General features: G+C 44.1%; 2 protein-coding genes across 2 annotated transcripts in view; both read left to right on the forward strand.

Moving 5' to 3' along the window:
* The first annotated feature begins 46,182 nt into the window (after window positions 1-46,182).
* Window positions 46,183-50,640, forward strand: S100A11 (S100 calcium binding protein A11). Its single transcript, XM_046680153.1, has 3 exons — window positions 46,183-46,331; window positions 49,245-49,397; window positions 50,316-50,640. The coding sequence occupies exons 2-3, from the start codon at window positions 49,251-49,253 to the stop codon at window positions 50,469-50,471; spliced, it is 303 nt and encodes a 100-aa protein (XP_046536109.1). The 5' UTR covers window positions 46,183-46,331; window positions 49,245-49,250; the 3' UTR covers window positions 50,472-50,640.
* Window positions 50,641-71,853: 21,213 nt separating this feature from the next.
* S100A10 (S100 calcium binding protein A10) overlaps window positions 71,854-72,089 on the forward strand; it is a 10,036-nt gene continuing 9,800 nt past the window's right edge. The window contains exon 1 of the mRNA XM_046683650.1: window positions 71,854-72,006. The gene's annotated coding sequence lies outside the window, so the exon portion shown is untranslated. The remainder of the gene's footprint in view (window positions 72,007-72,089) is intronic.

Genomic DNA, 72,089 nt, shown 5'->3' on the forward strand with positions numbered 1-72,089 from the left:
TAAAACAAGGAGTGTGATAGAGAGAGGCAAGGGAGCAGGAAGGCAGAGGCAGGCAGGAGTGCTGCTGCAGAACACTCCTTAACACTACTTCACCTGTTCTGATGTCTACGGTAAAATGGACAAACTCCAAAGTCTTTACAAAGTCTTTTTTAAACTTTCTCTCTTGAATTATATTTATTTCTGTGCTTATCTTAGCCCTCCTCTCAGACCATAGGTTCCTTGATGGCAAGATTCACAACTTATACATCTCGCTATCCTTCATTAGCATAGAGCTTAACATCAGATGTATACTATGATTTCAAGAAATGCTTATTGAATAAATAAATGAATATCGATATCATTGCAACAGCCTCTCAGCTGGTCCCCCTGTTTCCAGTCCATTCCTCATTTAATCACTCATGAATTTTGCAAAATATTGCTCTCATCTTCTCATCTCTCTGTTCAAGACCTCTCAGTGACACCTTACACTCTCCTACGTAACCACATCAAGTCTAAACTGATCAAACTCTCTATAATCTATACCTCTAATTACAACTTACCACTAGTTTCTGCAGAAATCTTGCTGAGGCCATCAGGTTGGTCATCTAATGGTCTTTTAACCCTTACCTTGATCATTTAAATCCTACTCTACTAAGATGACAGAAACATTGTTGGGACTGAATTCCTTCAATCATTTTATTTAAACATATTTATTAAGCACTCATACGTGCCAGGCACTATGGTGGGCACTGGACATGCCCTGGGCAATGGAACAGGCATGGTTCCTGCCCTCCTGAAGGATACAGTCCTGAATAAGATGACTACAAAATACCACAAGGAAGTATTCAAAGGCAGGGTGTTGTCATATTATTGCTTCCATCTCCATGCCTCTGCACTTGCGGATCACCTTCCTGAAATGCATTTCCATTTCCTTTCAACTCCCTCCATTATACCTGTCCTTAAAGTCCTAGACTGAATCCTACCTCTGCCAGGAAGCTCACACTGATCCTTTAACTACTGCATCATTCACAGCCTGCACCACCCAGATTAATATGTTAATACTCACTACCTAGTATTACTCACTAATTGTTCTCTAAGTGTTATTTCCCCAACTAAATAGATTATAAGCCCCTGGAGAGAAAGGATTTTTCTTATATTCTAACACTCCACATGTCCTTGAGCAAGTTACTTCACCTCGCTGACCTCAGCATCTGCCTGCATAAAATGTCATTGTAATAACTCACAGGGCTATTGTGAAGAATAGAAAAACTAGAGCTGCTATCTAGCATGTACAAAGACAGCCTAATTGCTAAAAAAATAAAAATTAAAAAAAAAGACATGAACAGACACTTTAGAAAAGAGGATATCAAAAAAGCCAATAAAAAGGTACTCAATCTCATTAGATATTAGGTAAATGCAAATTAAACCACTGTGAGAATCACTCATACCTACCAAATGTCTGAAATTAGAAAGGGATAATATCAAGTGTGTGCAACGAGGTAAAGCAAGTAGACCTCTCGCACTGGGAGCACGAGCATAAATCGATAGAATAATCGTTTTGGAGAACGTAGGGCAACATCTACCAAAGCTGAACAGATGCTAACGCTATAACCAAATACTTCCACTCCAGGTATATGAGCCAAGAGAAATGCACCAAAAGACAGGTTCAAAAATAGATAGAGGCATCCAGAGAGAAGATAATTCAGAGGTCCATCAATTGAGAATGAACCAATAATTTGTACTATCTGCATATAATGGGCTATTATATAGCAATGAGACAAAAAGAACTACAGCCACACAAGAGAATGGAGAAGAACTTCATAAGCATGATGTTGGGCAAAATAAAGCCACACAAGACAGAATTCATACTAAATGATTGCATTCACATAAAGTTCAAACAGAAAAATACTAGTGGTACCACTAGAGAGGAAGAAAGGGTAGGATACGGGCCAGAAGGGACTCTGGGGCACTCGTTAACGTTCTCTTGATTTGGGTGGTGGTTATACAGGAGTGTCTACTTTGTGATCATTCACCAGATTGTACACTTATGATTTGGAAGTTATACCAATAAGAAAGTTTGTTTAAAAGAAATAAATGGAATAATATATATGAAAGTGCCCAGAAAACTCCCTGGCGTTAGCAAGTGCTCAGCACCTATGTGTTTACAATTTACCATTGGACCTAGAGTAGCCCCAGCTCCATGGCAGGCACTTACTCATCTATTAACTGAACAACTGATCACCCACTAAACCATGTATACACGGAATATAGTGATGACTCAAACAGAGAATTCTTGACCTCAGAGAGCATACAGTCTGATGGAGGAAGAGAGTCATTTAAAACATTAACACAAAAACAATACATCATTACAAACTGCTGTGAGGAAAAAAATGAGACAATTTAAATTGAGGGGTCATAGAAGACCTCTCTGAGAAAGTGACATGTCTTCATGATTGATTACTGAATCCAAGGACAGCAAGGTTGGGAGGATCGGCCCTTGGAGATCAATGCCCCATGAAGCACTTGAAGGCATGTCTATACCATCTATACCATCTCTACTGCTACTAGGTATTATGGTAATAGTGAATAAAAATTCACATTTCTTCCTCAAAATTCCAGGAGAGAAGTATCTAAGAAGGGAGGAAATGAGGAATAAAGGCAGAATGCAGTAGTGGTTAAGATCATGAGCTGGGAAATTTGCCCTGGTTACAATCTATCCTAGATCTACAGCTCACTTACAGTGTGTCCTTGGGCAAGTCCCTTAACCTCTCTGTGCTCCTGCTAGTGCATCCATTAAACATGTTGCATAAAATCTCAGGAAGTTCACAAACTAGTCTTGGACATGGGTTAGGAACCCCTTTCTAGGGATTCCTGAACTTCAGAAGAGGAGGTCGGCTCACAATCTGCAGAAGGCTGAATGAGACACAAAGAAGGGAAGAGACTTGCCCCAAATCATTTAGCCTCTGCTGGGAAAGATAGTCTTGCACATGCAGTCTTTCAACCTCCACTCAGCCACAGAGGAAAGAACCTTAGGCCTGAAACACTTTCCCTACCAAGAGATAAAGGCCACCCAGCCTGTACTGGATTATCATCCTGTGTGGGAATATCTTTCCCTGTTTCAGACTCAGTGAGTGCTCCTTTGTTCTGCTTAAGCATGTGTAGCATATGGCACCTGGCCAATCCCACTGCTATTCAGTCATGCATCGCTCAACAACAGGACAAGTTCTGAGAAATGCATAGTTAGGTAATTTTGTCATAAAAACATCACAGAGTGTATGCAAACCTAGAGGGTATAGCCTACTACACACCTAGGCTACATGGTACTAATCTTATGGGACCACTGTTGTATATGTGGTCTGTTGTTGACGGAAATGTCATTATGTGGCACATGACTGTATCTGTCCCCTGTGGGGAAAGGACACGGTCCTTCATTCTGTGGCATAAGACGTGTGTATTCAGGTCAATGACCCTATGTGGGCTGCCAGGAGGGACCCACTGGCCATGGGGGACCAATGCCCACTACTGAAGCTGATCTTATCCTCCTTTTTCTATGTGAGCAAAGTGTCATTCCATCCAGTGTTTGACTGCACTGTGCTTTCCTTGGTGACTCTGATACCAAAATGCAGTGGGCAGAAGTGTTTGAACTTCTACTCCTGATAACAGGCAACAGATGCCACTTGCTCAACAGCTCCTGAGGGCCAGAGCCAGGACTAGTCCACAGGCTTCCCAAGTCCCAACCTCAGCTCCTTCTAGATCTCTAATTCTGGCTCTTTGGGCACTTCATTATCAGATTCCCTGGGAGAGCATTCAGGTGCTGGGTCCATAAATCGAAACAGGACACAAACCAAAAGACAGAGTAATCTAAAGAAAACAGCTGCACAAATCCCACCGTGTCCTTCCAGCCCAGCTCCCCCAGGAGACACCCTGCTGAGTCAGCGCCTGCACCTAGTGCTGCTGGGATTTTGACGAGTCCATTGAAGGTGCGGGTGCGCTGAACAGTGGCCCTGATCAAAGCCTTCAAATAGGACAGGTGGACGCCAGTTTCCCAAAGCCAATCAGAATCACCTCATAGTTAAGTCCAAAACCTGTTCTACTTGCCCCACTGATCCACGCAAAAGTGCATGCTGCTTTCAGTCATTCCTGACACTGATCACACACAGAATGCGGTAAGTCAAGGATTCTACCAATTAAGAGAAAGGTGGCCCTTGTGGCCCACCTCCGTGCAGAGATGTGCAGTCTTTTAGCCACGTGAGAAGACTGCTCTGGCATCTCAGTTTGCATTATGTCACCCGCCTGCCACCTGCTCATCTGGTTTGTATAGTATGAAAATCCACCATCCTCCACAGTGCTGAGGGAGCCCCAACTTCTTAGAAGGACAACCTGACACTCCTGCCGGAAGAGTGGCGCTTATGAATGACTGTGTATGACCCATAAATCCCCACTCCTCAAATAGCCTAAATTCTCTCCCTGGCCTGCACTAAATCACAAGAAGGCCATCTAAAGGGATAACATTCATCTATGCTTCAGAATTACCTTCACTGAGTTTTAAAGTCACATACCCAATTTTGTTATACCCATTAAATAACAGCTCCCCATTCACATCCTCAATTTTTGTCCAAACTACAAGAAACGGACATGAAAATCATCACTGCTTTGCCGTCAAAACACTGTTGAGAATTTTGTCCACTTCATCATGAGGTGTCACCTTTATAAAGCCCCACAGGAGATAGTCCTTTAAGAATTCAATTCTACGAAATGCTTTCTTTTCTCACAAAAAAAATGACAGCTCTTTTCCTTTCCAATCATGAAGGCCATATAGCTGCTGGTTTTCTTTTGGGAACTGCTGTCAGAAAGTGTGAAGTGTAATAACAGCGATTATGTTGACCCTTATGGTTGTTATATTTGAATTCTCCTTTTTCCTAGTTCCAATTTTCTTTTTGTAACTTTTTTAGTTTATTGTTTATGTATTTTATTGTAAGCAGCTTCAAATCTATCTGAAGACACTATAAGTAAATTACATTAAAAAGGGAAAAATCAAGTCTTCTCTCTCTCAAAGATTACTGTATAAATACTGAATAAAGACATACTTTGGTTTATATACAGGGATTATGTCTCCAATTTTACAACCTCTCAATGATAGGAATATGTTTATCAGAATCTAGATTAGGATGGAGGAAGGAAGATCCAAGGACATTGAGACATCAATCAGAGATGTCACACCCCTGTATGCAGAACTCTGAATTTCACAGAAAGGACCCAAATGCAGCTCCCAACAGCCAAATTCATTCTGTCCTTAGGGTCAGTCTGACCCCACCAGAAGTTTCATCACTGATCAGCCTGTCAATAAGCAGTTATTGACCACACACTGTGGCTCCATCATTAACAATCTTTAATCTTTTTATGGAACATGATAGGGTATGGATAAACAAATAAATACTTACTAATGGAATCCAACGCCATTTCAAGTGTCAAGTCATTAAGAAGAAGAATAAAATTTGATCTCTACACCCCAGTAGCTTACAATATAATTGAAGAGATGAGAGGTACTCATGAAACAACTGGAGAATATGCAGTTAAGTGGCGAAGGCTCAAATAAGGCACCATCGTTCAACTCTTGCCAAGCACCTTGGTACAGGCCTGGCTGGACATGGCACAGACAACCCACTGTAGAAACTATTAAAAAGGACAAGGTTATGGTAGTTAGAGTCACTGATTCGTTCATTCAACAAATATTTGCTGCAAGCCTACTACCTGGAAGGCATTTTCTAGCTGTTGGAAATAGAGCCGTGAACAAAACAGACCAAGTGCCTGCCCTCCTGGAGCAAACATTCTAGTGGGGAAAATGGAAAATAAACAAATAAGCAACTATACAATATGTCAGACGGGAGCAATGTTAGGGAGAGTGAGAGGCAGAGGGAGGGGAATAGAGAGCGAGGCAGGGAAAGTGAGCACGTTGCCCTTTAAGAGAGTGAGGTCAGATGACAGGAGCAGAAACCTGCAGGAGGTGAAGAAAGGAGCCCTGTGCTGGTTTCTAGGGGAAGAGCATTCTACTGCAGAGGAAACAGCATGCGCTAAGGCCCTGAGATGGGCATGCCCAGCACGTTCAAGGAAAAACAAGAGGGCCTTGTGGTGAGAACAGAGTGAGCAGTAACTGGGAAGATGAGGCCAGAGGCAGTACAAACTCAATCAAATCACCAGGGAAGACTCCTAGGAGAAGATGGGGTTCAGCTAGGAGCAAATTCGGTTGGTTTCTCTAAAGCCGAAGGGAACACCACGAAGAGGCTCGGAGGCAGGGAAGAGCACAGGAAGAGTACGGTGCCCAGCGAGCCTAGAGTACGAAGTCCCTCAGATTCCAGATGTGGGCAAACAGGAGAGAAGCCTGAACGATGAGGAAGGGCCTGTTGTGGAGTCTCAAAAACCAGCCATAAACCTATTTCTCAGGGGCTTTTCAGAAAACACTCGGGCAGAAATAGCAACCCCAGCACTGTCCTTTCCGCCAGGACCAAATATAGGCCCAAGCCCAGGCATCATTTTCAAGAAAGAGGAAAAGAAAGAGAAAGAAAATCTGATGAAAAGATGCAATTCTTCCATATGTGTCTGGGGACACATGTTGCCTGAAGGAGAAGTAAGAGCTCACGAGAACTTCAAGGTGGTTTCAGAAACCTCCAGGAAACGTCACAAACATTTTTTCCTGCCCTCTATAAACCACTGAAGGAGAAACTGAGGAAGGGTTCAGAGCCAACACCGAGGTTGGCTGACTAGATACGTCTACCCCTGAAGGGGTCTCAACAAAAATGAAGAATGAGAGTCTTCTTCCACATTTGCCTCAGGGAAAGCAGAATGTGAGGAGAACGCCCCAGAGGCAGGAGGCAGATGAAGAGACAACAGGGAGACTCTTTCATCAGCAGTGTATCAGTTCTTTGAAAAGAGTCTAAATATACGTTAATCCCTTCGGATCAAGCTTAAAGCTCCAGGTATTATCAAAAATCCGTAAGAGAATGTTCTGGTTTGCACTGGGTGAGGTGGGGTGGTTTTGAAACACAGAATCTGGAACTCTCCCTAGCCTTGTTAATAACTCTACTTGAATAAAATGTTATACAAGCATTTCTCTCAAACAAGTTTTTTGTTAACTCTTCCTCAGCATTCCCCCTCCCCCCCAACAATTCTATGCCAGGCTTGGCAGTGGGGTGGGGTCAGATCAAGTGAAATATGTGGTTTCTGATCCAGGAAGCATACAATCTGGCTACGGAGACTAGGCTAAACCATAGGGGGAAATATGTGGAGACCCGTATACACATCCTTCTTGGTTTTCTCTACCCTAAAAATGAAAAGGCAAAGAAAAGATCTGAAAGAAAAACACCCAATTGATAATGGTTGTTACTCTTGAGAAGAGAGAGAGGTGAGCAGGAGTGATGGTGCTAGTCAAAGAAGTCTTAGATTTTACCTGTAATGTTTTAATTTTTGCAAAAATCAAGAATTTATACATTATTTGTGTATACATAGAAATTACTTTGAGATCTACATTTACATTGATATTTTTGAGTCATGAGAAAGAAAATCATACCCCATTCTGATTTGGGTCTTATTTAAAATCCTTAACAATCAGAGTTTCAGAAATAGATCCTGATATATAAGTCAGTTAAATATCACTATTCTTTGGCCACTGAGTTTATTATCTTCTTCCAAGAAAGACACAAAGGACAAGAGTTGTCTTTTTTTTCCATTTTCTCATCAAGAAAAGCTTAACCAAGCTGAGCAAGAACACAGCAAGGATCTCAGAGTCCACCTCGTGCCCCAATTCATTCAGTTACACCCCTTCCTAATTGTGGGCATGTTTGGGGGAGTCTTAAATTTCTGTAATTACTGGCCCAAGTGTATTTAAAGGAGCCTCATTCAGATGGAACAAATGCTTCCCGTTTAATCGCACTGAACCTCATAATACACGCAATAACTGAGATTTGTACAGAGCTTTGCCTCAGATGAGCTTAGAACACACCACAGTACAGTGTTTCCTTGAGCTGCACAGTATCCTAGTGACACACCCAGGATGTGATGACCACCTGATCTTGCTACTGAGGCTCAGAGAGATTTCGTGAGTTGTCTGAGGTCACACAGCAGGCAGAGTCGGAATGAGCACTGGGGTAGCCATACCTAGCAGTGACTGCTCCGATCACCAAGCTCCTCCTACAGGGCACTTGACACCTTGAAATGGCCTGGTAGTCTCCTCTCACCTGTACCATGACTGTGGACACTCCAGAGAGCTTCTCCCAGGTAGCGCCACAGACAGACCTCCTTGCCAAGGGGCCACGGCCACATCATCAGAAGGTGGTCACAGCAGCAGTCATTCTTACACCATTTGGCCATGGACTCTGGGTCAGAAAGTATCCTCTTCAGAGAGGCAGTGTGGGTGGCATAGTGGAAAAAGCACAGGCCCTGGCCTGAAACAGACAGCCATGGGGTGAAGCCCAGCCTCCCTGCTGCCTGACCGTAGCAGGCTCTCTAGCTCCCGGGGCCAGCAGAGCGGGCACTCAGTAAATGTCACTTTCCCTCCTGAGAGCAAGAACTGGACATATCAGTTTTCAATGTGCTTTGATTTTGTTTTTCCCTGACAGAAAATAATAAATTTTTTATCAAGAAGATGAAAGAAAAGACCAAAATGAATGGAGATTTCAGAACCCCAGAATTAATGCAATGGGAATGGGGAGGTGGACGGGACAGAAGGTAGGAAAAGGCACAGAAAGAAAGGGCAATGAGAAACGGATAGAGAGTGAAACGTTGAAAGGAAGGGCAGACCAAAGGACAGTAGAAAAAAGGCAACTAGAAAAAGAGAAAGAGGGCCGGCCCAGTGGCGCAGCGGTTAAGTGCGCACATACCGCTTTGGCAGCCCGGGGTTCACCAGCTCGGATCCTGGGTGCGGACATGGCACTGCTTGGCACCCCATGCTGTGGCAGGCGTCCCATGTATAAAGTAGTGGAAGATGGGCACAGGTGTTAGCTCAGGGCCAGTCTTCCTCAGCAAAAAGAGGAGGATTGGCAGCAGTTAGCTCAGGGCTAAACTTCCTCAAAAAAAAAAAAAAAGAAAGAAAAGGAGAAAGAGAAGAGGAGAAAAGCCAGAAGACCCCAGGAATTAAATGGGCCAAACGCAAAAGAGAAAGTCAGAGAACACAAGCATCAGCAACAGCAGCCCCGTGACCACACGCAAAACCCAAACCAGCAGGTCTGGCTGCCCAAGATTGATTTACCAAGAGGGCGGGAAGACATTTACACAAGGACAATTCCACTCAAAAGAAAGGTTTTTCAAAACAAGAATTATAATTATTTGTATTAGTGTTATTAATCTCCGCAACAATAGCAACTAATGGCCACACGAGCCCATTCATCAGGCCCTGGCCCTTCAGGCAACACAGGGCATCCAGCTCCTCTGGGGTGACAGGGGTTGGGTGGCATGAGAGCTGGGAAGCCAGGCCTCCCTCTTCCTCCTTCAGGAGCCAGAAAACATTTCAGACCATGCATGGGAGCCCTGTGAATATGGGAGGAAAGAGTTTCCTACACAAATTCAAAGATAATGAAATATTATTGAGGCAAAGATCCGGAATACTTCCTTACAAAAGTTGTCTGTGTTTTGCTTTGCTTTCTTTAATAAATAATATATTTGGGCATTCCCTGAAATAAATTGCCCAGGTCCAAGGGCATATCGAGGAGAGAAACTGAGTAGAATTGACATTTCATATTTTTGTTGCAGACTTTGGGAAAAAACTCAAGATGTCTTTATTACACACAATCTTGAAAGTCATGTAAGAGACTTAAAAACAAACAAACAAAATTAGAGGTAAAAAGATTTGGGGGGCCGGCCCCGTGGCTGAGTGGTTAAGTTCATGTGCTCCGCTGTGGCAGCCCAGGGTTTCACTGGTTCGGATCCTGGGCACGGACATGGCACCACTCATCAAGCCGCGTTGAGGTGGCATCCCACATGCCACAGCTAGAAGGACCTGCAACTAAGATATACAACTATGTACCGGGGGAGATTTGGGGAGACAAAGCATAAAAAAAAAAAACAGATTGGCAACAGTTGTTAGCTCAGGTGCCCATCTTTAAAAAAAAAAAAAAAAAAGATTTGGGATCCAGGCCTGCGATTCAGTAGGTTACTTTAGGAAAACAACAACCGCTTGTGGCCTCAGCATTACCTTCCATGAAACAGAGATGAAAATGTCTCCTCATGGAGCTATTCTCAAAATCCACGTAAATAGGAAAAGAGGAACTATCACGCTCCCCAGAAAACAAATCCACTGGTATTCACTTTAACTGATTTTGTACATCTTATGTTTGTCACATCCACAAGGCTATTAGAGGCTTCTCTGACAGTTTACCACGTAGCCATTAACAAGATTACAGGACTAGCTATCTATAAGAGAAGTCTACAAAATTATTTTTATTGTCATAAAAGATTCTGTGAGAGTGCATGCACCTACGCACAATTTCTTTAGAAACTAAGGAACAATTTGTAAGCAGGTGACATTGAAAATGGTTTTTAATAATAACAAGAAAACCTTCCTTCTAAGCTCATGATAGTTGATGTGAATAGAACCAAATAGAAAGGGTCCCAGGCTGGCAAAATTCTATAAAAGCAATGAAATTTCAACCGACCACCAACTCTGCAGCCTCCAGATTCTCTTCTGGGTAGAACGTTTTGCTGCCATGATCACTGAAAAAGAAAACCATTATCTCTAACGTAGTGCGAGCACCTCGTGCTCGGACAGCAGATAGACACAGGAAGAGGGGTCAGGAGGAGCAGAGCCACCCGCACGGGGAACAGGTCGGAAGGGAGTTAGGACAGACCCATAGTTGTGTTCATCATCCTATGAGAGCAAGCATTGAATGTAACTGGACACTTCAGCCTCAACACAGCCCAGCCAAATGCACAATTACAAGATGTGAAAGAGACCTGTTTGGGACTGAAATGGCTCAGAATAAGAAGCAACATATTTTACTTTCAGGATATGAGGCCACTCTTAGTTCATGAGATTTTTCTTGAGAGCACTTCAGCATACTGTCAACACACTCTGGGATGCTACAGCCTTACAGTTGGTGTGAGACGTAGCTGTCCCTCAAGCGCCAAGTGTAGACAGAGAGAGAATACAAAATCAGCATGGTATTCAAGGAAATGCTGAGATTAAAAGCCTGCTGGAGAAGAAACTGGTGGAATGGGGTTTGGTTGGCAATGAATCAGTCCATTATACACCAAGGACGTTGTCTGCAAAAGATGCTTGCTCAAGGATAGAATTAAAAACCCCTATATAAGCACCAGGATCCCCAAACTCAGTATTCCGTGAGCTCTTGGTCTGAGTCCTTCATTTCTCTTGGCAACCTAGGTGGGTCCTTCAAGAAAAAATTCTATTTCTGTCTTTATACATGTTTCCCTTTCTTGGTACTCCTACATAGACTTACACAGACTGTGCTGTTGTAATTTTGCCTTTCTGGAGAATTTTATGACATTCCCAACAATGATTTGTTCTTATTAGAATGAGCTAATCAACCAAAAGCTAATATTTTCAGAATACTCCTCCATCATCTTCAATAAGTGCCATATCTGAAGAACAGTTCCTGTTTTAGTCTCAACTGCTGCTGCTCATCCATTATTGGATGGACAGAGATAACTCTATATCTCCTCTTCCAGGCTTTGAGTTCCTTGAGGAAAGGAACTGTTTGTTATTTATCTCCCATTCCTAGAACACCCCACAGCACTGGCACAAAAGAAATAGTTAATAATGCTTGCTGAATTGGTTAATTCATTGCTATTGCCATCACAGAATCTTCCAGCTGAAAAGGACCTCAGAGGTCAGGTGGCCAGTGGTTCTTGAAGCTGCCTCAGAATCAGCCAGGAGCTTTTGAAATGCAGAGTCCAAGGTTCTACCACAGACCTACTGAATCACTACTTCTGGAGGTGGGGACTGTAGTCTTTATTTCTCTGTAGGTCTCTCGAACGATTCTAAAGTACAGCAAGGTTTGGGAACCACAGAGCTAATCCAGCAAATCATTCAAACTAGGAATCATTCATCTGTTCATGTCTCCAATTATCAAACATTTATTGAACTCTACTGTATTCTAGAATATAGAATATAGGATAAATGTATAACAGATATGATATGGTCCTGGCCCTCACAGAACAATCGCTAAAGAAGCCAGATAAGAAGCAAGCAATTAATATACAATGTGACATGTATAATTAAGAGGGGTAAGCACAAATAAAAAGATAATTTAATGCAGATAATTCTCTAGACCCGCTTTTTAGTTCCTGGGCCAGGCAGTGCAGTGTAGACAGCCCTCTGGACCCTTCCCATCAGCACTATCCACAGGGGACAATTTAGACATGGAAGGAGATGCCATACTATCTTCATTCCAGATGACTTCATTGTGGTGCATTGATGGCTACAGAGCCAAGGGGCTCTATAGTTCAGTTTCTGCTCTCTTCCTTTTTGAGATTCTACTAAGAGCGTTATCATTGGAAACGAAAGATGAACTACAAATGCCAAATTTCACAAATTTCCAAAGCCAACCAGACATATAGCATTACAAATAGGCCACATCTTTACACTGTAATCTGCCTCCAAGACACAGAGAAAGAAGAGGTCATAGCAATTCAGGAATACGAAACAACTTGGGTATTCTTTGTCACATTTCAGGCACACGCCAGTTGGCAAAACAAGATGCCTCACTGTCTTCTGAGGAGCATCGTTAGTATCATTGATCTTTTCCACTCTTATTCAAAGAATGACGGAGACTGTCAGAGGCTGAACAAGAGAGAACTTAAGAAACTTCTCCAACAAGAGTTTGGAAATGCTCTGGAGGTAAGAAAGACAATCACTCTCCTTGCCCAATTACTCTGTTACTTGGGACTGTTTTCTTGGCTCCAGTGGCACTACCCTCTCCTGGTTTTCCTCCTACCTCTCTAGCCATTTCTCCTTAGGGTTATTTAAAGTTCCTCTTTCTCTGTCCATCACTCGAGGGTTGACATTCTCTGGGATTTTCTTCTCACTGTATTCATTCTCCCTTATAATTCCACTAACTCACTTTACTTCAATCATTCTCTGTATGCTGAATCTTTGAATCATTTCATCAGTCTCTATCTCTCTCCTGAGCTTCAGACACTTTGAACATCCCCCTTGGATATTGCACAAGCGTCTCAAACTCAACCTTTGCAAAACTCCCCCCTCAAATCTTGTTCTTCTACTTTCTATATCTCAGCAAATATAGCAATATCACCTACTCATTTGTCTAATCCAAGAACCTGGACACCAGCCTTGACATCTCCCTCTCTCTTACCCATCACATCTAATTCAAATCACCAAGTCCTGCTTATTCTGACTTCTAAATAAATATCTCCCAGACCTCCTTTCCTTAACCACTGCCCCTGCAGTGGTCCAGGCCACTAGAGTCTCTACCTGGATTATTGCAATAGCCTCGTAATTGGTCTCCCTGCCTCAATTCTTGCCCCTCATATCACCACCACCTACAATGTATTACCTAACTTCAGCCTAAGTGATCTGGTTTAGGTGTTTGTCTTACGGGCTCTCATTTCACCCCAGTGGCACTTATGACAATATGTAATAATTGCCCGTCTACTTGTCTGTAAAGGCAGTGACCATTATGTTTTCCTTTGTATATCTAGCATTTGGGACCATTCCTGGCACATATTCATTTATTCATTCATTCAACCAATATTTACTTAGCATCAATTATATGCCAGGTATCTTTTTAGGCTCTGGGGAAGATGAGCAAGCAAAATAGACATGGCTCCTGCCTTCAAAAAGCTTACAGACCATAAACAAATAATAATAAAAATATATAATTAAAAACAATGATAAATGTTATGTTCTATTGGGGAGTCAGAGAAGGTTCTTTGAGGAAGTGACATTTAGGTCAAGACTTGAAGGACTGTAGAAGTTGGCTGGGCAAAGAACATCCCAGGAAAAAAAAAGAGTATGAATTAATTCCCTGAGTCAGGAAACAGCTTCATACGTTCAAGGAACAAGAGGAAGGCCCGTGTGGCTGGACAGGAAGAACAGCAGAAGATGAAGGTGGTGAGCTAGGCAGCGACTGAATCAGGAAGAGCTTTGTAGCCCATGTTAAGGAATTTTGATTTTTTTCCCTAAACATAACAGGAAGCCATTAAAGAATTCTGAGCAAGGAATGACGAGATCTAACTTACAGGGTTTTTTTAAGTCACTTGACTTCTGTGGAAAATAGGTTGTAAGGGTGCAAAAGAAGAAGGAAAAATACCTACCAGGAGGCTACTACACTGGTAAGGGTGAAGGATGATAGTAGCTTAGATTGGGACCCAAGCAATGGGGAAGGAAAGAAATAGATGCATTGATAATATGCTTTGCAGGTAGAAAGTGAAGGCTTTATGGTAGACTGGATTAGAAGGTAAATGAGAGGAAAGAATCAAAGATGGCTACCAAGCTTCTGACTTGAGAAATTGGAAGGATGGTGGTGCCATTTACTGAGAGCAGAGGATTTTATGAGGAGTAGGCATGGGGGAAAGTCAAGAATTCAAAGTTGCACATGTTGAATTTCTTATACCTGTGTTATATCACAGGGAAGATGTCACCAAAGCAGTTGGATATATAGGTATGGAGCTCAGAAGAGATATCTGTCCTAAAGACAAAAATTTGATTATCATCTTCTGATTGACGGTATGAAGCCACAAGAATAGATGATAAGGTAAAAACATAGAGTGGGAAGAGTGCCCAAGACTAAATCCTAAGCAATTCCAATATTTAAAGGTCAGGTATAAAAAGAGAAATGAGAACAGAAAATGGAAAATGGGGGCCAGAGATATAGGAAGAAAACAAAAGAGTGGGATGGTCATGGACTCCAAGAGAAGAGAATGTTTCCAAAGGAAGGATTACTTAGTTGTGTCAGTTGAAGCTGAGAGTTCAAATAAAATGAGGCTTGAGAAGTGTCCATTTTATTTGGCATTATGGAAGCCGCTTGATATGTTGGTAAATATGGATGCCAGAATGACATGGATTAAATGTGAATGAAGGGTAAAGAAGTGGAGACATTTGAGATAACTCTTTCAAGAAACTTGGAGATAAATGGTGAGAAGAGATAATGGGTGGTAGGTAGAAAGAAAGAGATGTAGGAATGTGGTGCAGAGGAAGATTTTTAAAATATGGTAGGTAATAAAGCAAATTGTTACAGTACAAGATCTAGAGAAGACTAAAACATTGAAAAGTCAAGAGAAAGCAAGGTTATCAGAAGCAGTTCAGTCTTTTAGAAAGTAAAGGGAATGGATTCCAGAGCACAAATAGATGGATTTGCCTTTGATTAAAACAGGTGAGCTCCCTCTACTGTCTTAGGAAAAAAAATACACAACAATGAAGAGTTTTTTTCCTTTGCTTAGATGGATGAAAGAGTTCTACTTTGGTGGCGTTTATTTTATTTTTGAAATATGAAACAGGGTCATCAATGAGAGTTAGAGAAAAGAGGGGGTGTTGGTGATTAACAAATATTTAATGAAATAACGTTATATTTTGGTAGTACTTGTTAGAATTAGCATTTCACTCACCGTGACCTCAAAATATAAAACTGTACACAATACTGCCATGGAAAATATTATCCAGTGAGGTAACTAACAAAAATAACAAAATGAAGGGGCCAGCCCGGTGGCATAGTGGTTAAGTTCAGCATACTCTGCTTTGGTGGCCCTGGGTTTGAGGGTTCGGATCCTAGGCACAGACCTTCACCACTCACCAAAAAAAGCCATGTTGTGGCAGTGAACCACATGCAAAATAAAGTAAGATTGGCATAGATGTTAGCTCACGGCCAATCTTCCTCAAGCAAAAAGAGGAGGATTGGCAACAGGTGTTAGCTCAGGGCCAATCTTCCTCACCAAAAAAAAAAAGAAGAAGAAGAACAAAATGAAATAGAAAATAGAACTTTTTTCTAGAAAATAGAACTCCTAAGAAATTTTATAGGTAACAAGGAAGACATAAGGAAAAAAAAATAACAAATGACAGATATGCTACTTCTTTTCTTGATTTTCTTTCTCACAGAAAACAAATAATTCTGAGACAACAGAAAAAATCCTCCAACAGCTGATCAAGATGGTGACAAAACAGTTGATTTCAGTGAATTCATTTTGCTCATATTTGGAGTGATGAAAGCCTAATATGCTTGCATAAAACCTCTTCTCTGTCCTGAATTAATGGAAAGAGACAGAAGACCCGAAATTCAGGGACAACAAGCAACAGGGCTAGAAGGCAGGCAATTGCAGGAAGAAAAATTCCAAGGGAGAGACCAGAGCCAAGAGCTCCAGGATGTTCAGAGACGTGAAGTGAGAGACCACATCCCAACACCCAGTGATGATGAGAGTCAGGGAGTGAGAGACCAGATCCTAGAATGACAGTATGTTAGAAGACACTACATGAGAGACCTGAGCCCTGAACCACAAGAAATTGGAAGACATCAAGTGAGAGACCAAATCCAAATACCAAGGGATGATACGAGGTATCAAGGAAGAAACTAGAGCCTAAAATACCAGGATGTTGGGAGATACCAAGTGAAAGAACAGATCCCAATACTGAGAGATAATGAGTAATCAAGTGAGAGAGCAGAGCCTAGAATCTCAGGATGTTGGGAGGTAACGAGTGAGAAATGATATCATAACACTGAGACATTATGGGAGTCATCAAAGCAGAGATCATAGGCTAGAGTCACAGAATGTTCCATGGCATGAGGCAAGACACCTGAGCCCTGAATCCCAGGATGATGAAAGACTCCAAATGAGAGATTTGATCCCAATACCAAGGCATGATGGGAGGCGTCAAGTAAGAAACCACAGTGTAGAATCCCAGGATGTTGAGAGACTCCAAGTAAGAGATATGAGACCCAAATCTCAGGGTGTTGAGCAATACCAAGTGAAAGACCTAAGCCCTGAGACCAGGGATGTTATAAGAAACCAAGTGAGAAACCAGATACAAACACCAAGGAATGAAGGCAATCTTCAAGTGAGAGATCAGAGGCAAGATTCCCAGGATGTTCAGAAACACCAAGTGAGAAACCAAATCCCAATAGCAAATGATGATGGGCAACAAGAAGTGAGGGATCCAAACCTAGAGTCCCAGGACTCTGGGAGATGCCATGGGAGAGACGAAGTCCCAACACAAAGTGATTACAGGAGTCTTCAAGAGAGGTTCGAACATCAAGATTATTCAAGACAACCTGGTAGGGAACAGGTTCTAGAATCAGACCTAATGATCATTATAAACTAAGAATCCATAGCCCAGCACCAGGGGATATTAGGAGACATCAAGTGAAAGAAGACAAGACCCTGGTATCTCGGGATGTTGCGATCCAACAAGTGAGAAACCAAGTTCCAACTCCAAGCAATGGCGAGAGACATCAAGTGCAAGACCACAGACCAGAAGCACAATATCAGTCAAGGCAACAAGGTGGTGTGCAGACACTGGAACCAAGAGTTGATGAGAACAGCCAAGTGGGAAAACAGAGCACAACACCAATAAATGAAGGGAGCCATCAAGCGAGAGACCAGATTCCAAAACCAAAGGATGCTGGAAGGTACAAAGTGAGAGACCAGAGGCCAGAATTCCAGTATGATGCAAGGCAACAAAGCAGGGAGCAAACTCCAACACCAAAAGCTGGTGAGTGTTACCGAGTAAGAAACCAGAGCCCAGAACTAATTAACAGTGGGATGCAGATTAGAGAACAGAGACCTTCACCAAGAAGACATGAGATACAAGAGGTTAATGATCAGACCACAGCACCAAGAAATGATGGGAGAGCATACCCAGTGAGAGAACTAAGTCCACAACCCAGAGGTGGTGGAACACAACAAATTAGAGGACAGAGGTGAAAGATGATGAGACGCAACAGATGAATGCTCACACCTCAACACTAATGGGTAAAGGGAGACAGCCAGTGAGAGGGCTGAGCTCAGATATCCAAAATAATGGAAAACAGCAAACTAAAGGGCAGAGACCATCTCCAAGAGAAGATGAGAGACTGGGAGTCACTGATCAGATTCCAATATCACAAGAAAATGAAAAATACAAGGTGAGGATTCAGACCCTAGTGACAAAGAATGATGAGAAACACCAAGTGAGAGACCTGAGCCCAGACGCTAGGAATGATGGAAGACACCAAGTTAGGAAGCAGAGCTCAGAACCTAGAAATAATGGGAAAAAACAAGAGAGAGACTTAGGTCCAGAAAACACAAATGATGGGAGAAACCAAGTTAGGGATCAGCAATCAGCTCCAATAGAAGATGAGAGACCCCAAGTGAGAGACAAAACTCTAGCACCAAGGGATGATGGGAGAAGCCAAGTTAGAGAGCAAAGTCCAGCTCCAAGACATTATGAAGGATTCCAACATAGAGACCAGGTCCCCACACCAAGAGACGATGAAACAAGTCAAGTGAGAGACCAGAGCCAGGAACCCAAGAATGATGAGAGATATAAAGTGAGAAACCTGGTCCCAGAACCCAGTAATGATGGGGAATACCACATTAGAAACCAGAGATCATCTCTCACAAAAGATCAGAGACACCTAGTGACAGACCAAACCCCAGCACCAAGGCATAATGGGAGATGTCAAATGAGAGACTTGAACCCTGAACCTGCAAATGATGGGAGAAGTCAAGTTAGGGAGCAGAGATCAGCTCCAAGACAATATGAAACACTCCAACAAAGAGACCACATCCCCACATCAAGGGATGATGGAAGATGTCAAGAGAGAGACCTGAGTTCAGAACCCAGGAGTGATGGGAAAAGCCAAGTTAGGGAGTAAAGATCAGCTCAAAGACAGTATGAGAGATTCCAACATAGAGACCAGATCCCTGCACCAAGAGTTGATGAGAGAAGCTGAGTGAGAGACCTGAGCCCTGAACTCAAGAATGATGAGGGACACCACATTACGGAGCAGAGGCCAGAATCCAGGAGTGATGAAAGAAGTCAAGTCAGGGAGCTGAGATCAGCTGCAACAAAAGACGAGAAACATCAAGTGAGAGAACAAACCCCAGCACCAAGGGATGATAGGAGAGACCGAGAGAGAGATGTGAGACCAGAACTCAGGAACAATGGGAGAAGTCACGTTACAGAGCAGACACCAGCTCCAAGACAATATGAAGGATTCCAACGAAGAGATCTTATCCCTACAGCAAGGGATGATGGAAGATTCCAAGAGAGAGGCCTGAATACTCAACCCAGGAATGATGAAAGACACCAAGAGACATACCTGAGCCCAGAACCCAGTAACGATGGGAGACACCAAGTAAGAGACAGGAGACCAGAACCCGGGAATGATGGGAGACAAGAGGTTAGAGAGCAAAGGCCACCTTCAAGAAAGGGTGAGAGTCTTCTTAGGGGCAACAATGAGAGAAACTCTGGAAGAGGCATATCTCTGAGGGAACCCAACTATGAAACAAAAGAGCAGCTGGGCAAAGAACAAGATCAAAAGCATTTTCTCAGGCAGGAAAAGGCTGAGCTTAGAGATCTAGCTCCTCAGGGATCAACATCCACCAGAAAAACTGGGCCAATTACCTGTGAAGTATACTTTTTCCCCAAACAGAAAGGTAACTGGTTATGCTGTTGCCTACATGACCCACCCGAAATAGGAAACACAAGAAACAGGCTCCCTTATACAGGTTTGGGGATGTTTAAGGATCAGAGGAGTGGAGGAAGCTATGGCCTCTCCCCAGTGTGGGATCCAGAAGAAGAATGTTTGTACCAAGACAAGGAAGAAAGATGGGAAGACTCTGTTGACGGCCAGCAGGACAAACCCCACCATGTTTGGAAATCTGGCAAGCACAAGTATGAGAAGAGCCCTGGGGTCCCAGATGAGTCCAGCTCCTCTGAAGATGAGTTTTGAAGTCCCTTCCAGATGCTCCAAGAAATTCCACTTCCCCAGTTTGCTGAGTTGATTGATTTAAGCAGCCTTGGCTTTTTCTTTCTCCATAATCTTAGACAACTAGCTCCAATCTACAATAGGTAGAATTCTTCAACTTTTGGTTTCTGGGACTCTAATTTTTTGAGGAATGGCTTATAGTGGAAAGAATTAAATGTTGTATAATATCCTCCAACAACCCTATGATTTTAACATTAATGAATCATAATTCTCGAGGCTTATCTGAAAGGCCTGTGTATTCAAATCATAAACTTTGTAAAAATTAACAATAAATAATTAGCAAGCAATTTCTCCTTGGTTTTCTTCTACTTTTTGAAATTCATCACTCTCAGACTGAAAACTAAGCTGAAGCATCATAGTCACAGCCTCTAGAACAGAGTTTATTTTTCACTCAGAAAACATATAGTCTTACATCAATTCACTGAATAACGCCCATATTAATATTCATATTTACCTAGTGGAGTCCAAAAAAAGCAAAAACAAGTCCTGCTATATGCTGCTATGAAAGAGACCTCTAACACAAAACCACTCAGTTTAAAAGTTAACAGAGAGACAAAATAGATTGTGTAAATGCAAACAAACAAACAAAGCAAAGGTCATAATAATAAGATCAATATTAACCTGTTTTATTGTTGAAGGGTACATTCCACCATGAAGATACAACTATCATTCAATCATTCAGCAGCTATTTATTGAATAACTACTATGTGCCAGGCACCGTCCAGGTGTTGAAGATAAACCACAAACCAGACAAAGCCTCCTTTCATGGAGCTTACTTTCTAGTGGAGGAAGCCAAATGTGCCAAACAATATAGCATCCAAATAAAAAGAAAAATGAGCTGGGAATATAAGGTGGAACCTACAGAAACACAGTAGGCGTATGGATATACCTCTCTCCATCTTTAGCAGGAAAATAGAAATTGAGTACATAGAAAGTTTATTTAAAGTAGTGCTGAAGAGCAGGAACTTTGTAGGCAAGCTAACCTGGGCTGAACTTCTGGCTTCATCATACTAGTTTTATGATGTTGGGCAATAAAACCTCTTTTTTTCTTTTTTTTTGAGGAAGATTACCCCTGAGCTAACTAATGCCAGTCCTCCTCTTTTTGCTGAGGAAGTAGGCCCTGAGCTAACATCCATGCCCATCTTCCTCTACTTTATACGTGGGATGCCTACCACAGCATGGCTTTTGCCGAGCTATGCCATGTTGGCACCTGGGATCTGAATCAGCAAACCCCGGGCCGCCGAGAAGCAGGACATGTGAACTTAATCACTGTGCCACCAGGCCGGCCCCAATAAAACCTCTTTAACTCTGAGTTTCCTCATCTGTAAAATGGAAATGATAAAAATGAGATTAACTACCGAGATAATGTCTTAAATGTATTAAAATTCTCCATAGTGCCTGACATATAGAAAGTGTTCAATAGATGCTAATACTTTTTTTAGTATTTTTGATCAAATAGGTATATATGAACTCTACACTTTTCAGAAAATACAAATATTTTTTAAGCACTCATGAAAGATTTATAAAAGCTAACCAAATACAATTAAAACTGCAATAAATTCCAAAAAGCACAAATAATGCAGGTCACATCTTTGACGATAATGCTATAAAACTAGAAATTGATAACAGATGAATATATCAAAATATATGGAATTTTAAAACCACTCCTCTAAATAAATCAAGTCAACAATGAAAGCAAAACTGCAATTAAGATAACTTTAATAAAAATAAAATAAAAAGTCACCAAATATTAAAATCTGGAGCTCCAGCCTTAAGCACTTTATTTGCTTAATAATAAACAATAAAAAAGGGATAAACAAGTATTCAATTCAATAACAGAAAATTAAGACACAAAACAGACTTAAGAAAAGGGAAAATATAAAGATATAAGTAGAAATTTCATGCCTAGAAAACAGAATAACTATGTAACTGATTAATAAATGAAAGAACCCAAGATATTTGGAAAATCATTAAAATAAGAAAGAAAAAAGACAACATACATATGCTGAAACCAAAAATATTTAGCTACAGATACAGAAGAACAGAGTTGTAACAACTTTATTCTTAGAAAGACCAAAAAAAAAAAAAAAGAAGAAGAAAGAAAGAAAATGGAAAAGAAAGACAGTCTGGGAAAGATGGATAATTTTTCTAGGAAAAAATTCCAAAAAGGGTATAACCAGAACCATAGAAAAAATTGAGAAGATTGTCAAATAACTACCCTCTCAAAAGCTTTAAGCAAGATGGTTTCACAGGTGAATATTTTCAAACAATCATGGAACAAATAATTCCTACACTATTTAAACCATATCAGAGAATAAAAATATAAAGAAAGCTTTATTGTTTTTTTTCAAAGATAGCATAAGATTGATATCAAAATCCCAAAGTCCCCCCAAACTACCAACCAATCCTATTTGTAAATACAGATGAAAACCCCTAAACAGAATACTAGCCAAGAGCAGTTTCCCTTTCACGTGGATGCCCTGAAAGAATGCTACACGCTATTGTGTACAGTTCCCTTCTGGAAGGCCACAGTGCCCTGAGGGAAACCCATTCACATAGCTCATCCTAGAACTTGGCAGAGGACAAAACCTGTGTGATCATCTCTACAGAGATATAGATGTTTCTTTAATCCATGTTATTTAATTTAAAACAGTGAAAGGAAAAACTTATCTAAAATCAACAGCTGGCATCATTCTTAACAGTGAAACAGCAAGTCAGTAAAGCTAGGAGAGTCTCTTTATCCCACAGGTATTTACAGGCACCGACTAGGTGATAGGCAATGGCAAGACCCAGGCTACACGATAACGGAAGAGACAGCTTTGCACTTAAAGCTGGGTGAGGATTACCATTAAAATTATAAAGTATAAGAAGAGCTAGGCAAGAAAAGAGCAGATGCCATAAAATAGAAAAACAAGGAGAACAAAATTCAGGTGGGAAAGAGCCTAAAAGAAAGCCTGTCTGAGGAAGTGACATAAGAAGAAGGGGTTTGCACCAGTGCAGGGAGATCGGAAAAGAAAGAAATTAAGCACACGAATTAGAAAGGAAGAGGCAGGGAAGAGCTGAAGGAGCCCACACCTACCAGCTCTGTTTTCTCTGTGGTATAAGAAATAAGCCATCTGCCAAGAGACAGAGGAGCGAGCACCGAACCCTGAGGGGAAAGAACTCGGAGTCACTTTGAGACCTGCAACCACTGGGTGGAGCTTCATTCCCTACCCACCCAGGCCTCTCCTGCCACCACCTGAGGTGGGAACGCAGCCCCAGACTTTCTGAAGTCCCTCTAAGTTGCATGTGCCATAAAAGAGATCAAACTGCATTGAACCAAACCCAAGAGTAAGAATCTATTCTACACCTGCCATTGCAATAATGCTCTATAGAAGCTGAGAGCATGACATTAAATCTCAACTCAGGAAGGTCATCCTATAATCCCCTCCCAGGGGTCTGGCCCTATTCCAGGACAGACCTGAGAAACCAGCGGGTAGAGCAATAGCTTGTCTTTAAGATAATCATCCCTAAACACCACTTTTCTCAGCTAGACTGTGTAAGTGGTGAATAGCAGGCAAGTCAAGATAACGCTCTCTGATAAAGGGCTGGAGATATCCTACAGACAATCTATTCGAAGAGCAATGGAAACATCAGACACAATTCTTACTGCTATGAATTACTGAGTGCTTAGAGTGCGCCAGGCCCCACCTTCCCGTAAGTTGTCTCCTTTAATCAGCTCAACAACTCTGAGGCAGGTGTCACCTCCTTTTACAGATGAGAAACCATGAGAAAAGAAGAAACTCATCCAGAGACATGCTTATAATAAGTAATTGATCCAGGATTTGAAGCCAGGTCTGTTGATTGCTGTATTCTCTTGCTAGGGCTGTCATAACAAAATACCACAGACTGAGGGGCTTAAACAGAAATTTATTTTCTCATAATTCAGGAAGCTAGAAGTCCACGATCAAGGTGTAGGCAGATTTGGTTTCATTCTGAGGCCTCTCTGCTTGGCTTGCAGATGACCATCTTCTCACAGTGACCTCACGTGATCATCCCTCTGGGTTTTCTGGGACCTGATGTCCTCTTCTTATAACAACACCAGTCATAGTGGATTAGAGCCCATTCTAATGACCCCATTTTAACTTAATTATCTCTTGTTTTGAAAAAACCACCCAGTTTTTCCTCCTCATGTGTTTCTCTCCTGTACTGTTACACAGAACACTTCACTTCTGACACTTCTGGTCACCAACTGTGTGGGCCTTTTTCCCCACAACATGCAATTCTCTGTGACACCAGCAGGGTGTCCTCGATTCAACTCAATTCTGACATTATCTACCTGGACATAGCATCAGATCCCGTAGGTTAAGGGCTCAGTCCTACAAGACTGCCTCCCTACCCCGACTTCAGATGCCATTCGCAAGTCCAGGTTGTTCCCTGTGCTTCTGATCGACCAGCTACAAATTTGAGGTTCCCATAAACCCCTCCTTAGGTTCAATTAATTTTCTAGAGTGGCTCACAGAACTCAGGAAACCTGTTTACTCTCTAGATTATCCATTTAACTCAGGAACAGGCAGATGGAAGAGTTGCATAGGGCAAGGTATGGGGAAAGGACACGGAGCTTCCATGCCCTCTCCTGGTGCACCACTCTCCCAGAATTTCCATGTGTTCACCAACCCAGAAGCTCTTCGAACCCCACTCTTCTGGGTTTTTATGGAGGCTTCATTACATAGACATGATTGATGAAATCATTGGCCATTGGCAACTGATTCAACCTCCAGCCCCCCTCCTCTCCCCAGAGGTCAGGCAGGGGTGAGGAGGGTGTGCAAGGTGGGGGGGGGGGGGGTGGATTCCAACCCTCTAATCGCATGGTTAGTTCTCCTGGCAACCAGCCCCCAACCTTAGGTGCGTTCCAAAAGTCACCTCATTAGCCTAACAAAAGATACCTTTATGACTCTCATCACTTAGGAAATTCCAACTATTTCAGGAGCTCTGTGCCAGAAATGGGGACGAAGACCAAAAATATATTTCTTATTATAAATCACAATATCACAACTCTTTAAAGGCCTCATCTCCAAATATAGTCACGTTCTGAGGTACTGGGGCCCAGGGCTTCAACATATGAATTAAGCCCATAACAACTCCAAATGACCCTTCTTCTTCCTCTGAACCACACTAGTTACACCAGCTCCACTAGACCACAATCTCTATGGGGGTGAGGACAGTGTCTATCTTATTCTGTACCCATATCCCCCACATCGAGTCAATTACAAGCACTCTTTCAATAGATATTGTCACTCTAATGAATGAACCCCAACTTCTGTCCCTACTCATGCTGCCCAAACCCTCCTCCATCTGCTCCATAGTGTCTTCACCTGACTCAGCCACAGTACAGCCAGTCAGCGCCTCCTTAATAGCTCTCCAGAAAGGAGTGGGTCTGGACAGTGTGCGGGCCTCAGAACTTCATGCCTGGGGCTTGTGCTCCACCTTGTGGTGATGGACTGCAATGTCCTGAGTAGGTCCATCGCTAGGCAACAGGGAATGGGGAAAGGTCCTCACTTCACTGCCCTGAGCCTGGGCTGACAGTGAGAGGTGACATCTCGTGTTCCTTGTTGGAATTTCAAATGGGCAAGAAATCCTTCCCTTCTCACGTTCCTCTCCAACTGAGGTTGTAGGGCAGTGAGTGCTGCACAGTTCTTAAACCTAGATCCTTCATGGATAGACGTTCTTACTGCATTTCCTTTATTCTAAGATACTGTAGGTTGTAAGAGGCACCATTGATTAAAAAGCATCCGATTTGTTTGGGGGCAGGGAAGCACTATGTTAAATGTGTATTTCAATTTTAAGACACATCTGAATTTTAGAAATCTTGTAACGTGAATAAATCTGTCTCCGAATGTGGCTTTCATCTACAAAATCTCCTGGACAGGAAGGGTGGTGTACACTCCAGTCTATGCGTTCATTTCATCATCTATGATTCCATTCATGATCATAGCCAGCTCCAGAGGGCAAGTGTTTCAAAAATCACTGCCAGAGGAGTTGCCCTGTCAGCCACCTGCTGAAAAATGAAAAACTCCTGTATTGAAGGAAAGACCAAGATAAAAACTATAAAAATAACTTGATCTCCCATCAGTGGAGTTGTACAGTGCTAACAGATGGTTATTCATTTCTAATGGCCACGGCTGTAGACTGAGGACTGGCTGACAGCTCCTGTCCTGCAGCTTGCTGAGAGGTAACCTCACAGCTGGAAATGAGTACTCCTCCCACCCCACTCTCTGCTACCTGCACCGGCTCAGGCATGTGCATCAAAAGGAGGAAATTTTATTATAATAACAAAATACCTCTTTGGAGTGGACCTGCAGGAAAAAATGTCTTGACATGAGTTCAGGATGGAAGGCAAGATATGGAGGGCAGATACAAGTGATAAAAGATGACTGATAAACTGCTAGACATGAAAAGAAGAATCTGGGTTGTTCCAAGACGGCAGAGAGAGAAGAATGGGGAGAAGTCCACAGATGGTGGAAGGCTGTGTAAGGTGTGATGAAACCAAAGCTAAAATAACTCACGGGGTCCAGCCTGGTGGCGCAGCGGTTAAGTCCGCACGTTCCACTTTGGCGGTCCGGGGTTCACGGGTTCGGATCCCGGGTGCAGACATGGCACCACTTGGCAAGCTGTGCTCTGGTAGGCGTCCCACACGTAAAGTAGAGGAAGATGGGCACGGATGTTAGCTCAGGGCTGGTCTTCCTCAACAGAAAGAGGAGGATTGGCAGCAGATGTTAGCTGAGGGCAGATCTTCCTCAAAAAAAAAGAAAAAAGTAACAAATAAAAAAAATTTAAAAACTCACAGATGCTTGTGTGAGTGGTTTTTTGGTGCAACTCTAAGAAGAAGAGAGGCTGAATTATCGGCAACAAGGAAGCAGAAAGCAAATACAGGTAGGAGGCAGCCACAAGAATCTGAGCCTCAGGGATGTGCCAAGATCACCCAGAAGGCTTGGGATTTCTACTGGCCCAGATTTACTGTGGGGATGGTTCAAGTTAATTTCATTCAGTCTTCAGAGTCAGACACTCTCTGGCTGACTTATGGGCAATATATGTCATGGGCTTTTGTAACCTCTCATCGTCCTTGACTCTACAGCTTTAAGTCAAGCTGACCAGCCCATTGACCAAGCCTCCAACAGCACCAAGACAGCACAGAATAGCACCACTGACATTAACTGATAGACATCGCTAGGATCATCTTCACTGCTTCCATTCTGTTCCAGGGCCTCCTGTCTGCCGACCTTCAGTTTGATGTCCTAGTTTCAAACCTGCCCCTGTCCTTTAGACTTGGTGTGGTATTTTCCTCACCAACTCTAATTCAACACTCTGATTCATTCTCTTAAATATCTTGTGTAGCTTAAATCACTTTACCAAGAGGTAAATCTAACTGCCGAGACCCCCATGAAATGGAGATGGGAGTCATGACTGTATACGTTATTTCTATAAGTCAAATCAAAGATTCTCATGGTGGGCTCTGGGACCACCTACCTCATAATTCCCTGGTTGGTGAGTGAGACTGATTAAAATGCAGATTCGAGACCTCCTGAATTAGAATCTCCCAGGATGGGGCCCAAGCATCTGAATCTTTTGTGTGTGTGTGTGTGAGGAACATTAGCCCTGAGCTAACATCTGCCACCAATCCTCCTCTTTTTGCTGAGGAAGACTGGCCCTGAGCTAACATCCGTGCCCATCTTCCTCTACTTTATATGTGGGACGCCTACCACAGCATGGCTTGCCAAGAGGTGCCATGTCCACACTCGGGATCTGAACCAGCGAAGCCGGGGCCGCCAAAGAGGAACGTGCGAACTTAACTGCTGCACCACTGGGCCGGCCCCAACCAAGCATCTGAATCTTTAACAAGCTCCCAAGGTAAGTCTTTTGGACACTAAAGTTTGAGAACCACCACCCTAAACAGATGAATACACTTTAGTGTTGGCACTTTCACAGTTAGATACTACATCCTCTTTGCCAACTATAAACTCTTATCAAATGGATTCCAATTATATTATGCAGCCATTAAAAACAATGATGTAGAAGATTATCTAATGACATGAAAAGTTATTTGCAATGTACACTTACATTAAAATAATCAAATACTAGCCCACTTTTGGGTAAAATAGGAATGTTTATACATGCATAGAACACAAGTCAGGAAGAACATACACTGAAAAATTAATGATAGAATTGTGTGTGTTTTCTTTTTCCTTATTTTGTTGCTGTGGGGACCTGAGGTTGGCCACCCCAAGATATGTCTCTTTGGCATCAGGATTATTTGAGGCTGATTGCTTTTGATAAACTGGAACAGGCAAGGAGGCTCTGAGGAATGGAACTTGCCCTTTGTTAGGACACATTTACATTTGTAAGGTAAATCTGTATCTGTAAAAGCTGCCTCCCTCTCTGTACCAGGAAGAAGAAAGGAGATGACCTTCTCTCTAAAAACTCTTAATCAATACTAAAGGCAAGGACTTAAAATCTGCATTTTATTGTGCTAGTCTGGTAACCTCCTGTAACTGACTTCCCTCCCCCTCCCAACTTTGGCATTCCTTAAGGATTAAGCATCTTTCCTTAGGCTAGGAACCGATTGCTGCTGTGCTCACCTGTGACCGCTCAGCTCCAGACATAGACTTGCCTCCTGCTACGCCCACCGAGATAGCAGACCATTACCTGCTATGTCCATCAAGCACTGTGCCAACAGGGCAATCTTGTGACTATTGTGGGAGGGACATTTCAATCACATGTGAAACACCCCGTTTGGGAGCTATATAACCACTCTGTGCACCCCACTTCTTGGGTGCCCTTTCTTCCTTCGGGAAGAAAGGCCCCGGGCCATGGTTCCTCATAAAGCTTTGTTTAATTTTCTCTTGCTATTCTGTCTCATGTGAATTTAATTCGTTCTCCAGCCAGACGAACCCACATTTGGGGAGAGGAAACGTCCTCCTCCCCTACATTGCCAATCTGCAGTTTCTGCATTCTTGCACCACGTGCACCAGTACCTGTGTATGATGTGCTCTCCATGAGAGAGGGACTTTTTGTTCCCTGCCGAATCCTCACTCCCTAGAAGAGGATCTCGCTCAGGTAGGCTCTCCACAAGTACGTGCTGACAAAATAAGTAATAAAGGGAAATTAACTTTTAGAAATGTACTCCAAGTATGACCTAACTTAACCTACCTTGAAGACAGATATGACTCCTAACACCAGTTTACTGTAGCATAAATAAATGGCTTTGGCTGAAGGTACTTGCTGTGTGCTAGTGAATTCACAAAGCTAGCCTTAAACAGTGATGTTGCTCACATATTTATAGTTGAGTCTGTGAATTAAAACATATTCAATTTATGCAGGAACATGAATAGCATTTAACATTTGTCATTTCATCCAAAATCTTTAAAACTCCCTATTACGCAAAACTGTGAGAGCAGTTATTCTAAAGCACGTCAACCGTGACACCACAGGTGAGAGGTACCCAGTAAGTTGCAAAAGAAAATAATCCCAAAGGGCCAGGTGCGATACTTAGGACCCCATCTGCGGATACAGCAAAGAACAGAGTGGACCTGATATCGTGACTCGGAGGAGGAAGTATGATGCCTTATCCCTAGCACCCAGCACAATGGACAGCAGCGCTCAATAAATATATGCTGAATTCCCAAGACTCGGTGAGATAAGACTTACAGTTGGAATGCATGAGGGACAAGCATACACTCATCAGAAATAAACCAAACAGAGCTGTAAGGAGGGAAAGAAGCACAGGGCTGGGTGACAAGGTAGAGCTGCATGAACATCCCTAAGACAGAGGATGGGAGACTGCTGGGAGCATTGGGGTGAAGACAGAGAGAGGGGGCCAGACATGACACGTTAGAATATGCTAGCAGCATCCTTGGCCTGATGGAGAGTACACGTGAGCATTCCTGAAGCAGATCACACATATCACACCAGAGCACCCACGGGCTGTGGCAGGAGGCAGCACGGCAGCATGGGAAGGCTTTGGAGCCAACTCCACCTCGGCCCCTTTTTGGCTTTGTGAGATTTTTTTTAAAACTCTTTGAGCCTTAGTTTCTTCATCTTGATCAAGGGGCTTATAATACCTTGTAGATTTATTGTGAGGGTATAAAATATTGATCCAGGGTGAGGATTTTCCTGGCATACAACAAGTGCTGAATAAATAGCAGCTCATATCATTAGAGTGGGAATTGGGGGTGGGGGAGAGGGCAGGGCTGAAGTGGTTTAGAAACCACATGCTCAGAGGACCACCCATCCTATAGCTGTGGGAATTCTGTGGGGGCACAGTCTGCTAAAGTCCGGGATGTGAGAAGGTCTTAACCTTCCTTTCTCTTCCAATCATAACAGATTCATCTCTCACAATAAAGAAAGTGCTACACAATATGGAATAAGGAAGAATTTTCTGATGCTGTGGAAGCGATGGAAACCTCGAGGGAAAACAATATCATCTTAGGTTTCACGAAAGCCAAGAAGTGAAAGACTGGATGTGGAATGACATGAAAACTAAAATTCAGGAAGGCAGATGTTTAAAAGTTCAAAAGAAAAATAGACATAGCTCCATCTTGCGCTTTAAAAAATCACTGATGTACTCTTAATTTATGAATGCATTATTTGGTGACAGTCATGCTCTCCTGGCAATGTTTATAAAATATGTATTCCCATGAAATCATAAAATTTTGTTGAAGCTTTTCATTTATTTCTCTATGTTCAAATCTTTAAAATACCAAACTATTAATTCACCCTAGAGCAGAGAATGAACTTAATAAGGACATTTTTCTCATTGACCTAATAAAATCTTCAAAGAGACAGAGAAAACAGGAGGAGAAGCATATTTGAAGGAGAGGATGGTGAGTTCACCTTTGGACATATTAAATTGGCTGTTGGACCTTCTGGTAGAGATGGCCAGCAGGCTGCTGGAGAATGGAGTATAGAGATGAAGATTTGGAGGTCGACTTGTATATAGGGATTAGTTTAAACCATGAAACTGAGTGAGATCCCTAGGGGGAAAATGCACCATAAGAAGAAAGGGGGCCTGAGGACAGAAGCCTGGAGAACACTGGCATTTGAGGGGAAAGCAAAGGAAGGGACCCCAGAAGGAGAAGCAGAAGAAACGGGCACAGAGCTTTGTAGAGAGCAAGGCATGTGAGTGATCCCAGAAGCTAGGGAGTGAAGGACAGATCCACAGCATCACAGGCCTTACTCAGGGAGGCCAAGTGAAACAAGCACCAAAACAGGCCCATGGGATACGATCATTAGGAGGCCTTTTCCAAGCAGTTTCAGTAGCATAATGACAGCAAAGCCAAATTTCAGAAGCTTGAAGAATTAGTGGGAGCTGAGGAAGAGCAGATGTTGCATGAAAACTACTCAAGTATGGATGTGTGGGAGGGGAAAAGGAAAGGAGAGGAGGGTGTGCCAGTTATTAAGGTAGTGGCTGTCAGCTGCAAACTCCTCTCCTGTGCACACTTTGCGGTGCTGGGGTGGGACTCTGCAAACCATGTTTCTACTTTGCAGTTGAATCCCTATTAGCTCTGCCAACAGGACCTAGGGAGAGACTGGAGGTGGTGGGGGACTTGCTCTTCCCTGTGGCTTCCTGTTCCTGCCAGCATCACACCAGCCTCACTTCTTCACCCAGCAGGGCAGCTTCCCCGCAAAGGAAGACTGTCTCTCTGAAACTGAGAAGCCAAGCGGGAGGAATCTAGCTTGGATTGTATTCCCCAAAGGCAGTTGAATTCAGTTTGCAGTTTTTCCAACCTCAAAGAACCAGCCCTCAGACACCCCTGCACCAGCAAGAAGCATCCCTTCTCAGAGGCTTGTCTGAGAGCTCCATCCTCCAAGCTTCTGGTAATTCCAAACTCTCTCTGGTTCCCCAGCCCTGGGAGTAACTGCTGCTTCCTGAAATTGCTACCCCCATATACCCTAGTGTCTTACGTTACCCTTTCAGTTACCTAGTTAACAAGCCTCTGCTAAATTCTTTCTGTTTAAATAACTGGTGTGTTTTGTCTCCTCCCTGATACATAGGAGATAAAGGCCTTATTTTTCATAATGACAAGACTTGAGCGTATTTATAGACTGTGATAAAGGAGCCCCTAGAAAGAGGGATCAAGAAACAGGAGAGAGAGGAGAAGACTATGGTCAAAGTCAGATAGAATACAAAAGAGGTAGGATCAAAGGCAGAAGGGGTGCTGGCTGAGAAGAGAGCGGGAGCTCCACCCCCCAGGTCCCTGAGAGGGAGGAAAAGAGGTAAGGATGAGTGTAGAGGAAAATAGGCTTCTGGGTGGCAGAAATTGAGGGAAATTGTCCCTGAAGGCCTTGTGTTTCTGCAGGAATTGGGAGGAGAGGACTTCTGCAGAGGTGGGAGGATAAGAGATGAGAGGCATCACCAAATCTGGAGTAGTCTCTGAAGGGAATGAGGAAATTTACTAATCAAAGACAAGTAAAGGGATTGGTGAGCAATATACAAGGCTGAAGTTGGAAGGAACAGAAATTCACGGCTACGTGATCTTCTCTAGTAGGCCAGCCACAGCTGAGAGGGTGCAGCAAGGGTAGGGTAGGGGTCTTGTTGGACAGACAACCACTTCAAGACAACGCGTGAAGGGAAACGAGACTGTCATTGACTGAATTGGTCAGGTGGTGCATGAAGTCCAGCCTGGGACGTCAGGAAAAGAGGCCTAAAGGCATTTGACAGACAGAGAAATGCAGAAATCAGGGACGCCACAGGTGGAAAAGTAGAAATAAGGAGGTGAGGTCCATGTCAGCTCTTACAGAACCAGGATAGTAAGGAGAGGACCTGATGTCAGACTCTGAACTAATGATACCTGCCACCCTGGAAACAGGATAATTTTACCTCTACATACATGGTTGATCCCTTCCCTAACAAAGGTTCCAGATACTAGGGAAAAACAAGGAAATTATGATGTCAGACAAATAGTAGTTTTCATTTAAGCTTTAAAAGAAGTATACATTTTGAGTTTCCTTTTTGAGCAGTTGTATCTATTTTCAAGGACCTGTATTTCATAACTTTTATTCTTTCTTAGAGTTCTTGTAAAGAACAAAGGGAAGATTTACCTACTTTACAAAAAAAATAGAATAAAACCCACTCTGTCTTGTAATTACCATATGGGTCCATTGGACCCTTTTAGACATCTAAGCTGTATTTTGAGGTCTTAGTGATCACATTTTTTCTATATCTTGAAACATTTCAAGAGATATGAAAACAGAAGAATGATGGGAATGCTTAGAGGATGCTGCGAGAGTGAAATAAATCATCATCATGACGTCATCCAGTCATCCTTCCTGCCCAAAGTATTGCATCATCTTTCAAAATGTTATTTTAAAAAGTCTGAAGACAGCAGCTTTATGTATGATGTTGGTTTTTATTTGTTTGTTTTCACTTTCCTTGAACGTGGTTGAGAATTCAGAATTTTTCATTTTCTTCACATTATGGCAAAGAGAAGAAAATTGACAAAAGGACACATTTCACAATTATCAGATGAATCAAAAGATATATGCAGAGACCCACAGCAAGCCCTCTAATGACCTTGGAGAAACTGATCATATAAGTGAAATCTCATACCATGAGTCTTTAGATGACAACATCCAGATGAATTTACTCAAATTCAGGGATCAATGCATGGGAGACGAGATATGGTCTCATTGAGATACGGTCACCTCACTGATTACCAGAGTTGATTCTGCTGATCTGGCTGTCCAGTGGGGTGCTGCCTGCCTTCCTCACACCTCCATATGTGTCCATCCCAAAGCTGAATGCTCAGCAGAGGAAGATGGCATTCCCTGATAGATAAGACTGTTATTTCAAAAAGGGTACACAAGTAGCTGTGCGGCCCTCCAAACAAGCTTGCAAGAATCAATAAGCGAATGATACATTTCTAAGGACAAAAAAGAAATATGATATTCCCATCCAGTTAGTTATTCAACAGGAAGAAATGCATCATGCAATATTTTGCATGAACCTGAATCACCCCATTTTGCTAAAATGACAGGTAACATTCTTCTTTCATCTCTTATCATCTTTACGCACTAAAATTTACTTGATACATTTTATAAATGCTGAAGACAGATGTATGTAACAAGGCACTTGGGAAGAAATAGATGATTTAGAAATAAAGACATTCATTGGATTGATCATTTGATGTTTATAAATCTAAAAATGAAAATCTTTTGAAATTATGGAACAAAGAAGATGACCCACATATATATATGTGTGTCATATATATATGTATATATATTTATGTATGAATACACACAAAAAAATAAGCAAATATATGTAGGTGGGTATCTTAAAATCTAGGAAAATATGGAATAAAAATTTGAGTTTGCTATAATTTCTAATAAAGTTATTTTTACTATTTCTTTATTCTGACTTCTATAAATTATAAAATGATTCAAAAGTTAGGTAGGTAGATGATTGATTGATAGATAAATAGATAGATAAAAAGGGTACATTTTGGAACCAGATGGTAAATGGTGATGATTTTTTTTTCCTGGTATACTAAAGGTTTAAGGCCTCACATGATTCCTCACGTAATTCCACAACTTATTTGTTAGTTGAGAAACTCAATTAGGTGTGTCTGTGAAATGAACTAGGTGTGCCTGCCCCGCCCTGCCCCGCCAGCTCTGTGACCCACAGCGACTCCAGCCCAGGTGCTGTGCCCCACGGTTGAAGCCACGGGGCTGCTACTTTCTGGGATTGTAGGCAATGAAGGCGAGCAGAGGAAATGAGGTACCACAATGGCATTTCTCTCTGGCAGCTTCAGGGGCAGGGCTTCCTGGCATGTTTATAGCCCTCAAATATCCATGACAACAGGTGGTGCTCATATCTCTAAATTAGAGCTCTGAGGAAATTGAGTGGTACCTAACAGAGCCGGACACTTCCCCATACCTCCCACCCCCACCCACCCACCCCCCCAGGGCTGGGACCATGAGCCCATAGTGGCTCTACTCAGGGACCCACCCAGAGACCCACCCACAAACTCTCCTGCAGATAGAGCAAGCAGCAACTCAGACATCACATGTCCCTGAGTCACTTCCTGGGTAGCGGCTCTGAGCCTCTACCCTGCTCCAGGCTCCTAATCCTGCAGAAGCAAACGTAATTTTTTCCACTCAGACAATCAAAACTGCTACAGTTTCCTGTCCACAGCTAGATCCATTGCTGACCAGCCTGGCTTGGAGGAGAGGGTCAGAGCAGCAGGCCTTTCTCCTTCTCCATCCGGAATACAGTCGGGAGACAAACTACAGACAGGGTTTCCTCTCTACACCTGATATGTGGGACCAGAACAGGAGGCCCAGGCAGACACCTGGCCCTATTCATGCCCAACTCCCTCTCATCCCACATGCAGCCACCTTGAGCCTTGGTACATTGAATTAGCACAGGCTGGTGCTCAATAAATATTTACTGACAATAATCTTCCCGTCCCCACATGGTGAGCCTCTTTAACATGCTTTCTTTTGTGTTTGAAGTTTGTCACTTAAAAATTCAAACTGCCTCACTCTAGAAGAGCATTTGCTTTTCTCTCTTCCTCTAAACAACACCCACCAAACCACAGGAGAGGCCACGTTCTGGGTAATAACTGGGAAATTGCGGCACTTCTGGCAGCCAGGGGTTGACTGAGAAACAGGTAATTCCTGTTTAAGGGGCTGGCTGGGTTCTTTGCTTTGGCTCCTGATCAAGCGGTGACTAAGCAACAGAGGGGGATTTCACCAGGTGCCCAGAGACTCAAAGTGGAGCAAACGGAGCTCCACCAGCTGGGCTGGGAAATGAGGAGAGGGTGGCCAGAACCAAAGCGACATTCCCAAAGGGCTCCAGATATGCCCCGCACAGGAATGTACCACAGCAGTGAACTCCTTTGTGCCCATTTGATGTTTTGTGTCTCAGCAGACTTGCTGATTCACAGACCTAAGTGACTTGTTTTCTCCACCAAAAATTATTAACCCTTGAGGGGCAATTTTGCAACATCTGTCAAAATTTTAAATGGTCGTTTCCTGGAAACCATTGATTTTACTTCCAAGAGTTTCTCCTCAGATGTGCCCATGTGTGTACAGGATTTCTGGGACATTTCTTAGGGAAAAAAATGAAACCATCTAACTGTCTTTTAATAAAAGCCCACTACTAACCCTTTCATATTGTACCTGTATTATAGAATCCTCTGTAGTCATCAAGAAGAATAAGGTGGAAATATATACACTGACATGAAAAGAGGTCCAAAATAGATCAGTAAGTGAAAACAAAGCAAGCGGTGAATGAGTATATACAGTGTAACTCCATATATGCGAATCAAACAAAATAGTTACTGAAAACGCCTCAAGAAACGGATTATAGAGAGTAGTGGATCTAAGAGGAATAAGATTTTCCTTTCACTTTAAACCCTTCTGCATCCTAGGAATTTTTTAATAATAAGCCTGTATTTCTTTTTTAATCATAAAAATTAGTTTAAAGAGAAAAAATTAAAATGTACATATATAGACAAATATATGTCTAAGGAAAATATTGTAAAGTATTGAGGCACTTGATCTGACAGGTCTGATCATAGAGAGGAAGAACAGAAAGGTTGAAATTCACTATCACAGGAGAAAAATCTAAGCTATGCAGGCATTATATGCACTCACTCTTTCATTCAAACATTCATTTATTTACACACTGAAGGCCAAAATTGCTATGTGTTGCAGATTAAAAAGAAAACAACTAAGACATGGCCTCTATCTCAACAAGAAAAGATGTACAGGTAGATAAATAACTGCCTGACACTGTCAAGGACATCTGAACAGGGTACTGTAGAGACAGTGGTCAGCTCTACTGGATGGGGAGAGGGTGGGAGAGGCCAGCAGGAACACCTTCAGCAAGGAAGGGCTCTGCTGAGTCTTAAAATGAACAAGTATTTGTGGAAAAGCCAAGAGACCTAGTTCTAAGACTGCCTCTGTCCTCACCAATTCCTGCCACCCCTCTGGGCTTCAGCTTCTTTATCTCCAATGGAATCAGCTCCAAGATTCCAACCCATATAAAATCATTCATTCACCCAACGAATACTTATTGAGTACCTCAGTGGCCAGAATAACAGAAACCTTGAAATAATAAAAACCAAGAGGGAGAAAAGCCACAGGATGTCTGGTCTTGTAACTCAGGAAGCAACCAAAGTTACTCCACATTTGATCAGTGGAGGAGAGAGGAGAGATTATCTCCTCCGGAAACTGGAAGTTGTTCTCTTCCTGTCAAAGGTTTGGATGATCTACATAAGCCCCACTGTCGCCAGGTTGCAGGGCAAAGGATGTGCAAAGAAAGGAAAGCCAATTCCAGGAACAGACCACCTCAGCATATCCTTCGAGAGAGAGGCTAAACCTCTAATGTTTCAGCAACATTCAAATCTGCAACTGCAAATTAGTTGGTGAATATAGCACTTGAAGTCTGAACTTTAAGAAATTGTAGACAAACTCTAAGCCTTCTCTGCAAAAAAGGTAAGAGCTTTGACTATCAGGAAGTGACCAGTCTGGATCATATGACAGGGGAGCAGCAAGGCAAAGAGCAAGTGCATAAACGTTCAGGGAAATAAGCTGTTGCAGGGTGACAAAGTAGAGGATCAAGACAGCAATCATTCCTTTAACCACACCTAATTAAGCAGTTTAGTCAGATTCCTAAAAGAGGCAGAATTCCTTACCATCAAAATCAGACCATATATTATTACTTATGTATTTATGATGGGGTTGACACTTTTAAAACGATATACAATTAACTCACCACATAACGACATTTCAGTCTACGATGGACCGCGTGCACGGCAGTGGTCCCATAAGATGAGTACCAGATAGCCTAGGTGTGCAGTGGGCTATACTGTCTGGGTTTGTGTAAGTATACTTTATGATGTTCACACAAGGACAAAATTGCCTAATGACACATTTCTCAGGATGCACTCCCATCGTTAAGCGATGCATGACTGTATAGATTTTTCTAAAGTGTGAATTCAGTCATTCTCTTCTTTGGTTAAAATAAATAAATAAATCCCTTTGGGGAATATTGACTTGAGTTCAGTGGACCCTTCAGACAGCCAGTCAAAATCCTGGCTCCTAGAATAAGTAAAACAAGTAACAAGCCCCTCTGAGAGAATGATGCCTTAACAAGGCCTACTCCTTCCAGGTGGGCTACACTTTAAGTGAAAAAATCATATTAGTCATGATTAATTTCCTTGGATCTCAAACATCCAAATTACAGCCATCTTCCACTGCAACTTTTTGAGAGAGATGTGCAAAATCACTGTTATAAAGCTTGAACCACAAAATCCCATATAGAATTCCCAGACTTAGTGAATAAGTTGGACTAAACAATAAAATTCCTTTTAAGCTTCAAATCGTTCCTCAAGGCCCTCGCCTTGGGCCTTGCCCTTGATATCTAACCAATCCAATGACAAAAAGAGTAAGACACCAGAGAAAGCACTGAGAAAACATTTCTGTAGTGGGCCCCTGTTCCAGTTGTCTACTGCTGCATAACAAACCACCCCAAAACTTAGTGGCTTATAAAACAACTCTCCTCTTTTCACACAGCGCCAGCTGGGCAGCTTGACTGAGGCTGAAGGATCTACTTCCAAGATAGCTCACTCACTTGGCTTGTCATTTGGTGCTGGCTCTTGGTTCCTCTGTCCACCAGGCAGCTTGGGCTTCCTCACAGCATGGTGGCTGGGTTCCTTTAGCGAGTGTCCTAAAAGAGAACCATGTAGACTCCACGTCACCTTTTAACATCAAGTCTCAGAAATCATAAGGCGTCACTTCCAAAGTAGTCACCACAAGCCCACCCAGATTGAAGGAAAGGAAACAGAGATCCCATCACTTGATGGGAAGAGTGTGAAGGTCACATTGTAAGAAGAGCATGTGGGAGGGCAAATATGGTAATGGCCGTTTTTGGAAAATACAATCTACCACAGCTCCCCAACACCCATCCACTCAAACAATCTGTCTCAGCTAATTAAGGTAATTCTATCCCTATGGCCAGGAACTGGTTCAGGGATAGGCAGGCCCAAAACATTTTGGGCAATGAGATTTAAGAGAAGCTTGCTCAGAGTTTCTGGGAAAGAGAAACAAGTCTCTCCCGCTGGATGTGAACAAGGAAATACATGCCCTGGATGTGCCACCTCTGATTACAATGGTAATGTGGACCACGGGGTAAAAAGACAGAAGAAACTATCCCTGATGACGTCACTAAGCTGCTGAATCAATTAGCCCTGGAGCCTCTCCTGCCTTGAGGCCTCCTTTTATAGAGATAATAAACCATCATTTCATGATTAATTAAACTGCATAAGTCAACTTCCTATTGCCTTCACCCCAAAGCAACCCAACTCATATGATTTCTTCCTAAAGCCTCGGAACAGAGCAGAGCTGAGCTAACCTGCCCACTCCTAGGCCTTCCAAGAGTTGGAGGAGGTGGGGGGAATGGGAGGCAGGGAGAGGTGAAACTGCAGGAAGTCTTATTGCACAAAAATGTCATACCATCGAAAAAGACCACACCGCATCACAAGAACCTTTAAATTCTTCATTTGTCATATAGAAGTCCTCATGCCTACTACTAACCCATCACACCCTTGTCCTGGACCCAAAGCATGAGTAAGAAGGACTTCGAATGCCCTGTAGAAGGTGAGTGATTCCACCAACAAAAGGTATTACACTAAATCTGGTCCTCAAGGAGCTGACAGTCTAACAGGGAAAAAATGGCACATACTTAAATAGCTATCATTCAAGACAGGCTGTAACACACACTACAAGAAAAGCGCAGATAAAGGGCTGTAGTAGATCAACAGAGACAGATCCTTTTTAATTGAGAGAGGTAAGTGAAAGCTTCATGGAGAAGGTTCTTTCTGAGCTGGGCCTTCATATAGGTAGAATTTGGACATGAGAAGACGGGAAAACATTCCATATGAAAGGACTTAGTCACAAGAACAAAAATCAATAAGTGGGAAATTGTGGGGTTTCTAAAGGCTGGGAGATATCCCAAATGTGACCTAGCACTGACTAGTCAGAAGAGTGGCCAGGTTGCCAGGCTGAAGCAAGACCTGGAGACCCCCACCAAGCACGCATTAACCTTTGCTACTCGATTATGGGAATCGCATAGCCCAGGAGAGGGACTGGAGTGTCTGGGGCTTCAGATGGACAGCCCTCAGGAGTTCAGGCAAGAAGAGAGGACATTTAGCAACTGGTAGAGAAGAATTTCAACATTTTAACAACTAGTGTGGGGTACCCAGTGAGAACCAGCTGGAAGATCAACCCTGCCTACAAGCAACCATAGAAAGTTCCACTTGATCAGAGTTCACAGTGAATGACAAGAAATGATGAAAAAACAGCTGGGATTAGACCATAAAAGTCCTTGAATTCCAAGATGAAGAATTTGTACAAAAAATTCAGCAATACAGGTATACTCAGAATATTTTGATGACACACATTCAGATCATGGATTAGACATGGCTCTGATATGGCATGGCCTCCTTGGAGTAGAAATTTAATGTACATGTGACAATTTGCTGTGGGTCATTGTGAAAGAGAAAATTTCTCAACTCTGCCTAACAGCAGTTGAAGACCTAAAAACAACTAGGTGGAGGACGGTAACTGTTTCCAACCATCAGCATGAAAGATGTCTAGATGAATGTGAAGAAAACTGTAAATGCACGCAGACAACGGTGGAAAGCAGACCAGCGTGCACAGGGACTCTCTGAAGATGCCACCACAGTAGTCCAAGTGGCAGAATTAATGAGAGCCAGCAATCAGGGCAGAGGCAACGGGAAGAGAGAGGAGGGAAGATAACAATAATGACACCCAACACCTGCAAAGTACAGTTTACAAAGCACACTTTCATTTAATCCACACAGCAATCCTGCAAGTGGTAATTAACATTTGTATAACACCCCACCATTTAAAGAGCCTTTTTATATTTATTATCTCCTTAATTATTATCCCCATTTTACACATGAGAAAACTGAAGCTCAGAAGTAGAAAAGATCTTATCTAGTAAGGGAGGGGGCTGGAACTCAAACTCAGGCCTTTCGATTCTTTGCCCAGCATTTCCATTTACACCACCGTAGCCTCAGAAATTGTGGGGTCATTCCTGAATGTTGCAAATGTGGCCTCAGTGCTCTCAGCAAGAGCTGTAGATTATGAGAGAAAACTAAGGATCTCCCTTACAGTTCATATCTTCAAGAGGTAAACCTTCTGGCCCAGGAATTAAATGGAAAGACCCTCAGCCTAAGACTGAGTGAACACCTTCTGATGCAGACGGCTCAGTTTCTGGAAGGTTCTCATTTCTGTTTTATTAATCAAATTCTATTTGGGGATCCTCAAAAGCAGGAACCATGACTTTTTTATCTTTGCATCCTCAGACCCTAGCACAGGATCCAGCACTCAATAAATACTTCTTGAATAACTTAATGAATTAATAAATGAAGATAAATTTAAGACCCTTAATAGAAATATCTTGAGATCCTCCCCTAAAAAAGAAAAACACCACAAATAGTCAAACAATTCTTGGAGCAATGAGTTATTTAACATTAAGTCATGAATGTTAAATCAGACAGAATTAAATTAGATACAGCCTCTACTCTGAAATTGTACTATTTGTTCAATCTCACCAACATTCATTGGTTCTTACTATGTGCAAGTGGCTATGAATGAGACAAAGATAAACAGGACAGATCCATAATTTCAGGGAACTCACATGCTATCAGAAAAGATAAAACATCTATTAACATAGATCCCTTTAATATATAGCAGAATATTAAAATTCTCCCCCTAAAAATTTTTTTACCAAATATTATGAAAGGACAAAGAAGGAGTGGTGGCGGTCAGGAAAGCCTCATGAAAGAGGAGTTTCATTGAAGGAGCCATAGGGTTTCATCAGAGGGAACTGAAATTAAGGATGTTTCAAAAACAAAGAAAGCTTGAGCAATGGCAAAGAGATGAGAAAATGTAGAGGATTTTTTTCACGATAATCAGTGAATCCATTTGGTTAAAGAATTGAATATATAAAGGAAAGTGGCAGATCATACTGTGAGACCCTCTGCCCCAACCTATCAGTGTCACATGCCAGTTTCACTTGAAACATTATAAACTGCTTCACACTCTTGCACTCCACTCTAACACCTCTCAGCACCCTGGATGAGCTCAGCATTGATGTGGATGACCCACTCAACCCGCCCCCATAACTTCTTGACCTCCTTCATGCCCACTCCACTTAAACTGGAACAAGTTTAATGCCCATAACCATGTTTAGATTTTGCCATCATTCATAAGGGTTCTATCTACAAAATATTAAACTCACTGGAAGATTATACTATACCAATAACTTCTTACATCCCCAGCTCTCTCCATCCTTCTCTTCCACTTAACTTGTTCTTTGATTTCATGGAGACTTTGTGCCCACCCACCTTCCATGTCCTTGCTCCTTCCTTTTTTGTCTTGTACTCAATGCCCAATCGAGTGGATTACATTCTTTTTTTGAAGAAGAAGAAGAAGATTAACCCTGAGCTAACTGCTGCCAATCCTCTTTTTGCAGAGGAAGACTGGCCCTGAGCTAACACCTGTGCCCATCTTACTCTACTTTCTATGTGGGACACCTACCACAACATGGTTTGCCAAGTGGTGCCATGTCCGCACCCAGGATCTGAACCCATGAACCCCAGTCTTCCAAAGCGGAACGTGCACACTTAACCGCTGCACCACTGGGCCAGCCCCTAGTGGATTACATTCTTACCCACATCCTCAACTCCTTCACTGCCTTATCCTTCTGTTACACCCATCCTGTGAAGCCCTAACCCTAAATCTATTCCAGAACCCTCTCTCTTGCATCCAATGACTAAACTTCTAGGCACAGGTGGAGAAAACATACGGCCACACAATCACACAACCATGTGGAGATGAGTCACTGCAAAATTATAGCTTCCTAAGCTCTTACACCACTTAGCTATTCTGAGTCAGCTCCTCTTCCCATTTCCCTCTGAGACCACTGAGAACCTCCTCAAGTCCTATGACCACTGTCACAGATGTCCTCACCTCCTGCTTCATGGCCTCCACAGTGGTATCAGGGAGGATGCTCTAGCTCCAGAGTCTGCTGCCATAAACACTGCTATACTGCCTCACTTCGTCTAGCTTCACCACTGGGCCCATCCAGCTGCTGAATTCTTATTCACCCTTCCATTCCCAACTCAAGTATCACTTTCCCCATGATGCCCTGCCTGCTCCTCCAGAGTAAACCACTCATTTCCTTCCCAGCATTGTCATTGTACGTTGGTCACATCCCTGTTATTATCTTTGTCACATTCTATTGTGTCCCCTAAGAAGCTGCCCAAGGCTGCCCAGAGCTCAGGTTGCACATAAGAACTACCTGGCACTGTGGAAGTCCTCACATGTATTTCCTGAATAGCGCTTTTACTCATCTGTGCCTTATTTTAGTCTCTTGCTATCAATTTACCAGCCCCCTCTCATCCTCAGCTCCTTGCCTGCTTTAGCCTTCAGTTTGAAGCATTGTTTACCTTATTTGCTAAATCTGCCTTTGCCTGCTCCCTTTCCTGAACTTTCCTTCCTTTGACTGCAGACTAGTATCGAGCCCCTTTCGGCATGACCCTGGGGAGTTGCCACCACAGGCAGCCCTCACTGGAAAGGGCTGATCTCCCTACCCAGTTCAGGACAATTCACTGTTATTTGATTTAGCTCTTTTCTTTGGCTCCACTCAAGCTACTTCATGGGCCAGAGGAGTTATTGAAGGAATACATGTCCTACAGAAAATCAGGAAAACTAGACAACCAGATTCAGGAAGAACAAGAATACTCGTAAAGTTGGACGGCAGGCTCTGCACTCTCAGTGCTTCATCACTTACACAACTCAACTAATATCCAAGTGGCTACTTCTTTTATTTCCAATTAGCACTTGGTTAATTTTTCCCCTTTACTCTGTGCATTCTTTCCAAACTTCATAGCTTCTACTTATTCCTGGTGTCTGCTGCTTTGTAATTTTGATTTTCCATGACTTCATGATTCTCTCTATGAAAATGCTCAGCTTCAGCTCTTCTAAATACCTAATTCTCTATATATTTCTAATCTCAGTTTCCCAAGAACAGGAAGCTGAATGGCCCCAGCTCATCTTTCCATGTCTGCCATGAAACACCCACTACTGTCCATTCTATGGATTGACAGTCCTTGAGTCCAGAGCTAACCTCAACCCAGTCAGCTGTGACAGTGGGCACAGGGTAAAGTCATCCAAAACTTCGTCCATGGGGCTGGCTTTTAAGCAGAAGCTGTAAGTGAGGTGTTTTCCCTTAAAGAGGATTGTGGTATGTGTGGGAGATCCCATGCTTCAGGTATGAAATAATTTAGACTAATGATTCTTTAACATTTTTTGATCATAGATTTTTCCGAGAATCAGATGAAAGCTGTAGATCCTTCCCCAGAAAAAAGTTCTCTTATGCAGAAAATTTCACATCTGACTTTAGGGTTTTGTGGACCCCGGCAGCCAGATGGAACGCCCCTCAGACCACCGTAGGCCTAAAGTCTATCCATAGACCCCTCAAAGGCAGGCCCTATACCACATTCGTGTTTGTATCTCTCGTGCCTAGCACTAGTCTTGGCATATAGTAGGTTTCCAAAAATATTTGTTGAATGAATAAACTGAAGAATTCGTTCATTCATTAAAGTTATAGAGGTTTTTCAAAGCCAGAGAGAGGCTAAGAAGCTTGGATTGGACATAAAGGGCGTCAGCCGTTTTCTTGTGTTTTTCAGTAGGCAATTGATCAGAGATATACCTTAGAAAAATGTGTTTGTAACAGTCAATAGAACAGATTGGCAGGCAAGAGACCAGTTAGGAAACTGGAGGAAACAGGGACTGAAAACCTAAATTACAACACTGGAAGTGGGAATGGAAGACACGAGAGACAGATTCAAGAGAGAGTGTGAAAATAATACTGACAGCACTTGGCACTTGCTAAGGTTTAGGGGAAAGAAAAGGCTCTAGAGTGAAAACCTAGCTCCGATGTCCTCAGGTCAGGGGAAGGGAAGAATGGCAGTCCTGTTAGCAGAGATGGGGAAGATGGGAGAGAAACGGGTTAAGGGAAAACAAGCTAATTCTTGAATTACTGAGCCTGAGGTACAGGTGGGACTTTCAAGTGTACCCAAGAACAACTGAAAATGCAAGTCTGGAGTAGCTGAGTAGAGATGAAGATCTGCTCAGAAAGGACCAGCTCAGGCTGCAAGAGCGGAGCCCAGGCCAGGATACAATTTATACAACGCCAAGCAGCCCGTTATCTTTCATTCAGATCTCCTCCACAGTTTTTGAAGCCCTCTCAGAGCCATCATTTTATTGGACAGTCATAACAGTCTTAAGAAGTAGGAGAGGCAACATCACCTACTTTTACAGATAAGGAAATGGAGGCTGAGAGGAGTGAGGGGTTTTGCCAAAAGTATTGCAATGGAATAACATATCCAGGACCAGAATCCAGAGCTTCTGATTCTTTTTTTCTTTTTTAAGATTTTATTTTTCCTTTTTCTCCCCAAAGCCCCCCGATACATAGTTGTATGTTCTTCGTTGTGGGTCCTTCTAGTTGTGGCTTGTGGGATGCTGCCTCAGCGTGGTTTGATGAGCAGTGCCATGTCCCCACCCAGGATTGGAAGCGGGAAACCCCAGGCGCTGAAGCGGAGCGCGCGAACTTAACCACTGAGGCCTGGGGCCGGCCCTCAGAGCTTCCGATTCTTAATACAACTCTCAACTCGGTGGCCAGCTGCACAGAGATAAATGCCCTACTCGCAAGGGTCAATTTTTAATTGCATCAGTTTGGGGTTTGGGTCTGCGGTTTTGTTTTTTTAACTGTTGCCGTTTTAGAGTGAAGTTTGAGACAACGGTGCTCCACTTGGGACAAATCACCGCTGTCTAACTATCCTCAGCGTGAAGGAATAGACAGCCCTGGCTTCTCGGGAACTTCTACTCTGCCGTTATGGCCCACAGCCCATGGTGCACGTTTTTAAAAGGGAACTTCCTGCCTCTCTAACTTGAGCGAGCAGAATGAGCTCGTCCATGGAACAGAGCCACCGACATCACTTCAAGAATAGCTTGCAAAACTTTTAATTAAAAAAAGTGGAAAATCTTCCAACTTCACAGGACAAGGAGAGACCTTTAAGGTTCGGAGAGGACAATGGGTTTTATGGGAGTTTTAAGGTGCAGCTGCGTGTTTGACAAAGGCGAACGGCTGGCAAGTCCGGATCTGCGCGGGAGAGGCGGGCGGGCGGGCGGGCGGAGGAGGGGGCGGCGTGAGTCAGGCGGGGGCCACACGGGGCGGGGCGGGGCGGGGACAGGCGGGGACAGGCGGGGACCCGGAGCCTGGCCTCCAGCCCAGAGCTCGCCTCGCCGCTCCCCGGTCACAGCTTCGGTGCCTCGTTCCACTCCGAAGCGGTAAGTCCGACTTTTTATTCGTCTTCCTCTTAAATGAAAAGCAAAAAGCAACAGCACACTTTCCACCAGGCTTGATCTTTGATTTATATGCGGACGTGGCAGGAAACAGCAGGAAAAAGAAATTTGTAGGAGGGAATTAGGGAAGAGAGGATGGAAGGAAGAAGCCCTAAAATTATATCTGTAATAACAGCCTGGGGGTGGCCACGGGAGGTTCTTTTGTTTTCCTTGCAAAGATAAGGTCTGGGGCTGGGGCCGAGGAAGTGCCCAGCGGAGTCCCGTCGGGTGGAGGTCGCTCCTGCTTGCTCCCTGGCTCCCCGGGAAGGGCGCACGGAGGGGTCCTGCTCTTGCCGGCAGCCCCTCGCCACTGGTGCCCTGGAAGCCTGGGAGACATGGAAAGACTGGGGGGTGGGGAGGTGGAATTCTGTGAGGCAGCACTAGTTACTTCTATAGACCACAAAGGGCACATTTCAGAACTTGGTCGTCAGAGCCCTAGGGAAAATCAGTTTCAGTAAGCTACTGGCAAAGGGCCAAGACACAGAGACTGAAACTCGAGCCGTCCCAGCCAGCGGAACCGCAGCCAAGAATGTGGGAGGAGCCCGGTTCCAGCTAAGCCCCCTCTATCCCTTTTCCTTTTCTCCCGCCATCTTTTCAGGCCCTCACTGCCTCACCTGTTTCTCTCCTCTCAGCTCCTGCCATTCCCGCTCTGAATTATCTTCCTATCTTTTCCATTAAGCCGCCTCCGAAATCTGCCTCCTCCTTGGCCTCTCTTGAGTGACGGGAGTCGGCAAACTTCCGCCCGCGGCCCAAGTGAAGTTTCTGTTCTGCCCACAAGCTGCCAATGGATTTTACACTTTTAAACTGTTGAAAGAAAATCAAAGGAAGAACAATACTTTGGGACACGTGAAAAGTGTATGAAAATCAAACTTCAGCGTTCATAAATGAAGTTTTATTGGCAAACGGCCACGCCCATTCATTTCTGAGTTGTCTGTGTGGTTGCCGTCCTGCTACAAAAGCAGAGTGATGGAGACCAGATGGACCCCAGTGGCCTAAAATATTTACCATCTGGCCCTTTACAAAACATGTTTCCAACCCCCGCTCTAGTGTGTCAGTCTGCATCCACACCTTGGCCTGGGGACAGGAGATCTGGTTCTCCTCTCCTTCAGCCACTGCTCCTCCTTGGGCAAAGCTCTCCCATCTCTGGGCCTCCCTCTTCCAGAACCATCTCCACAGTCCCCTCCAGCTCTACAAATTTTGCAATTCCACTTAAGTACTTTGATAATTGTGTTCCTTTCTTTTGCTCTGGAAAATTACCTCTGGGGAGAAATGCAGAGGTTTTAATTCTCTCCATGTGGCTGATAGCAACAGTTTTCAAGAGAAAGAAATAGTCTAAATTACAGTAAAGGAGGAAAAAAAAGTAAAGCAGAAATCCACTTTGAAACTGGAACATCAAACCAATCTGAATTCCGCAAGGAAAGGGGGCAGAGGAAACTTCGGTAGGTCTAGAAAGAGGTTACAAAGCCCTTGCTCTTTAGTCTGGAACTTTCTACCCTATCTGGCTCGCCCTCCCAGCCAACTTTCTTTCTCTCTTCTGACATTAGTAAGACAGTGAGATTTTAGTCCTGATAAGAAAAGCTGTTGTGCAAACACATCTGTTTCTAGGCCACGGCATTTTGTTTCTCCCCCAAACCCTGAACCTACCAACACTTTTCTTTCCTTAAGAAAAAATTCTCTTTGACAAAAAGAAATTCCAAAAATGTGACTGTTGGGAAAGAATTCACCTCCGGAAGAGTTCTTTAGGATCCACCTCCGGAAGAGGCTTTATAGATACTCCAAGATGCAACGGGCAGCAGGCACCTTGGCTAGCCTGGTAAAGCACCTGGAGAGACGGAAAGTTCCTGCAAGGGGTGCAGGAAGGAGACCAGCAGCTATGCAGCTAAGGGCTCAGGTCAATAACAGGGCTCAGATCAATCCTTAGCACGTAAATTATGGGGCCAGGAAAGCCTCCGTCCAGCTCTGGGCTCCAGGAAGTTCATCCCAAGAACAAATTAAAGGCTAAATGCTAAATTGCAATGTCGTTATCCAAACATAGATCGTTGCTAATGCCCGGAGATAAAGTTTCAGAGGAAGGGTGTGGCCCTGCAAATTCTCCAGAAAGACTGCAGTTGCTGCTCTTATCCACCAGGGGGCGTCCAACAATTCCTCGCTTCTGGGGCCTGCTGAACAGACCGGTAGACGCTAGCACCGCATTTCCTTGAAGAATTCTGTTGTAAGGGAAGCAGAGCCCAGCACAGGATTTGGATCTCCTTCTCCTCCTGGTGCAACCACAGTCGTGGTTCAGCTCGGTAGATGCCCTGGGAGCTGTGTGAGCAGCAACCTGAGAGCCCCATGGCAACCTTCCTGGTTTGAAGTGACCGGAAAAATTCCGCCAGCCATTCCTGGGGAATTAGTGACATTTGGAAGTAGAAAGAGCAAAAGCTAAGGACTCCAGAAAAGGGCCTCGAGGCCGAGATTCTAGGGGTGGCTCTGCCACGTCAATTCCCCTCTCGTACCTCAGTTTCCTCACATGTAAAATTAATGATCCCTAACTTTCAAATATGAAAGCTGCTTTTGAATATCCAAAAAGCCTCAGGTCTCCCACCTCATACACAATAATAACTATGCTTTTAGTTTTCTTCTAGAAAATGCATGAGTCCCAGGAATTCAGTATTGCTTTAAAAAGAACTGCCATTTCATTCATCACAGAAGCCGCTATACTCTTAGAAAATAGGACACGTTTTAATCTATAGACAATGCTTGGTGTGCACATGGATTTGTGGATGTATAGTTATATTTACCCACACATTCTAAAAACAGCAGTTTTTTCAGCCCTTGATATCTTGCCCTTGTCTGAGCCCTGAATTTTTTTTTCCAAAGGCAAAAATGTCCAGCCCTACAGAGACTGAGCGGTGCATCGAGTCTCTGATTGCTGTTTTCCAGAGATATGCTGGCAAGGACGGGAACAGCAGCAAACTCTCCAAGACCGAGTTCCTAACCTTCATGAACAGAGAACTGGCTGCCTTCACAAAGGTACTGGTCCTGGCCCCCATTCACAGACTACCCATGGTGTGAAACAAGACCCTGGCAGATGGCTAGGAATGAAGGACCAGCAGCTGACCCCTACACTCCTGCCTCTTTTTCATCAACTCCAAGACGGTGGTCCACATAGCCTAGGCTGAGCCCCTACTCCTCAGAGTAAGCTCTGAATCATTAATGAAAGGCCTTTTCTTTGAATAAGGTGTGTTTTAAAGATCAAAGTTATCAAACTACATGTCATAGAGAACAATGATTTTTTTTTTCATTTAGGGAAGGGGCATATGAAATGGTAAATGACATAATAGAAGAATTTTCTAATTTTATTCCTCTACCCCAAAGCCTCTAGGGCAGCCCTGTCCAATAGAACTTTCTGCAGTGATGGGAATAATGTTCTCTATCTGCACTATCCGATATGGTAGCCACTAGCCACGTGTGCATCTAAAGGACTGACTTTCTAAATTAATCAATTAAACAGCCATACGGAAGCAGTGGCTATAAATGTGTGTGTGTTGGGGGCTTGGATGGGGAGGGTGAGGCTGATTAGACAGGGCCTGCATCCTTTTTCCACCTTAAATCTCTCCACTTTTATATAGCTTGTATATCGGAGTTGCACATAGCACTTGAAAAAAGTATTCCACTGTTTTTACAAAATTGAATAACCCCTGATTGTCACAAAAAGAACCCTGACTAGGAGCCAGAAAACCTGGGTTCAAGGCCCAGGTCTTCCCCTTAGGCAAGTCATGTCACGTCTTTGAGTCTGTTTCTATGTCTAGAAACCAGGAATATTAATAACCCCTACCCTGAACCTCATACTCTTGTGAGAATAAAATGTGGCAACATATTTGAAAGCATCTTAGAAAGCATAATATAAAGGTACTATTAACATTATCATTGTTACTATTATCTTTGCAGAACCAGAAGGACCCTGGTGTCCTTGACCGCATGATGAAGAAACTGGACCTCAACGCTGATGGGCAGCTAGATTTCCAAGAATTTCTTAACCTTATTGGGGGCCTGGCCATAGCTTGCCATGAGTCCTTTCTCAAGTCTGCTCATTCCCAGAAGTAAATCTTAGAAGCCCTTGGGCCTGGTCTCCAAACCCACTTCCTTTCCTTCCAGCCTCCCAACCATCATCTACTCTTCACGGCCCACACATACCCTGAGCCCAGGGCACCCACTACCCCATGCTGGCCACTCCTGCTACTATTAATAAAACAATATTGTTTTTTAAAACACACACTGGAGAGTCAGTAAATCTGTGCAAAGGAGGGAGAAGAGTGGGACGAATGTAGATTAGATTGATAGAAGTAGTTACCAGAAGCTGCATAGTATACTAAAAATGCATCTTGGGTGTATACACAATCATGACCGTCACAGGCTCTGAGGACACATTCAGCAAGACAGACAAGGTCCCGCCTTCCCTGAGCTTACTGTCTAGTGGGGGGGACACAATGAATGAATAAACAAACAAACAAAGGACTATGAGAGTGTGATAGATCCTATGAATGAAAGATTATGAGGTGGCATGTTACAGACAGGGACTAGGCAAGGTCACTGTTCTGAAAAGCTGACATTTGTGCTGAGATCTGAAGGATAAGGAGCAAACATTTGGAAAGACTGAAGAGGGCATTTCAGGAGAAGGAACAGCAGGGGCAAAGGTCCTGAGGTGAGGAGTGGAAAGTTGAAGGAATAGAAAGGAAGCTAGTATTATCAAGGTCTTCATGTTTGGCTGTGGACTAGTATCAACATTAGTTTTAATTTTCTAAGCTCTCTGATAAAGCAAGAGGGAAAGAGCCTAGAAAGGATCTGAAGGCTGACCCAGGGGTAAAGACAACAGGTTAGAGAAAGGAGCATGTTTTAGCAGTGAGCACTCATTCCTAAGCAACACAGGAAAAGCGATTGTTTCCAGAGAACCTCTGATTCCGGGATCACAGTTCTTCCTTCATAAATTTACAGAATGAAATCAAACCACTACTGGGGCCATTTTTTGTTTGTTTTTGGCTCTAACATTCTAGAATGAAGGCCAGGACCTTAAACTAGCAAGTTCCCAGATTTTTCAAGTAGAGTTAAGCTAGCTCTTGGATGAGTTCCTTAATTCATCAGCAACATGGGGTGGCGGGGGGAGTAGAATCTGTGGTCAGTGAGAGTCTCCATATTAATCCTTTGGTAAGTGTACCTTATATAAAAATTAAAAATTATTAAAAACTGTTATTATCCCAAAGAACATTGAGCCAGGGAAGAGATGGAAGCACATCAGGACATCAGGCACCCTAAGGTTACTGGCCCATTTGCTATTCTACCAAGAAATCACTGGCCCTGGCTTTAAGACACCAGGCTCAGGGAACCAGCCGGAAAATCTTTTCTTGCTTGGCCCCCTCAAGTTTTGATCAGAAGTAAGATCTAATCAGTACCAAGTTTCTAATTCAAGATTCAAATCACCAACTCTATGCAGTGCCTCCTATATGCAAGGTGAGTGATGGAGAGAGGGAGACATCAGGAGGAGGCACTGGTTTGGGGAGGAGGTGATGAGCTCAGTGAGGGTGTGTTGTATTTCAGGTGCCATTAGGAGGTCCAGTTGGCAATGCCCAGTGGGCATCTGCAATTGAAGTCTGGAGAGAAGACCTAGCTTGAGAAGCAGAGAGAGAGAGGAGGGCCTGAGGGTGTGCCCTCCACTGGGGAGAGGGGGCAGCAAGAGGAAGAGGACTCAGCAAAGGAGAAGGAATAAGATCCTAAAGAGGTAGGGGAGGAGGCAGCAGAGCCGACAGAGGGACAGAAAAGCACAGTTGAGCAGGCAGGGCTCGTGATCCACATCAATCACTACCCTGCAAAGCTGATGCTCTTCCAGTCCGCAAAGGCTCCTCATTCCTCATACTCTCCCGGTGGATCTCATCCACTCCTGTGTCTTTATTTACTACTAGAGGCCAGTGACCACTCCCATCTGTCTCCTCAACCCAGTTCTCGCTCCTGAGCTTCAAAGCTGCCTCCTCAACTTTTCCACATAAAAAAATATAGGCAACCACAACTAGAAGGACCTGCAACTAAGATATACAACTATGTACCAGGGGGATTTGGGGAGATAAAGCAGAAAAAAAAAAAAGGAAAAGCCTTCCTCAAAAAAAGAAAAAAATACAAGTATCTTTCATGTATTCATGTATTGAACAAATATTTACTTATAATGTGTAAGACACTGTTCTGTGTATCAGGCATAGGTGAATGAATAAGGCAAAGAAGATTCTGGTCCTCAAGAAGCTTGCATTCTCAGGTTCGTCATGTCCCAAACTGGACTTACCACTTCCAACCCCGCAGCCTGTTCCTCCTCCACTGTTCTACATCTCAGGAAATGGCACCCTCATCCATCTAGTTGCCCCGCCCGGAAACATGGAAGTCAGCTTTGACTCCTTTTCTCTCACTCCTCACATCCATTCAAATCCCCAAGTTCATCTGATTCACCACCCAAATATCCCTTGAATCCATCCTCAGCCTTCCCCGGACCCAAGCCACCACCACCTCTCATCTGAATGCTTCAGCAGCTTCCTAACCGGCCCCGCTCCTCTGGCGTTGCCCCTCTCCAGTCCTTTCTCTTTCCTGAAGCCTCTGATCTGGTAGCTTTCCAGCTAAAAGCCCTTCCATGGGCTCCCCAATGCTCTTTGGCATTGTAAGGCCAGGCACAATGCACCCTCACTTTGCTTACTGCCTCATCTGACTCCCCCTCTCTGCCCTTGCCCTCACACATGCATGCTCTGAATTCCAGCCCTACTCAGCTTGTTTAGTTCTCTCAGCGCACTGGGCTTCTCTCACCTCCCGGCCTGAGCTCTGCCTGGAGCACTCTCCCACCCCCACCACCAATCCACATGTACATTCCCACTTACCCTTCCCATCTCAGCCTAGATGGTTTTCTCTCCAGGAATCCTTGTTAAACCCCTTAGTGGGGATGAGGCATCCTTCCCATGTGCTATCATAACCCATCCCTCCCCCTTCACAGCACTTACACTAACTGGCTGGCTGTACACCATGCATTTTCTCTGGGTAACCCTCTCCAAACGTAGGGCTTTGATCTACATGCTAATGACTTACATTTCTATATCCCCAGCCCAAATCTCTCTCTAGAATTCTCAACTCATCTATTTAACCTAACATCTCTACCTGGATGTCCCACAGCTAGAATTCTTCTTGTTGAAGGTGATAGAAAATTCCATTTAAATTGTTATAAGCAAGGCAGGAATTTACTGACTCATGTAACGGAACAGTCAAGGGACAGCTTTAGCACAGCTCCAGGAGCTGGTGTCTTTCTCTAAATTCCTTAGCTCTGCTTCTTCCATGTTGGCTCCATTCTCTGGTCCCCTCCCTGTAGTCTGGAGATGGTTATCAGCATTTCTAGGGCTACAACCTCTCACATGAGAATCCACTGGGAGCGGGTAAACAACTGCCTTTGTCCCAGAATTCTCAACAAAAGTACTGAGGTTCCCACTGTTTGGACCAGTTTAGATCATGTGACCACCCCTAGCCAATCACTGGGCCCAAAGGTATGCAGTGCACTAATTAACGCAGGCAGGCCTCTGTTGTGTCCCTGACTCTTAGAACTGGGTGGACTCCTACCCAAATGATGAGAACCAAGAGTTGGGGAGAGTGGATCAGGTGTGGGGAATGAATGCTGCAAAATCAAGGAGCAAATACACATAAGAACATATACCTTAAATACAACATGTTTTAAACCAGACTCTCCATCTTTCTCTCAGAAGCTGATCTTCTTGTTTCACTCTCAATTTCAGTGAATTGCATCACCATCCACCCAACTGTCCAAACCAGGAACCTGGGGATAATCCCATGCCGGAGTCCTGCTCCGGCTGAGTCCAGGTTCCTGAGGGAGGGATGGAGTCGGCGCAGTGAAGGAAGAGACGTGAGACTTGGTTTGGTGTAATCAAGTCCGTTTTTACTGTGCACAAGTGTCGTTTTTATATTTTTCAGGATTAGTACAGAAATAGCTCTACAAATATTCTCAGAGAGATAAGGAAGTAAAAAACGAGCACAAGAATATTTATTAGCATTCCATAAGGTTAATGATTGTCTTCTCCGCAATTAACTATTGTTTGTTGTCTCTAAGCTAAAAGAGATAGGTACCTTGTCATCTGTTGTAATTCATGGTAAAGTTAAATCAAAGAGAGAAGGTCCAGACCTCCGGACAGGACAGCGTTCCATCTGTTTACATCCTGGGGGAGCCACTCCTGCCTCCCTCAATCATTTACGCCCTTAGTGTAGATGGTTAATGGGAACAAAAGGCAACTCCAGGGTATCTTATCCCCAGGGCTACTTGCGTTCTCAGCAGGTAGTTAAACATCTTTACATTCCCGCACCCCTTAGGAGGTGAAAGCATTCCTTTGTCTTTTAGCAGGTAGGGCTAATTGTCCCTTGAGCACACTGCCCAGAGAAAATATCATTTTGCTAGTAAGGTAAAGGGCTGAAAAGCTAAGCTAAACTGTATATCTTTAAGAATAAAAAGCAGAAACAAGTATAGTCATAACCTTGATAGAAAGCACGCATACATTTCAGAAAATATCAGGGGTGTCGGCCGGCCATTCTTCACCGAGGAGCGTCCCTGCGCCCCTCGGCCCTTCTCAGCCTGGACCCTGTCAGACGGCTGTATAGCCGTCGGTAGCATGGCTCGCGGCAATCCCAGCCTTTTTTTTCTCATGACTACATCCAAACAGTCATCATTTCTTGGGTTTTACCTCTTGCATACTCATCCCCTCCTATCTACCCTCATTGCTTTATTTCAGAATCTCTTTTAACTGACCCACTTAACCATCCCCCCATTTCCCTCTATTAAAAAACTGCTGATCAATGGCCACAGAACTACAAATTTCCAAGACTATGGAAAAATCTCTAGCAGCCTCCATCAGTGGAATCACGTGTTCACTAACAGTGTATTAGTGGTTGCTCCCCAACCCATTTATATCAGTTGTACTTGTTCCTGTAACCTGCAATTTAATTAAATAATCCATAAACCAATAAAATATAGGTACAGAAAGATAGTTGTTGCCTTTACGAAAGTCGAATTGAATTTTTTTCAAAGTCTTGATGAAGGCAATTTACTGAAGAGCACTGTAGTTGGTGTACTGTAGCTGAAACAACCATGAACACATCAGGAAAAACTCATAAAAACGTACAAGCATCTTTCACTTGGATTGCCTCACAAGCATCTTTAAATTCTCCACTTAACAAAAAAGGAAAAGAAAATCATTATGAATGTGATTTATGCAAGAAAGGTAGTATAGTAAAATATTGGTAAGTGTACATGTTTTAAGTTAAATACTTAAAATATTATTATCATTTTTGTGAATACCTATTTAAACTTTTTTTTTATTTTATAAAATAAATAAGTTTATTTTAATAAACTTATTAACCAGCCAACTACTGGTCCCTTACCCTTCAGAAAAGATGGCCTCTACCGCTTTGCAATAAATTCTCTGACTCTTCTCCCTGTCCCCAGTTTGACCTCTTTCACTCCTTTCTCCACCTGTGACCAAAGAGTCTTTGAAAGCAAACTTGATGGCGTCACTCCCACAGTTGAAACTAGGCATTGGTCCCTCCTAACACGCAGGATGGAAGCTGTACCTGTCTTGGAGCACTGCAGAGCCTCCGTGCTCCAGTCCCTGCCCGCCTCTCCAGCTTCATTTCCTGCTCTCACCACAATCACTTCTCTCTAGCCTTGCCAAACACTCCTGACCTGCGAGCTAAGTGTTGTGCCTCTGTGCCTTCAAAATCTCTGCTGCCCTGGAAGCCCTTTGCTCCTTTCCACCTCTTCCTGCTCATCCTATGGAGCAGCACAAGTGTCATCTCCCCGAGGGAGCCTTCCCTCCCCCCACCCCCACCCAGCACTGGTTTAATGCTTCTACTCTACGCTTCCTCAGCACTCTGTTCTTACCTCTATCACAGCACTTACCACTCTGTACTGTAATGGGGTTTTTAATTGTGTCTTCCCCCACTTGACTTTGAACTTAAGAACAGGGACCTAGTTAAATGCATCTTTGTAGCACTAATACTTAATGTGGCGCCCAGCATATAGTAGGTCTGAAAAAACAGACAATGCTGTAAAATTAGACTTGGGACACTGTGTGTATCAGTCAGGGTCCCCACAGGAAACACATGCACACTCAACAAGGTCACTGAAGGAAGTTCAATGAGGAGGCTATTACAAAGGTGTGGGCAGAGATCAGAGAAACAACAAGGGATAGCAAAGCATCGGGGACTAGCAAAATTAGGAAGCTGTTATCACCGCCAGGCCTGACTGGGCAAGGCAAGGGAGCAGTCACTGGAAGCCAGCAAGAGCCACAGGCAATGCCTCACAGATGCTGTCCCTTGGGTAGCAAAATGCAGCCACGGTCAGACCACAGGAGGCAGGAGGGAGCCAGGGGAATAAATACCAATTTCTCTCTCTTCCCACCTTCTGCTCTCCTGCAAGTGCCTCCCATGGGCCAACTCAACAGGAAGGCTGAGCAGGGCAGAGAAGCATAGAAAGCGGATCTGGAGGGGCAAAGAGAATATCCAGCACATTACAGAAAGGGGAGATCAGTATTTCCCTACCACACAGTTACTCCTGCCACAGAGAGAAGCATAGAATAAAGTGCCAACACTAATGCAGGTAGGTTTTTTGTAGTATATATTCTTAATTTATTGAAATGTTTTTCTCTTTGTATTGTAGTTAAATACACACAACATGAAATTCTTCCTCTATTTCATATGTGGGACACCTGCTACAGCAAGGCTTGATAAGTGGTGTGTAGGTCAGAGCCTGGGATCCGAACTGGCGAACCCCGGGCCACCAGAGCAGAGCATGTGAATTTAACCATGCCGCCAGGCTGGCCACTAGAATTCTTTTTAATGAACAAAATCAGAAAAAAATGAGGCAAAGGTCCATCCGTTTTGATAAAGATTTGGGCCCTGATGCTGGGACTTTTGTCAAATTGAGGATGGGGCACACACAGCATGCCCCTTTCCTACTGCAAACAATGCTGGATAAAATTGAAAGCCAGCCCCCTCACCCCCCAAAAAAGCTTAAATACTTGGTCAATTCAAAAGTCGCAAAGAGAAATATCTAGATGCTAAATGCAGAAAGGGAACTCCTAGCTGTAACAGTACACCACATTTGAGGCCATGTGACCCTGGGCTGCAGTGGAGAACAGGAACTGAGCTCTTAGCTAAAGGAGACACTTCCTAAAGAGCTGCCCCGTCAGTGATGAAGACTAGAAAACTCAGCCCTCCACCCCACACAGAACTTAGAATGAGCCCCAGGCGGCGGGGACAAGAGATGGACAAAGTCACCTGAGAGAAATCAGAGCACCACACCTGTGCTTCCTGAGGCATGGGGCTCCAAACCACACTGCTCCCTGGCACCAAATCCCCAGGCTGAGAAATTATCGAAAAAGTGCTCCAGAGCAGTAAGCACCATAAAACCCTAGGCAAATGCAAACCACTTATGGAGACACTTCTGGTCCTTTGGAGGATTTCCACAGAAGATAAATCCTGCTAAAATGGGCTCAGAGACAAACATTACACTGCACATGAGGGACCCTCAGGACACGTAACAGATGAGAGACTTTGCGCCCAAATCATGAGATAGACAGACACACACAGACACGGTGCCAGATCTGGAACAGACTAACACGAGTATGTTTAAGATCTTCAAATAAATAAAGCAAGAAATAGGATACATAAAATACGAACAGGAGTACATGAAGAAGAAGCAAATAGAGGTTCTATAAATGAAATATATAGTTACGCAAATATATAAAGGATCACGAAGCTGGGCGTTCCAGCAACAATTCCTGGCCCAGCTCCGGTGATGGCGAGAGGATCTCTCCCCACCCCCTGCACTTCAGGGAGACCTCGGTGACTCACGGCACCCGCCCACCTCACAATGACCCTACTGTACTGTCTGCAGACCTGGAGAGAGATGTGTTGGGAATTCGGGCAGAGAGACGGAGAGGGCCACACCTGTGCAGCACCTGCGATAATTCATGCTTTGTTCTCTGCTCTCCCTAATCTCCTTACTCTCCCCCAGTCACCATCGAAAGCATTCCTGGATGACCGCAGTCAAGATGACTCTGGGAGGGAAAGGCAAGTCTGCACTGGCTGGGAACTGGGTTCTGAGTGATTCAAGCACCCTGTGAGAACAGGCAGCGAGGGCAGAGAGAAACAACGGTAATCCCGGACCCTGGCCCCACCTCTCTCAGGCTGAGAACACAACAAGGCAGACAGAAATGTTTCTGTTCCCAGAGTCATATTTTATCCTCACGATGACCCAGTGTCAACATTATCATGAAACATGAGCTGCAGAGTCACCAGGGCTTCTGGTAGGAATGCAAGACCAAGACAAGCGCTCAGGACCATCGTAAATCCAGTCCATAAAGAGGTTAACTCTGGTAGAGGAAGAAAACCAAATGTGAGAGTCGGAGAAGGCATAAATTAATATCAACTAGACAGCAGAGGTTGCTTCATAAATGCTGGCTCACCCTGTCTTCATTTCCTCACTACTAAACCTCGTCAGCCCCTTACAGTCGGGCTGCTTTCTCTCCCCACGGCTGTAATTGCTTTTCCCAGGGTCAAACGATCCTTACTATATTATTTATTTATCGAAAAAGAAACAGATTCATTTGTCTTGTTGGATTGCCCATTGTCTGGCTTTTGCTGATTATATTCCTGTGTTAATATTTAACATGCTCCTCTTCCCCTACATTTTCAGAAAACTAGAGTCAGATCTCAAGCTTGATCAGACTCAGGTGCAAGTTTTTTGGTAAGAATACTTGAGAGCTGATGTTGTGTGCTTTCATCAGGACACATGTAACATCGGCTTGTTTCTCCTTTTGTGGTGTCATTGATGCTCATTAGCCAGATGCATTATCTCACCGGGAGTTGCAAAATCAAAATAATTTTATGCTATTTTCTTCATTTTTAGTTATGATGCTTTTATAAAAAGAAACTTCTCCTCATCAACCATTTGGTTATCCTTAAGAACAGGTTATATAGGAAGAGCAGGGTAAATACTTGATACTTTCTTTCCCTTTAGTTACCAGTTTTCAACATAACAGTCAGTTCCCTAGCTTCCTTTGAAAGTGATCGAGATCGTTTTGCTGTTTTGAGTTAATAATGGATTTAAGCATATTTGATGTGTTTCCGTTATTTTCCTTATTGACACTCCTATTGTGCCATGTCTGGCAAGTGGGAGCTCCTCTGAGTCGGGTCCTAAGTCCTTTTGGCAGGACCCCAGTAATCTCTGATAACTTCCTTGCTTTCTGGTATGAGATGTTCCTGGCTCATCTGGTATATGTCTTGAACAAGACCTTTTTCTCAAGGATCCCGTCTTCCTTTAGCAACCTCTCATCCTTCTTTGTTTTCCTTCACCAACTCTTCCCCCTGTGCCTTAACAGTGGTCATACCCAAATTCACTCTTTGACCTTCTCTCTTACGTCCCTATAGCCTCTCGCACTGGTGAAAGTCTAACCAGTCATGCTTCAACTAGCATTCCACGCTGACCTACATTTCCACATTCTTAACAAGTATAAGCTCTGCAGCCTGCTTGCAGGGCCTTCCACCACCTCTGCACCTTTACTATTTCTTCCTTCACATGGAATTCAATTCAACATGTTGTTGAATTGGCTTTACTATTGGCTTTAATAGTAATAATGGTAATAACTAATAATTTATTGAGTACCTACTATGTGCCATATACTCAGAGCTTTACATGTATTATCTATTTTATTCTTCTTAACAATCCTATAATATAAGCTCAATTATTGATAGCAATTTTAGAGAGGAGGCACAGAGAGACTGAGAACTTTTCCCAGGTCTCACAGCAAATAAGGAAGAGGCAAGGCCAAGTCTGCCTGACTCCAGGTGATGGTTAATTTTATGGGTCAACTTGACTGGGCAAAGGGATGCCTAGATATTTGGTAAAACATTATTTCTGGGTATGTCTGTGAGGATATTTCTGGAAGAGATTAGCATTTGAATTGGTGGACTGAGTAAAGCAAACGGTCCTCCTCACTGTGGGTGGGCATCATCCATTCTGTGGAGGACCCTAAGAGAACAAAAAGCCAGAGGAAGGCTGAATTCGCCCTCTCTCTGTTGGAGCTGAAACATCCACTTTGTCTTTCCCTGGGACATCAGTGCTGCTGGCTCTCGGACTTTTGGACTCAGATGGGGATTTACACCATCATCCACCACCTCCCGGGGTCCCCATCCCCACCTCCAATTCTTAGGCCTTCAGACTTGGCCTGAATTACACCACTGGCTTTCCTGGGTCTCCAGCAGGCAGACAGCAGATGGTGGGACTTCTTGGCCCCCACACTGCATAAGCCAATTCCTAGAACAAATTTCCTCCTCTCTCTATATATATCTATATATCGTCTTAGTTCTGTTTCTCTGGAGAACCCTGACTAATACATTCCAATACCCTATCTTAGCCACTAAACCATTTGTCGTTTCTCTCCCCACATGTGGCCTAAGCCCACATATTCTACAGAACTTATCTCACGTCTCACATCTTCCAAGAAGCCTCCCTACCCGCTCTGATCTATGGCTCTCCCTCCCCTCTGAACTCCTCACTACCGGGGAAGCACTTCACAACACGGTGTCATGCATCTTTGTTCCACTTCAGCTGCAGACTCTGATTCCTTGGGTGAGGCTGGACCCCGAGATTCTGCATTTCTAACAGGTGATCCCAAGTGACAACGCTGCCGCTGGTCCACGGCCACACTGTAAGTAGCCAGGATCTAGAACACGCACACATATACCTTCCCCAAGTATATTCACCACAATAAGAACAATGGCTATACTCCTTTTTTTCTTTGTTTCTGTATTTTCCATTTTCTATCAATGGATATGGATTATTTTTATAATCAGAAAAACTTATATAAGTGTTAAATTTTCAATGTTCCTCACAGTATTCGAAATAAAGTTCAAATTTCCTCACTCAGCACTGGAGGCTCTTTGCGATCCGGTCCTTCGTGGGTTCTATGCCCTGATCTCCTGCAACCTCCAAACACACCCCCACGTAACCACCAAAGCTCTCAAGTCATCTCCAGTTCTCCGGATGCCTCTCCCTTACTCCTTGGTTCCCCACTTTCCTCACCTGGCTAACTTATACTCACCCTCAGGTTAGCCTCAAGTGGCTCCCCCTCCGGGAAGTCTCCCCTCACTTCCCATCTCTGCTCTCTGCTCTGCACTCCAGCAGCAACCAGAGGCACTTCAGCCACCATATTTTCCACCTTTACATGTTGTTTTATTTGTCTGCCTGCCCTGCTGGACTGGGGTCCTTGAAGGCAAAGACTATGTCTTTATTTCTGTATCCACAGCATCTAGAAAGTGTCAGGCATAAACATGGTACTCAGTACGTACCATCAAATGAATAGACAAAATTGATTTGTAAAATATAATGGGTTCCCCAAATACTGGACATTATTATCCTCATTTTGAAGATGAAGAAACAGATTCAGAGAGGCTAGTTAACTTGCCCTAGGTCCCAAAGCTAATGCATGAGAGAACCTGAATTCAAACCCCAATTATCTAATCCTTTTTCTACTTCACCACAGTTGCCACCATTAAATACTAACATGAAGAAATACATATATTATCACGTGTTGGGTCAAGTTGACAGGCAGCTCATAACAGGAAGATTTCTGTCACTAACAGACCTTTACAACACACATAGCCAATGCATCTTCTGCTAACTTTTAAGAACAGATTAAGCTGAGAATTTTGAATGTCTTTTAAAACATGGAAGACTTTAACTCATTTATTTTAGAATAGGTAATAGAATTTAAGTCATGTTTTCTAAAAAGAGCAACCGAGCATGCTCAGGCTTAGATGGGCTAGAGAGGCATTTCCGTCAATCCATCCTCCCACCTCAGATGCCCCAGTAGGATTCTTAAGGCTGGGGCGTGCCTCTCCAAGTCAGGACCACTCTTCTCAGCAACCCACCTTGACCAGGAATTTCCACTTCCTGCCAACATCCGCTGTACCCTCAGAATATGCAACACACCAAGAGCAATCTCTGTCCCCAAGGAACCTACAGGCTTTGAGGGAGACAAACAAGTGCACAGGCAACGTCTATACCCTATTATACAGGTGAGGTGCTAAGGTAAGCCCGAGGACCAACACCCAACCCCAGTCTGGGCTGTTCAGGGTGGTACCATGACGGAAATGACATCTAATCAGAACCCTGAGGGTATCTGGTTCTATAATCAGCCACTACATCTACCTCTGGCCCCCCTTCACTGCCTTCCATTACAGCCTGTCTCCGTGCCTGGAGTGTGAATTCCTCAAGCACAAGGAATGTGTCACCTTCATCCACGCATTCCCCGACGCATCCACTCCAGCAGCTGCACCCAGCTTTCTAAATCCAAGTCTGATGCTCTCATCACTAGGTGACTGAGCCTGGCTGGGAAAAACCATGCTGGAGCCAAGCATCCTGCCAAGATCCCAGCCTGTCCATGAAGTGTATGCAGAGCACCACAGGGCATTGCCCATGGAAGCAGTTCCCCGTAAAGTGACAACTGGGAGAGCCAGTGTCTACGCACTCTCCCTTGCAGGTCACCGTGCCAGGAGTGGATAAACAATTTAAGACTAATCACAAAGCAGGTCATTTCCACCTCCAAATCCCACCAACAGTTTGTTTAGCACCTCCCTTCCCGAATCAGTGTCTCCTCCGTGGATTTGGCAGGTACCACAGTGCTCCAGGTGCCCAGGCTGGAAAATTCCAGGTGGTTGTGCTCCTTCCTCTCCCTCATGCCCTGCAGCTCAGCGGTGGCAGCCCTGAGGAACCTTCCTGCAGATTTCTCTCAAATCTTTACCTTCCTGTCTACTCTCACCACCACCATTCCAGCTCAGGCCTGCATCATCACCAGCCTCGCCTCTGTCATCTCCTGGCCCCCATTCTCTCCCACCTCCAGTGGTTGGTGGTTCTGCCTTCTGTGGTTCGGCTGTGTCTACAATTTAAATTTTCCACCTGAGGGCTGGCCCATGGCCGAGTGGTTAAGCTCCTGCGCTCCGCTGCAGGCGGCCCAGTGTTTTCGTTGGTTCGAATCCTAGGCGCGGACATGGCACTGCTCACCAAACCACGCTGAGGCAGTGTCCCACATGCCACAACTAGAAGGACCCACAACAAAGAATATACAACTAGGTACTGGGGGGCTTTGGAGAGAAAAAGGAAAAAAATAAAAAAATCTTTAAAAATAAATAAATAAATAAGTTTTCCACCTGGAATTCAAAAGCATCAGTAATTTAGCCCTTCTCCCTCATTCAAACCTTTTTTCTAGCTGAACATGCTGTTTCTCTAAATGTGTCCTGCACATTCGCCCTCTGCAATTTTATTTGTGTTGCTCCACCCCCCGGATTGTCCTCCTCTCAGCAGCTGTTCCACACACCCTATCAATGCTTATCAAATTTGACCCAACCTTCACGGCTCACTTCATATCTCCCATGCAGTTATTCCTAAGGGTCCAAGCCAGAAGGAAGCCTGCTGTTCTGAATTGCTACTGGTCATACTGTTTACACCTGTGCAACATCAGCCACACACACTACCTCATAGCTGAGCTCTCCGTGAACATTCCCCATGTTCCTGCCTAGATTTGGTTATGTTCCTGAGCAGCCGTCCGTTTGCTCTACCCAAAGAAAGGCAGAGGGAGGTGGTGGCAAGAGGGAGGCTTTGAGACTAGACTCTCTGGGTTCGGACAGGGCTATACATGTGCCCTTAGGAAAGTTATTTAACCTCTCTGAGCTCCCTTTCCTCATCTGAAAACTTAGCATCTATCTTACAGGGCTTTTGTAAGACTTAAAAATAATATAGGTGAGCCACAAAAAATTATCACTATGATCATAACACTAATCAATCTAAAACACTTCTTTGGAGAATTATACAGAACAAATAAGATAGTGTAGTGTATGAGACAGAACTTTGTAGACTATAAAATTATTATGTTAATTTTTAATAAGCAAGACTTAGAGTGCATTTTCAGTTTTACATGATATGACCAATATAGACCCCAAAGATGCTCCCACTGATTACCAGCAAGTACATCCTCCAGTAACCAGGCACTTTGGCTTTCAGCATATCTGTACTCAAAAGTGTTAGAATGAATTCACATAAAAGGGGCCAGCCCCGTGGCCGAGTGGGTAAGTTCGCGTACTCTGCTGCAGGCGGCCCAGTGTTTCGTTGGTTCGAATCCTGGGCACAGATATGGCACTGCTCATCCAATCACGCTGAGCGAGTGTCCCGCATGCCACAACTATAAAGACCAACAATGAAGAATATACAACTATGTGCTGAGGGGCTTTGGGGAGAAAAAGGAAAAAATAAAATCTTTAAAAAAAAAAAAAAAGAATGAATTCACATAAAAGCCAACCAATAAAACTCGTTAAATTCCATGCCCTAATGGAGGTTTTGATCCATATGGCACCAAACACTAGTTCAACCTAACACCTCTATTTTCATCCATTTTTTTTTTTTTGGCATCTTGTACACACAGCATTGCTGTTCCCACTGCTCAAGCCCTGAGAAATGCCACCAAAGGCATGAGTGAATGCAGCAAGGTGCCCGCCGACATCGCAGCCCCCATCTCAAGCCAGCTGAGTAAACCTCCCAGCCCCATATTCAATCCTTAGGTTTCTAGACAAGATTTCCTGCTCCTTATTCTGCCAGGGCCATTCAGGAGAAAGCAAACGCCACTGCAGAGCCACTCACTCTGCAGCCACCAGGGGGTCCCACAGCATTAGCTAGGAAGCAAGGACACACCCTCTCCCAGGACAAATCACGGATCTTAAATATTTCCCAGAGCGCCTCACAGCAGCTTCCTCCAGCTTCCAGCCCGGAAACCCCAGAGGTAGCTGCTGGCTAACACTGTTGAGGTATCAGTTCATAGCAAGCAGCCAGCTTTTCACAAGGGGTTTGAGTCACCAGGGGCCCAAGGAGTCACATTTCTGCAGGTCTGAGCCTTCCCCAGCCACAGTGCCGTATCATCAATGAACACAGACTATCCGCGACTTAAATAGCTTTCCCTTTCATACAGCGCCCGGAATTTCTGCCTAGATCACACTTGCTCTCAAGTTTTAACAAAGAAAAGGCAACTGCCTGTGAGATGGGCAGACTGCAGTCTCTGATGAGCAGGTCCTGTCTTGCAGAGTTCTCCCCCTACACCAAGCAATCTTGGGGTTCACAACCGGTGTTCTGTTCTGGCCTCATGACTTAACTCAAGGTACACAGTCTTATTTTCTTCCTCCTTGGAAGAGACCTGGGAAATCAGGGTCCCTTGTGACTAGAAAATGGAAGAGAGGGGCTAAAATTTCCAGTTTCTCTTGGTCAGTCACCCAACCCACAAGATGAGCAGATCCACAAACTTAAGGCTGATTTTCATTACAATTTCGTTTGTCTCTTTTTTGAGAGTTTATTAAGAGGCTGGACATATTCAGGATAGTATTTTAAAATAATTTAAAGACCTTGAGGGGTAGGCTCTTACCTTCAGGATGGCTGCATGTAAGTCATTTCACATACCCCCCCCCCCCCCCCCAATAACCTACTCCCCAGGACTGGAATTTGAAACCTGTTTTACGGATGAGGAAACAGAAGGCACATTTACCTGCCTACGGCACAAAGCAGTCAGGCAGCAGAGCCAGGAGTCAACACAGGCCTGTCTGGCTCCACCCCTCCTCCACTTATTTATAACAACGATAGTTAACAGGAGTGGGGCACGTACTATGTGCCAGGCACTCTGCTGAGTACTTACATGCATTTTCTCATCTAGATTCACAACATCCCTATGAGGCAGCTACTACTATCAGGTCCATTTCCCAGATGAGAAAACTGAGGTTTGGAAGGTTAGGTGACATGTCCAAGATCACACAGCTAACGGGTGGCAGAGAAAATATGATTCACCCCCAAGCCTGCCCTCTTACCCACTGCAGCCGTACTCTCTCTCCACATCTCGCCACCCTCCCCCCGGGCTCACCATGCTGTGTGGTTTTTCACCACCACACTGGTGGTTTTTCAATTCCCCTCTCAGACCAGGCCCCTCCCACCTCCAGCCTCTGCACGTGCTTTCCTTCCAACAGGAGAGCTTCCTCCCAGTCCTTCCTTTATTTGCAACGCTAGTTCCTCTTCTTCCTCTAAGTCGAGGTTTAATTGTCATCCCTTCAGTGTGGCCTTCCCTGACTTTCTACCTAAAATAGATTCCCGTCAATTCTTCTCTGTCTCAGACCCTTGATTTTCCCACCATGGCACTCATTACAATTTACCAAAATTTTTTCATTTAGTTTTGTTTTCCCCTTTACTTGTATTTTCTTTGTCTTTCCCACTAGAATGTAAGGCCCCAGACAGCAGAAATTTGTCCATATTGGTCATTGACTTCTCCCCAGCACCCAGAATGTGCCAGGTGATAGTAGGCGCTCAGTAAGTATTTGATAGAGTTTAATCATTAGAATTTGCAGAAGAAAGCAGGTGGTTTCCAACCCCAAGCTAAGAGTTCTGTGTTTTAAAAAAAAGTGGGGAGCAGGGGCTACAGGCCCTTAGCTTCTGCTGCTCCAAGAGATAAGAGCACAGCAAGCGCAGCCTCGGAAGAGCTGTCCCAGTGCCCCAGAGGGAAGCCTGCTCAAAGGCATTCACCCACAAATCACACACCAGAGGCCTCGGGCCAGGAACAGCCCTACTTGGCCTTGGTAAAGCTTCTGCTCTGCAGAGTGAGGGATCACACAGAGGCTGGACCTGCTATCCAGAACGTGCTGCCTGCTGGGGCCCAGCCAGATGCCTTCACGGTCATTAGGCGGTTCATTCTATGCCATCGCCCCAGAAGACAGGTGTCTACCCCGGTTTTACCAATAAGGAGACTCAGGTTCAGCGGTGAGACAGCCCAGAGCCACCCAGCTGGTAAGTGGGAGAGTCACTCACCTCCCCTTCAACGTTCTCCAGTCACTCCTTGTTACCTTCAGAAAGGAGCTCCAAACTCCTTAGCAGATTATCTCAGGTGCCCCAGGAAAGGCACCACGACTCCAGACTCATCCCCATCCAAGGCCCCAAGGGACTTCGCACACCCCCATGCAGAACTGGGGGGCAATGCCTGGAAGAGACGCACTACCTCACAATTCCATGATCTCACACTTGCTTTCTCTCCTGTCTGCCCCCACAGAAAGTGGCTAATTCCTACTTGTCCCTTAAGATTCACATAAACAAACCAACAAAAAAAGACAGCCCCTGAGTGGATTGTATCCTAAGAAAATAAACATGTGGGCAAAGATGTTTATTGAAATGTAGTCCTTTCATACAAAATTATTATTTATGACAGTGAAAAAACTGGTAACAACCTAAATGTTCAAAACATATGGGTAATGTTTAATAACATATATTGCCCTATTTGGGATGTACTAGTATATCCACACCTGGGGGGTGGTTGTTTCGTTTTGTTTTTTGGATCACCAGCAAAAATAATTGACCAGGCAGCTGTAAATCAGTGGTTCTCAACAGAAGTGCCACGAGGACTACTGTGACTCTTAGTGGGGCTCCATAATTGATGGATAGAGTTTCCTTTTGCTACAACTATAATTCACACCGTGTCTGGGCAGACAGAATGTTGAGCCAGGCTGCACATAGTTTCTGTGTGGTGCAGGGCACAACTCAATACACATCAAGAAACAAAGAAGCTGTATGCATCTGCCAGGAACTGAGAGAACTGTATCTAAGAGACAGTGATCAGAGCAGTAAATCCTTCTACTCAAACAGTGACATGATGCTGAAGCGTGGTCAGTATAACAGTAAAATTACTATACATGCAACTCAGTCCTTTTTTTTTTCCTTTGGAAGATTGCCCCTGAGCTAACACCTGTTGCCAATCTTCCTCTTTTCTTTCTCTCCCCAAAGCCCCAGTACATAGTTGTACATCCTAGCTGTAAGTCTATCTCGTTCTTCTATGTGAGATGCTACCACCACATGGCTTGATGAGGGGTGTGTAGGCCCACTCCCAGGATCCAAATCGGTGAACCCTGGGCCACTGAAGCAGAGCATGTGAACTTAACCATTATGCCACTGGGCCAGCCTCCAACTCAGTCCTTTTGAATGTGCTGCCAAAAATACTAGCACTCAAAAGAATGCCATTCTATTCATTAGAGTTATGCTGTAACAAATTAACCCCCAAATTCTGGGGTTCTTTCTCACCCACATAACTAGTCCAATGCAGGTGTTGCCGGTAAGCTGGTGGTTTTCCTCCACTTGGTGATTCAGGGACCCAGGCTCCTTCCAACTGTGGCCCTTCCACTTCTAGAGCCTCAGAGTCCAGCAGATGGAAAGAAAGAATGCAGAAAAGTCACCTCTTAACCACACTGGCCTGCAAGTGACACATCACTTCCATTTCCATTCTGTTGGTGACCAGTGACAGTCCTATCTAGGGACAAGAGGTGCCAGGAACATAACCCCTGGCTCAGCAACCACATCTCAGCAACACCTCTAAACTATGACAGGAAGAACACACGTTTCTGATGAACAACCCACCCTCTTTGCTACAGTCACAAATCCAAAACAGTTGAGAACCATTGGGTAACAGGTTTTGTTTCCACGTGAAGTGGGAAAATACCCAATAGTGCCTCATTAGTAAAACAATGCCTCCTGCTCCCAGCCTTTTGTACACTGAACATGTCACAGGCCTAGGGGCGATCTTGAACATTGCCTCCTGTTCAGTCCAGGGACCATACTGGCTCAGGCCTCTGTTCCCATTCCTTTGATGGTCATTCAGTCTGCTCCTCTCTATACAACTCCTCTTCACGCCCTGCCACCTCAACCTCCTTGCTGGTCAGCTCTGGCTCAGGCGCTGGTCCCGAGTCCAATCAGTTGTCACTAGGGAAACAGAGCTGGCTCTACCATATGTTTGTGGTTTACAAGGCATAGCTACTTTCCAGACAAAGAATTGCCTGGGACCACTTCTCCTAAAGAGAGATTATTGGCACGGCAGGTCCTTAGAGCTTTATTGACCTACCAGTACATAGAGTTGTAGAAAGCCACAAGAGGACAGGGATAGTGTCCATCCTGCTGACGATTTCACCACTGTATCCACAGCACTTAGCACAGTGTTTCAGAAACCTAGGTCCCTTCCATCTTGTGGAGCTGCAGCCACTAGGGCCTCAGAAGCCTCAGAGTCTGGCCGGCAAGCTGGAGAAGAGAGTAGAGAAGCCACAGTGTAGCTGAATAGTTACCTGTTGAATGAAAAAATAATAATAATAATGAATAAATGAATGAACACTCGTTCTTGCTACTAATGATAGAAAATAGTAAAGATAAAAGTATTACAGGACAAAGATAGAATACTGTACGTAACTTTACAATCAGTGTGATCACAACTTAGGAGTCTTGCATCAAAAGCAAAAAGAATGAATTTACTTGTTTTTAACAATTTTGAGCACTTCCTAGCCCTTTCACTAAATAACTACCACCCGGCCCACCAATGGATTTAATAGCAGTTGTCACTGTGGCTATTGTTTGCCAATTCTGGCTGATGCCTGACAACTCCAAGGAGAAATGGATATACCCCTTGGGGGTAGAGAAGGCTTCTGAGTACTTCCTTCCTATGGCACTGCAGCTGGAACTTCTCCTTTGGTGCCTACTTTTTTAGTGGACCAATTTTATGTTTGGTGAAAGGTGAGAGAGACAGCCTGGATCCAGATCCACTGTCTCAACTCATTTTTCCTGAATTCTCTTTAGGGATCAAATTGGAGAATGCCCTCCAGGTTCAATTTTCAAAATAACACTTTTTCCCCAAATCCCCAAATTATGTAAATATATGTTATATATGCATGAAAAGACTTAGAAGGAAAGACATAAAAGTGTTTATCTTTGGTTCATGGGTTTACAAATAATTGTATTTTCTTTTTTATACAATGCTATATTTTCCAAAGCTTCTACAATAAGAATGTAAGCTTTTTTACAATCAGATTTAAAAGTCACGATGTGATTGTTATTTTTAAAACAATCAAATGTTGCCTATCGAATGTCACCTCCTCCAGGAATTGTTCTGTGACCACTCCCAGGGGACTTGCAGGCCCCTTCTCCATGGTCTCATAGTGCCCCATAGTGTCCTCTACCATTCACGCTGGATTTGAATTGTTTACTTATCTTTCTCCCAACAAGACTTGAAGCTCTTTGAAGGAAGGGACTGAGTCTTCAATCTCTGAATCCCCAGGGCCCAGCACATACACTAAGCATTCCTAAAGGTTTATGAGTCAAATGAAATCAAATAAGTAGGAGTATACAAACTCAGGTGTTGTCACTCTAAAACAGTGCATCTTCCCTGAGACTAAAGGGATCCAGGATTTTTCCCCACTCTTGACGGTCACCCGGGGCCTGGGAAGAACTTGGGAAGCATACGGGAAGATTGTGAAGAACTGCCCCCCTTAACAGTCAGCACCAGGGTTGCAGGAACTCGGCAGGAGTGAGAGCTAAAATGCGCCGAGTTGGGTTCTCCTGGCAAGAGCCAAGATTAGTCACATGGTGGCACTTGGAGGATTCCCTAGTCTGCTCATTCCTTTGGGATCCCTCACTCCTCCCAGGACCTCCCCTGGGAACAAAGGAAAACACAGGACTTGGGACTCAGCCCGTTTCCACCAACAGCTGCTAGTAGTTTGCATTTAACCCTAAACCACAATTAAATGTCAAGGCGGAAAGGGGAATACCATCCGCTAGGAAACACTTAGGTTTTCTCTAAATTTCTTCCAGAAATTTCTTCTAAAGGGCTTTGAGGACCAAACAGGCCAATTACGGACAGAAAGAAGGAGAGTTTGAAACAAGTTTTAACAGTATCAACCACAACTGAAGCTGACCTTTCGACCAAGCGAAGCCGTACACAAGAAGAGGGGTAAATCCTTGGTCAACAAAGGGTTTGTAACGCCCTCGAGCAGGCGAGCCGCACAGCACCCTCCCTCCCCTACCCCCGCGGGCCAGGCGGCGGCAAGGACCTCAGCTGATTCCAGATGACCACGGAACCGGGGCGCAGGCGGCGAGCCCCTCCGGACCGACCTCCTAGGGCCTCATCTGAGAACAACCCAGTCTGACGCCCTCGCGGTCGTTAGGCCTGCACGTGCTCCGCCCTGCAGTGTCATCTAGAAAATAGAAATTCCTAGACCTGGAGGAAGAACCGCTTACATCTGGTTCTGGGCCAGCGGGCCCCACCCGCGGAACGGCTGGATTCTTTGATTTCCACACTCACTCGCTTTCTAAAACCCGAGGGGAAGGGCACGGCCGAGGGTGCGGAGGGATGTCCTGAACTATTCGAGAGCATTCCAGTAGGAAGAGAGGTTTACAGCACGTCCCGTAAAGCTCTCACTAGGGCGGGTGCAGGCCAGGAGCAAGGCTCCTCTGCACAGCCTCACAGAGAGAAGGGTGTGCGCGCCGCGCCCGGGGTGGGGGTGGGGGCAGGAAGAGGAGGAGGAGAAGGGGTGGGGTGAGCCGAGGCCCCGACACCGGCCCAGGCTCCTCCCGCCTCCCCCACCCCCACGTACTAAGGCGCCCAGCCCGCCGCGCGCTGCTCACTGGCCGCGCGTCCCAGCCGCCGAGCGTCCCCCCCCCGCGCCTCCGGCCAAGGTGAGTTCTGCCCGCCGCTCCCGGGCTGTCTCCAGCCTCGACCTGGCGCCTGGGGGACCCCACATCGGCTGCTCTGGCCCACC

This window comes from Equus quagga, chromosome 13 (assembly GCF_021613505.1).
Source record: "Equus quagga isolate Etosha38 chromosome 13, UCLA_HA_Equagga_1.0, whole genome shotgun sequence".
NCBI classification, from domain to species: Eukaryota; Metazoa; Chordata; class Mammalia; order Perissodactyla; family Equidae; genus Equus; species Equus quagga.

Coding starts and splice junctions, on each gene's coding strand:
- S100A11 (XM_046680153.1), top strand. CDS start 49,251: ATGTCCAGCCCTACAGAGACTGAGCGGTGCATCGAGTCTCTGATTGCT. Junction 49,398..50,315: donor AACTGGCTGCCTTCACAAAG/GTACTGGTCCTG, acceptor TTATCTTTGCAG/AACCAGAAGGACCCTGGTGT.